Source organism: Vigna umbellata, chromosome 5 (assembly GCF_029865625.1).
Source record: "Vigna umbellata cultivar VRB3 chromosome 5, Vumbellata_1.0, whole genome shotgun sequence".
In the NCBI taxonomy this organism is placed as follows: Eukaryota; Viridiplantae; Streptophyta; class Magnoliopsida; order Fabales; family Fabaceae; genus Vigna; species Vigna umbellata.
Window position 1 is genome coordinate 15,932,891 of NC_142169.1, and position 70,854 is coordinate 16,003,744.

General features: G+C 34.7%; 4 protein-coding genes and 1 pseudogene across 4 annotated transcripts; 4 read left to right on the forward strand and 1 right to left on the reverse strand.

Annotated features, from left to right (window-relative positions):
• Positions 1-10,969: 10,969 nt before the first annotated feature.
• LOC148197815 (uncharacterized) lies at positions 10,970-13,543 on the forward strand. Its single transcript, XM_088115640.1, has one exon. It carries the CDS (start codon positions 10,970-10,972, stop codon positions 13,541-13,543), a length of 2,574 nt encoding a protein of 857 aa, XP_087971766.1.
• A 21-nt stretch (positions 13,544-13,564) lies between these two features.
• Positions 13,565-18,149, forward strand: LOC148197816 (uncharacterized). Its single transcript, XM_088115641.1, has 4 exons — positions 13,565-14,494; positions 14,757-15,774; positions 15,865-16,572; positions 17,704-18,149. Exons 1-4 carry the CDS (start codon positions 13,565-13,567, stop codon positions 18,147-18,149), a joined length of 3,102 nt encoding a protein of 1,033 aa, XP_087971767.1.
• A 14,195-nt stretch (positions 18,150-32,344) lies between these two features.
• LOC124838748 (Major facilitator superfamily protein) lies at positions 32,345-36,167 on the forward strand. The gene is made up of 3 exons (XM_047314428.2): positions 32,345-32,829; positions 34,276-35,207; positions 35,334-36,167. The coding sequence occupies exons 1-3, from the start codon at positions 32,494-32,496 to the stop codon at positions 35,839-35,841; spliced, it is 1,776 nt and encodes a 591-aa protein (XP_047170384.1). The 5' UTR covers positions 32,345-32,493; the 3' UTR covers positions 35,842-36,167.
• Positions 36,168-40,350: 4,183 nt separating this feature from the next.
• On the forward strand, positions 40,351-41,421 carry LOC124838764 (cytochrome P450 71D10 pseudogene; annotated as a pseudogene).
• A 24,892-nt stretch (positions 41,422-66,313) lies between these two features.
• On the reverse strand, positions 66,314-68,142 carry LOC124838756 (peroxidase 55). Its single transcript, XM_047314440.2, has 3 exons — positions 67,794-68,142; positions 67,430-67,621; positions 66,314-67,067 (listed from the first exon to the last, which is right to left on the reverse strand). The coding sequence occupies exons 1-3, from the start codon at positions 68,007-68,009 to the stop codon at positions 66,492-66,494; spliced, it is 984 nt and encodes a 327-aa protein (XP_047170396.1). The 5' UTR covers positions 68,010-68,142; the 3' UTR covers positions 66,314-66,491.
• Between the last annotated feature and the right edge of the window lie 2,712 nt (positions 68,143-70,854).

The window sequence follows — 70,854 nt, forward strand, 5'->3', positions numbered from 1 at the left end:
CAAAGAGTATGTGAAATCCAATGGCTCAATCATCTCATGAGTGACCTTCACCTTCCTTTCTCACACCCGACCACCATCTTTTGTGATAATCATTCTGTCATTAAGATAGCTACTAATCAAGTCTTCCACTAACGCACCAAGCATATAAAGATTGACTACCACCTTATTCGTGAGAAAGTCCAACAAGGAACTGTTAAACTTCTTCCATTGCACTCAACTCTCCAACTTGCAGGCATTCTTACAAAGTGGCTTCCTCCTTCTACTTTTCACAACATCAATTTCAACCTTAGCACCATCAACATATATACCAAGTCTGAGGGCTATCAGATTTCATAATTTTAATTAACTCCTCCTTTCCTTTATTGCTTTCTGTTTTTACCGTTATCATCTTTTTCTCTTCTATATATATGTGTTTCTTCTTCTCACAGTATAACATAACTTTCATATTATACATAAAAGAGTCATTCAACTTTCTCTTCTTCTTCGTGTTGACATCTGTTATATTTTATTGTTCTAATACCCCTGCTCATGGGTCCAGCTATGGAGGCCGTGTGTAATCAACCATTACTGAGACAATTCTATGACCAACACATAATATTTGTTGTAAAATAAAAAATTAAAACCACAGTGCAATCTCCTTTTCGTTGGAATAATTTTGCAGTGACATAGTCCAATTTTAAATGAAGACACCACTACTAAAAATAAATAAACATTTTCATAAGTCATATATACAATATAGAATCACGTGTCAAATCATATGACAAAAGTACCATAAAATCTTGACCATAATTAAATAAACGTGTTGCGCTTGTAAAATATATACATGGTTATATTAAATCATATAAACACATTTTTATAAATATAACTTTTATTCAAAATTGTGAACAAACTAAAAAAACTGCAAATGTGTTGTATTTACCATTTTGTATTTTAATATGCATTATAATGAAATTTTATAATAATTTCTAATTAATAATTAAAATATAGGTAAAATATTTAAATATAGGTGTATATCCAATGTCTACATAAATAAAAATTGAAGTTCTTATTCATGCAAATATAAGGACAAACACTAGCATTGTTTTGAAGATGTGAATACTAAAAAAAGTATAATAATAACCCAACAAGATCTATATACTACTCAATGTGAATATACGTTCCACAATGCAATTTACTTTAAGAATTATTTAAAAAAAAATATAACACTAACCTCAATAACGCATGCTTCTTGTTTAAACTTTCCATATTTTTAATTGGGATGTAATCATATCCTTATCTTTCTCATTTAATATAATAGTTTGTACAACTTGCCTATAAAGTTCAATAGAACCGACACAGGACAGTCTTTACTTAAATACTATAGTTTAAAAAGTAATATTTTAATATTATTTATCAATACTCAAAGTATTGTATATAAACCATTAGTTTCATGGGATTTAATTAATTTGAAAGTAACTTTTACCTACTCACCTCACATATCAACCATAAATCCATTTATAATTTATTGATTTAAGTCAATGAAATAATAATCAACCATTTATTTCAGTAACTTAAATGTTATTGTTTTCTTTTTTATGATCAGCCATGTCAGCGACTTAATTCTTATTTTATGTATAATTTTCGTCTTATTATGTATAGTATAGAAAATATATTCTTTTAGCGGGAGGGGCAAGCCCACTACAAAAAGGAAAATATATAAAATAATATTTAAATGTTTATCAAGTATCAACTAGAATAAAACAAGAGATATACATTTATATTATAAAATAGCTATATATTACCACCTTATTATAAATCTAAATTATTATATATTTTTTTACTTATTTTTAGTATTTATACTAAATGTTATTTATAATTTAATAAAAATATATTTTTATTACCTTATTCATGTATAGACATTAAAATATTTGTTTTTTTACTTACATATACTTTCTTTGTAATGATATTCTTTCATTTTTTATTATTAAAAATATTTTTTAAATTTTTTACAATTATTCAGAATAAACACCAATAGTATAAACTACCTTTTATTATAAAATTTCAAATTACTATATTGTTACGAAGGGTAAATTTCATTGAAAAAATAAAAAAAATAAAGGCATTAATGTTAAGATTCTTTTAATAAAGATGGATCTTATTCATTCATAGGTGCATTGGCATAACATTTGATTGATTTATTAACATTTTTTGCTTTTACTTTTTATAAAATATTATAACTTAAGGGTTAAAATGTATAAATAAGGGACAGTGAGAATGATAAAAGAAGGACTTTATTCATGATCTTGAGGTGTGGGAAGAGGACAAAAAAGTTATTATTTGAAAGCTTGAAAAGGTGGTTACATGAAAGAAGTTATTTATTGAAATAAAAGTTAAATTAAAAATAGTAGTTGTAACAACGGTGAATGTAACGTCACATGTAAGAAGAAATATAACCTTTGAAAGTAATAAACTACTGTTACAAAAGACTCGTTAAAAGCTAAACATTGAAATAATTAAAAAGAATATCAATATTAATGTTCTAGTTCACACTTAGATTCCAAATGCAAGTTTATAATTTTATATTGGTAACGAGTTTTAATATATGTTATTTTCGATCATCATGTCAGGTCAATCTTTGAAGTCATAATAGGAAGATGTTAAATTGACGTTGAAAGAAGAAAAATGATGTTGAATGATATTGGCCATTATACAATCTGACGTTTTATGACAATGTAAAAAAAAAAAAATCCAACGTCCTATTCTGCTAAGTACCTTACTTGAACTGCTGAGCACAAATTTTTAGGTATAGGAATATGAGGCAAATTGATGTTGGCTATAGAAAGGATAGACATCAATTGACATCTATTAGTGCATTAACATACATTAATCCTAGTTTTTTTTCTTCTAAAAAAGAGAGAGGGAAGGTTGATCAAAAGGCTGAAAAAGCGCGAGTAGAGATTCTAGCGTGTGGGAATTCGGACCAGGTACAGGGAGCTAACCCTTTCTGGAATAAAATTCTTGGTTGTAGGCGTGTTATAAAAGTTAATTCTTCGTTCGAGTAATCTCTTTGGTGAATTTGGATGCCGTAAATATGGATAAGGCAATGATAATTTGATTATGATTATTTTAATCAGTTGTATGAACTCCAAATCCTTGTTACTTTCTTTATTTGGATTAACCACTCTCTCGGTAAGCTTAATTTGATGCAGGACATATGTGGTTGTCTTGGTACTCTAGAAGAATGATATTTGACTTAATGATGAGGTACGTAACACTCCAATTTTGGGATGCCGGAGTTAAAATTTTTAAAACTATAATATCATTGCGAAAATCAAAATTCAATAAGTCTTTACAATTCAAGAAAAATAATCAAAATTCCAATTTAGTTATAAAATAAAACTCCATATAAAAAAGTTTGTCCAAACAACCATAAATTCTTCAACTTTCTCAATCTACTCGTCGCGCTATACAACATCCAAACTAATTGCATGATCATTGTAGGTAAAAACCACAACCACAACATGCAAGGGTGAGCTAACATGAATATCATAACATACAACATAACATATTCATATTAAACACAAAGTAAGATAACAATAAAAAAACATATTCCATCACAAAATTAACATCATAGCCAAATCATTCATGAACCAATGTCATTTCCTTCTACTGTGCCATCATAACCTGTTCTCACTAATAGGGCTATTCGAGTCGTCTTCCATCGCAACTTCAGACCGATCTCCCCGACTTCTCAAGGACTAACGAGTAAAAAGATTGACATAACGCGCACCAGTGCATTATACTCAACATGAGCCGAAGTCTTTTGATCAAACCAGATACACCTACAGTAGTGCTAATGTGATAAGCAAATGTAGTCCATGAAAATGCCTCTCAAGAATGCCTCAAGATTTTTCAAATTCTTCATGTCCTTGATTCTTGGAGCGTATGTACAACCTGTAAATCTTTCTAAGATCAAAACTATAAGATACAAAATTGTTAGAATGATCAAAAGTCTTTGAATTACAAACAATGGACCAATTTATAGTTTCTGTAATATCAGACGCAAAATAATCAATTACATTAGTAATGTAATCGGTTAGATAAAACAGATGTAATAGTATTACAATTAACTCAGCTCTTAATTGAATGCTCAATTAATGTAATCGATTTGCATTTAATGTTAGTCAAACATATTTAAAAATATGACCGTTAAAGTAGTTATGACTAGCATGAAATCAGTTTTCAAAAGATAACAGACTTAATTGACTACACAACATATGTAATCGATTAAGCTTAACACTTAAACAAATTTTGAAAATTTTTCTTCTCAAAAACTCATCATAGCACATTTGAAAAAGATATATGCAAACACACGAGTTTTAATCGATTTAACAACTAATGTAATCAAGTCAAACTAGTTGGTTTGCCATAGTTCAAAACATAAGCTGTCTAATGACCTTAATTGATTACTACAACATTGTAATCGATTATGTCATGCATATATGTTTTTGTGTTTGTAGTTTTCATTACACAGAAACATACAATGTGCATACACAAATATAATCAAATCATAATCACAATAGTATGCATAACCAACACAATATGTTCAACATATGCATTTATCACAATATGTGCATATAACACAGTAAGTATGTACATATTTCACATATGTTTAACACAACACAAAAACATTTTTCTGTTGTGACATCACAACATTAATGTGTTGTTGCTATTAATGTGTTGTCATCATAACAAACAACATAACATGGATTGGGTTCAGCGATCACATTTCTCCCCCTAAACAATCTTCCCTTTTTTTGATGATGCACAACCATGATTAATAAAACAACCATGATGTACAATACACAATCAAAAATTGTTTCACACAGTTTCAAACATAAACATATAGACACATATATGTCATACACATTCAACTATCTCATTCAATGTTCAATTATTTCTTCCCCTTTGGGCATTAGCAAAAAAGGATATATATCATAATGTAATTGAAACACAAAGATATTAATTCACACAGAGATGCATCAACATATGTTCTTAGAAAAATATGATGCTCCCCTTGTCAGCAATATTCACATGATTTTAATTTCTTCCCCTTTTTAACCTGTGTTCAATTATGTAACAGGATACAAAACTACCCCTGTCAATATGCATATCATATTTCAATATCAGAGTTGCATGATAGAGATATAATAGAGTATGTATCATTCAAACATTTTGAAGCAGTGTACCAAACAAATATCACAAATATCATAGCATTTCAGATACAACTTGAAATAAAACAACCTGGTGTTATCATTCATAAACTCATACCCGATTCACAGCGGATTTCAAACAAAGTGATTTATGATGAGTAAACACACATGAAATCAGAAGTCATGGTTTAAAGTAAATGTTTCAGTAGTTTAGAAAATTCAAACTAGTTGACGAAATTTAATCGATTATGAATTTCCCTTAATAGATTTGGTTCTGCAGTGCGTTTTGAAATATCCCTTTCATCTAGTTATCGATTAACACTCTTGCATAATCTTTTCATCTCAAATAAATATAGCATTAGTCCTCACGCAGTATAATTTTGAAATAACCTTTATCACAGTTCAAGTATGAATATGTAATGTAATGATGTAACATTGAAATGTTAAATTGCAATCATACAAGTGATATAATCAGATTTAATGTTATTTAATACTATTGTGATCCAAAATTCATTCCTTATTGTATAAAATATCTCTTTATTTAGAGGTTTCATAAAAATGTCAACCCATTGATGCAAGGTATCCACATATTCACTTTTGATCTCACTTTTAAGGATGTGATCTCTTATGAAGTGGTGCTTATTTCAATATGCTTAGTCTTGAAAATGAAGCACAAGATTCTTAGTCAAATTTATAGCACTTGTATTATCATACTTCAGAGGAATATGATCTAGGGATATACCATAGTCTTATAGTTGATTCTTGATCCAAAGAGACTGAGGACAACAACTCCCGGCTGCAATATACTCGGATTCTATGGTGGATAGTGCCACACAGGTCTGTTTCTTTGAATGCCAAGAAACTAGAGAGCATCCTAAGAGATGACATGTGCCACTAGTGCTTTTCCTATCTAATTTACAACCACCAAAGTCTCAATCACTATATCCTTCTAGAAAAACATTTGAACCTCTAGGGTACCATAGTCCAAGATTTTTGGTTCCCTTAAGATACTTTAAAATTCTTTTTACAACAGTTAGATGTGATTCCTTTGTGTTAATACCCAATTTCGTCCGGGTAGTTAAAAATGTATATAGATTTAAGAAGGAGTAATAAGATAAAGCAGACGAGCAAAGATAATTTAATACGAAGTCTCAAAAATGATTTTGTTCCGTTTTCCTTTTTTATATTTTTGTCCTTTTGTGTTTATTTTGTTTCGTCTATTCGTTTTCTCTTCTATCTATATTTTATTTATTTCATTTGGTTTTATTTTATTTTATTTTATTTTATTTTATTTTATTATATTTTATGTTATTTTATTTTCTTTTTATGTTATTCCATTTTGCTTTATTTTATGTTTTTTTATTTCCGTTTTTTTAGGGTTTATTTTTATGTATTCTACTTTCTTATTTTATTTTTTATTATCATTATTTTGTTGTCTCCCTTTTAATTTCGTTTTTTATTTTTATTTTTATTTTTATTTTTTTTTTTATATTTTTTATTATTTTTATTCTTATTTATTTTATTTTATTTATTTTCTTTCTCTTTTGTTTACATTTTAAATCCTCTTATAAAAAAAATTAATTAATAATAAAATATTTTAAAGGTTTAGACACATGTGTGATCGCACGCATCGTCCTTGTGCTGAAAACCTTTTCTCTTTCTTAATTAAAATTACAAAAAATACGTTTTAAGGGTTTAGGCACATGTGTGATCGCACGCATCGTCCTTGTGCTGAAAACCTTTTCTCTTTCTTAATTAAAATTACAAAAAATACGTTTTAAGGGTTTAGGCACATGTGTGATCGCACGCATCGTCCTTGTGCTGAAAACCTTTTCTCTTTCTTAATCGAAATTACAAAAAATGTTTTAAAGGTTTAGGCACATGTGTGATCGCATGCATCGTCCTTGTGCTAAAAACCTTTTAGCTTTCTTAATTAAAATTACAAAAAAATATGTTTTAAAGGTTTAGGCACATGTGTGATCGCACGCATCGTCCTTGTGCTAAAAACTTTTTCTTTTCCTTAAGTAAAATTAACCAAAAAATATGTTTTAAAGGTTTATGCACATGTGTGATCGCACGCATCGTCCTTGTGCTAACAACCTTTTCTCTTTCTTAAACAAAATACAAAAAAGGTATAAAATCTTCAAAAAAAATCGAAAACATCAACAATTTTAAACGACAAATAGTCTTGCTACCCAGAACTACGTAATCCTTGATTCTCCATCAAAAGTGGAGATACGTAGGAGCAAGGTTAGTCCTTGTCAGGTTCACTTCCCAAAATCCAAAATCATTTCAAAACAATTTCCAAACAAATTTCTCAAATAGTTTCCCAAAAAGAACTACGTAACCCTGATTTCTCATTCTGAATGAGAATACGTAGGAGCAAGGTCAATCCTTGTCGGGCCCAAAAAACTAAAAAATATATTTTGTTTCTTTAAAGTTTTATTTTAGGGAATAGTTAAACATTTTGAAAACCACATCATATTCGTGCATTCAGTTAAAGGTACTGCCTTAGGGCAGGCGTTGTAGGGTGCTAACACCTTCCCTACGCGTAACCGACTCCCGAACCTAGAATCTGGTTTCCGTGGACAGTGTCTTATCGTTTTATGGTTTTTCCGTAGTTTTCCAGAATAAACTATGGTGGCGACTCCAAATCTCTTTTCTAAAACCCGTTTCTTTTTTGGATCGTCGTCCCGTCGCGATTCCGGTTGCGACAGATGGCGACTCCACTGGGGACGTTAGAGAGTCAAGCCATTTAATTAGATGTGCGAATTCGATGTGGTTTTGCTTTATGTTTTTCTTCCTTTCTTTTATCTATGTTTGATATTTGAAGTAATTGCATATGATTTGTTTTGATTTTTCTATATTGAACCCTAGGTAGAGAACATGTCTATATCTGCCTGGAATTTTTTCTGGTTGTTTTGCAGGTGAGGGTTTGGGTATGCATTACGCTCTCCTTTCACACACACACACTTTATGCATATCATGAGTGGGGCCCTATACCCGGGTCTGAGTGTAACTTAGAAATAGAGGGGTTGTGTAGCGGTGCCATTTGGGACATACTTCCTGTTTGGCTATCGTGAGAACCCCAGCTAGAGTTTGTTCTCTTCACTTGTGTCTCCGCATCTAGTTGATTACTCGACTGTTGTGGAGATACTCTGAAGGGGGCCTTAGCTCTAGTGACCATCGACCTTTAGGTTCAGGGAGCCATCCTTGTGAGGTTGCATATACTTGACCTTCAATCTGAAGCGCTGAACCTTTATTAGGGCACAAAGGGAAAAATGTGTATTCCTCTAACCCTCACCCTGTTTGTTCTTTTTTTGAAAATAATGACATTGCATTTTCATGCTACGCATGCATTTGTGTTGTTGGTCATGTTTTGCTTCATTATGTTATCATGCATCATGTTCATACATCATTTGGTGACATGTTGGTTTTAGGGGAAATCACAGGTGTTCACTTGACCTCCTACAAGATGGAAGTCGATACAAGATCTGGTGCTACCCAACAGACCGATTCTGTCATTTTAAGAAAGAAACCTCGCCTGAGGATTCATGGGGGGAATTTGACAGGGCTGATAAGCTTAGGCAAACGACTAAAGACTATAAAAAGAGAAACTTTCAAGAATAAGTATGGAAACCTGTTGGGCCTAATGGAAGTGGAGGTACAGTTGCCTGCTATCACAGCCCTAGCGCAGTATTATGACTCCCCGCTAAGATGCTTCACCTTCCAAGACTTCCAACTAGCACCGACTATAGAAGAGTTTGAGCATATCCTTGGTTTACCGCTGGAGAGTACCATGTCGTATCAGCATTTGGAGCATCATACCTCTATCTCCACTATTGCTGCCATAATGAAATTACAGCCCAAGGAGCTCGAAGATAGGTTGGTAATGAGACATCAAGTGCGTGGGCTGACACAGGGGTATCTGGAACAGTACCTGCAGCATCTGGCTGATAAGGAAGAGTGGGAGACTTTTATGGATGTGCTAGCTCTCACCGTGTACGGCATTGTTTTATTCCCCAAAATAGAAGACTTTGTGGATTATACCGCAATAGATGTCTTCGTGGCGAGAAAGACGAGATCGGAGAATCCTGTGACGGCAGTCCTTGCTGACGTTTATGGCACCATGAGTTTCTGTCACGAAAGGAAGGGGAAGAAAATCCTTTGTTGTGTGCCGGCACTGTATGCTTGGATGACTGCACGCGTGTTTAAAGGCGTAGTCAATGTCAAGTGCCCTTCGGAAGATCTGTCACGTCAGGGGCTTACGGACAAAGGAGGAAATGAGTGGGCCCGTTTCTTTGCTAGCTTGAATGGAGGAAAAATAAATTGGCGTCTTCCTTGGCTTGGAATTAAACAGCCTATCCAACATTGTGGCCGCTTTCCCAATGTACCTCTCATAGGGGCCCGATATTGCATCAATTACAACCCTCTTTTGGTTCAAAGACAATTCGGGCATCCCATGAAAGGGGGACCTTCGCCGGACTATCTCACGGCATTTTTCATCTACTATGAGGATGGGCATTGCACTGAAATGTTGAGGAAAGTTAGAAGCGCTTGGGAAAGTATTGTGCGAGCTGAAAAAGATCTAAGGGTAGGGGTGGCAGACGACAAGGTTAATTATCAATCATGGATCCTAAAAAGGGTAAAGGAAATCAAACTGCCTTTCAAGCCAATCAGTGATCAGCCATCTAACGAAGGGCGATCCCAAGACCTAGAGAGCGAAGAGGTGAAGCAGTTGAAGGTGGAGATGAAAAAACTGAGAGAGAGGAATGCTAGGTTGGAAAAAGAATTGCAAATCGCGCGCAATGATTTTGTTGATATGAGGAATGCTAAAGAGGAAGGATCACAGGCCTATGAAGAAATTGTTAGAAGCCAGAAGGCCGAGAGAGATTATACATTCCGAGTGAAGCAAGACCTTGCGGCCGCAAGCAAAGAGCTAGCGATGAGAGTGAAAGAGAAGAACGTGGCGTTGGACGAGGGAAAACAATGGAAACACCTCTACGAAGAGGCCAAAAGAGATAAGCGGGAAGCCTTGAAAAGACTAAGGGAAGCGCAGATTCAGGTGGAAAAAACGGGGCATCAGATGAAAGAAATGGCCACGTCGTTTGAGGCGGATATGAACCAAGAGCGTTGGAAGCTAGCAGAAGCAGAAAAAGGGCATCGAGCCATGATAAAACAAATGGAGGATTATATCGAGGCGCAAGAGGAGCGATGGAGGTCGATGGAGTTTGAAGAGAGACATCAGGCCTTGATGAAGCGAATGGAGGATCACATCGCAGAGCAAGAAGTGGCTGTGAGACATTGGAAGGAAAGTTTCTCCCAATTGGCAGCTTTGGCAAATGAAGCAATTGAAAACATCCCCAAGATGGTGTTGGACGCCGAAGCAAGTACTCACTTTTATAGCCCGCCGGAAGAGATAAAACATTTTATTAATCATTGTAAATGGTTGGTGGGCGAGATGAAATCCTTTATTGCTCGATCTCGAGAATGATGTATTTTGAAATCCTTGTATTTTGTTTCTGTAGGCGATGTATTGAACTGAGTACTTTTAATGAAAGATATGGAATGTTTGTTTGGTACCAACTTGTGTTGATTTCCATCGGTAATGTTGTCGCGGCCCAGTGATTTCCACCTATTACCAACATGCATCATGTTTTCTTTATTTCGTTCTCATCTAATTTAAAATTAATCAAAATAATAAAACAGTACAAGTGAGGAAAACAACGGCCAATTTTCCACGACATCCCTACAGGACTCGAGCCAATTCAAGAATCATGGAAAGCTGGGAGGAGTCTCAAGAATCCATCAAGGCTGATATCGGTCAGCTGAAAGACCAGATCGGCCAAATCCTTGCTGCTCTAGAATCGCTGAAGATTGCGGGAGAGTCATCGTCAGCGCGGATCGAGGGGAACGCCCCCCCTTATCCCCCAATGTTTAATGCCTTGAGCCCATCGATTTCGTTCCCGATGTATGGCTTGCCCCCGGGGTATACGCCCCCCACGGGAGATTACTCGGAAGCGGAACATACGTCTTTCTCTTTTCCCACAACCATCAATGTGCCGCCCATCGGTACTCAGGGTCCTGTCTCAGTTTCGGCACCCATGACAGGTGTAGCTATGAATGAGACGACCGCAGTTGAAGGAACGCGGGTGACCGTAGTCGCTAAGGAGGGCTCTTCAGCCGAGGCTGCGCCACACACCACGGTGATTGGGGGGATCGGTAGTTTCATCGGAGCTAAGAATAAGCTGGAAATTCTGGAAGAAAGGCTGAGAGCCATAGAAGGAGTCGAAAGCTATGGATTCGGTGATGTCGCGAGATTAAGCTTGGTCCCCGGGATAAAAATACCACACAAATTTAAGGCGCCGGAGTTTGAGAAGTACAAGGGTAATACATGCCCTAAAAGCCATTTGACGATGTACTGCAGAAAGATGGCCGCGTATGCCTATGATGACAAATTGCTTATCCATTTCTTCCAAGATAGTTTGGCTGGGGTAGCATTGAACTGGTATACCCACTTAGAGCCGTCTCGCATACGTTGTTGGGTGGACCTAGCTGACGCCTTCGTGAAGCAGTATAAGTACAATATGCATGTCGCACCCGACAGGTTGCAACTGCAAAACATGGCAAAGAAAGATAATGAAACTTTCAAGGAATATGCTCAACGATGGAGAGAGCTAGCGGCGCAGGTTGAGCCGCCTCTGTACGACAAAGAAATGGTGGCAATGTTCGTGAACACGCTCCAACCACCGTTTTATGAACACATGGTCGGGAACGTGTCCTCCAATTTCGCCGATATCGTCATAATAGGCGAAAGAATAGAGATTGGGTTGAAGAATGGGAAGATTGCCGGTGGCCCGTCTGCGGTAGCAAACTCTAAAAAGCCCAGCTTCAATCCAGGAAAGAAGAAAGAAGGAGATGTGCATGCGACGTCGGCAATGCCTGCATGGAGAGGTCAAGCTCCTATTCACAATTATAGACCACACCTGGGCCAACCTCCATATGCAGCCAATGCAACTTTTGCTCATCCAATTAGACCTCAACAACAACAAGGATTTTATCAAGCGCAACCAATCACAAACAACGCCTGGAGGACTGGGACAGGCGCGAATCCAAATCCAAATGCGGGTCAAGGCACTTACCCGAGAAAAACCCAAGAAAGAAACTTTGTTCACTTCACCCCCATCCCTACGACTTACACTGAATTATTACCCCACCTCGTCAAAAGGGGTCTGGTTGCTATATGTCCGATGATGCCTATGCAACCTCCGTACCCTAGGGGTTATGATGCCGATGCCAAGTGTAGTTATCATGGGGGAGGAGTGGGTCACTCAACTGAGAGATGTATGGCCTTCAAACATAAAGTACAAGCCCTAATCGATGCTGGGTGGCTGAAATTTCAAGAAGATAAACCTAGCATTGATGATAATCCGTTATCCGGACATGGGAGTGCCTCGACAAATGCCATTGAGGTTAAGAGGCATGAACTGATAAGGGATGCAAATAAAATCCGAAGTTCCAGAAGGTTTATTTTCAAGGAATTATTGAAGTTGGGATTTTTAAACGGTGATTATGATTTGGGAAGAGCATGTGGACTCCATCCATGCGCTGAACACTCTATCGATGAATGTGTTGAATTCGAAGAGTTTCTACAAGATCTGCTTGATAGGAATTTGATGCAAGTGTGCTACGAGGATAAGGATGAAGAGGTGTTTGCACAAACCGGTGTGGAGTCTGATGTAACCCTGCCAGAGCCGTTGGTAATTCGTTTCACTCGGACCACCCCTGCACCAGTTATTCAAGGAAGATCGTCCGTCGTCATCCATACACCAGTTCCTTTTCCTTACAAGAGCGAGAAAGCTGTTCCTTGGAGGTATGGAACACACGCGGTCGATGAAGGACACTGTGTTGAAAGTCAATTCCTCGGCCAGGATCCAGTTATTGAAAATATATCAGGCATCGGCGGAATGACAAGGAGTGGTCGAATCTTCACGCCACCAAACCTGATGAGAGAAGGAACTAGCAATAATGAAGCACCGATGGCCGCGAAAGCTAAGGAGCTCTTAAAGGGGAAACGGGTGCAGGCAGAAGAGACCCCCGACAAGGAGGACGAGAAAGAAATATCCGACGAAGAGGCTTGTGAGTTTTTGAAATTCATACAACAAAGTGAATATAAAGTGGTGGAACAATTGAATCGTATGCCAGCCCGGATCTCTCTGTTAGAATTGCTCATGCACTCAACCTCCCATAGAAAACTGCTGATGAAGATACTGAGCGAGGCCCATGTAGAACAAGGTATTTCCCTGAACAAATTCGAGGGCATTGTTAGCAACATCACTGCTAATAATTAACTCACCTTCACCGATGAGGAAATGCCTGCTGAGGGGAGAGGGCATAACAAGGCTCTCCATGTCTCCGTGAAATGCTTGGACCACGTCGTAGCACGCGTGTTGGTGGACAACGGATCCTCCCTGAATGTCATGCCCAAAACGACATTAGAGAGGCTACCTTGTGACAGAATGCATATGAAGCCAAGTTCTATGATTGTGAGAGCGTTTGACGGTAGCAAGAGGGAAGTCATGGGCGAAATAGAGTTGCCGGTCCAGGTTGGCCCATGTGTCTTTCAAATAACCTTCCAGGTCATGGATATCCTCCCAGCCTATAGTTGTCTATTGGGTCGCCCATGGATCCATTCTGCGGGAGTTGTACCTTCCACACTGCACCAGAAACTGAAATATGTCATGGGAGATAAGCTGGTGATAGTTTCTGGAGAGGAGGATCTCCTGGTGAGTGGGCCATCCTCCGCCCGCTATATAGAAGCAGCCGAGGAAGCTCTCGAGATAGCCTTTCAATCATTGGAGATCGTGGGAAACACCTATGTGGAACCATTTCCAGTAAACCCATATCTGTCATGCGCCTCTATCATGGCGGCCAAGGTTATGCTGAAAGAAGGCTATAAGTACGGGAACGGTTTAGGCAAGTACGGCCAGGGTCGCACATTCCCATTGGAGGTGGTCGAGAACAAAAACAGGTATGGCCTAGGGTACAAGCCGAGCAAGGAGGATAAGAAGAGGCTGATTGAGGAAAAGAGGGAGCGCAGTCTGGCTCGGATGGAGAGACGAGAACCAAGGACGAGGAAGATTCACATTTGTGATATCAAGGAGAGTTTTCGCAATGCTGGATGGGTGAACACTAGCCATATAGCGGTCGTGGAAGAGGAAGCTGGATCTGAAAGCTCAAACTTCGTGTGGGCTTGCTCCCCGGATGCGCGGCTCAGCAATTGGAAGATTATGGACTTACCCGTGATGTTTAATTCGAATGAAATGTAATATATTAATTGATCCTATTGCTTTACCCGGAGCTTTAGGATTCATGACTTACGGGTTGACGCTTTTATTTTGCTTTCAGTGTGATATTTGAATCGTGTTTGTTCTCGTTTCTATCATCATTTAGCCCTCTCCATCGTTTTTTTTGTTTATTTATTCTTTTTTTCGAAAACTTAAATAATGCAGATATGACAATGAATGTTTTGAAAATAACAATGTCGATATCCCTAATCTGGAGCACCCTGTCGATGATACGGAAGATGATTATGAAGATGGTTCAGAACCCTCTCCGGAACTAATGAGATTAGTGGAGCAAGAGTCTAAGGAAATAAAACCCTATCAGGAAGATGTCGAAATACTCAACTTGGGTGAGGAGGACGAGATAAAAGAAGTAAAGATCGGCACCACCATGAAAGAGGAAGTGAGAGAAAGGTTGCGAGTCCTATTGAAGGAATTTAAGGACGTGTTTGCTTGGTCGTACAATGATATGCCCGGTTTGGATACCGATATCGTGCAGCATAAACTCCCTCTTAAGCCGGAATGCCTCCCGATCAAACAGAAACTAAGAAGAATGAAGCCGGAGATGTCTTTGAAAATCAAGGAAGAGGTGCAGAAACAATTTGACGCAGGTTTCTTGGCTGTGGCGAAATACCCGCAATGGGTGGCGAATGTCGTACCAGTACCCAAGAAAGATGGTAAAGTTCGGATGTGTGTTGACTACCGTGATTTGAATCGTGCAAGTCCAAAAGACAATTTCCCACTACCGCACATCGATACTCTAGTCGATAATACAGCCAAGTTTTCGCTATTTTCATTCATGGATGGTTTCTCAGGATATAATCAGATCAAGATGGCGCCAAAAGATATGGAAAAGACAACTTTTATCACGTTGTGGGGAACCTTTTGCTATAAGGTGATGTCCTTTGGGCTCAAGAATGCCGGGGCAACATATCAGAGGGCGATGGTTGCACTTTTTCACGACATGATGCACAAGGAAATCGAAGTTTATGTGGATGACATGATTGCAAAGTCTGAATCGGAAGAAGAACACATTCTCAACTTGAAGAAATTATTTGAGAGATTGAGAAAGTATAAACTCAGGTTAAACCCAGCCAAATGCACGTTTGGAGTGAAATCTGGGAAATTGTTGGGTTTTGTGGTTAGCCAAAAAGGGATAGAAGTGGATCCTGACAAGGCACGGGCGATAATAGAAATGCCTGCGCCTAGAACAGAAAAGGAGGTTCGAGGTTTTCTGGGTAGACTGAACTACATTGCTAGATTCATCGCCCAATTAACCGCTACGTGTGAACCAATGTTCAAGTTGTTACGAAAGAATCAGGCTGTAGTTTGGAATGAGGATTGTCAAGCCGCTTTTGAAAAAGTCAAACGATACCTGCAAGACCCTCCCGTATTACGTCCACCTGAACCAGGAAGACCGCTCATTTTGTATTTAACTGTGTTGGATAAGTCAATGGGTTGTGTGTTGGGTCAGCACGATGAAGCTGGGAAGAGAGAACACGCTATATACTACTTGAGCAAGAAATTCACAGACTGCGAACAAAGATATTCGTCGTTAGAACGAACTTGTTGTGCATTGGCGTGGGCTGCTCATCGCTTAAGGCAATACATGCTGAGTCACTCAACCTGGTTGATATCCAAGGTGGACCCTATCAAGTTCATTTTTGAAAAGCCCGCTCTTACTGGAAGGATAGCTCGGTGGCAAATGCTATTGTCAGAATACGACATCGTGTATGTTACTCAGAAATCCGTCAAGGGGAGTGCGTTAGCAGAATACCTGGCTCATCAACCCATCAGCGATTATCAGCCAATGCAGCCCGAATTTCCCGATGAAGATATCATGGCTCTATTCGAAGAAGGCAGAAAAAACCGAGACGAAGAAACGTGGACATTATTATTCGATGGAGCCTCGAATGTGATGGGGCATGGCATAGGGGCAGTTCTCATCTCTCCAGAGCATCAGTACATACCTATGACAGCAAGGTTATGTTTTAATTGCACAAATAACATTGCAGAATACGAGGCCTGCGCTATGGGTATTCGGGCGGCGATAGAGTCCAAGGTAAAAATTCTGGATGTGTATGGAGATTCAGCTTTAGTCATCCACCAGTTGAAGGGAGAGTGGGAAACTAGAGATGCGAAATTAATTCCTTACCAAGCTTACATCAGAGGATTAATGGAGTATTTCGATGCCATCACATTTAACCACATACCGCGAGAAGATAATCAATTAGCAGACGCATTGGCTACTTTGTCATCAATGTTTGAAGTTTGCCAAGATGCAGAATTACCAATGATTGAAATGAAGAGCCATGCAGAGCCAGCATATTGTCACTTCATCGAGGAGGAGGTGGATGGTAAACCTTGGTATTTTGATATCAAGCACTATCTTAAGACCCGAGAATATCCTGAGAAGGCATCTGAAAACGATAAAAGATCGTTAAGGAGGTTGGCTGGCAGCTTTATTTTAAATGGGGATATTTTATACAAGAGAAATCATGACATGGTTCTCCTCAGATGTGTGGATGCAAAGGAAGCCGAATTGATATTGAAAGAAGTGCACGAAGGTACATTTGGCACACACATGAATGGGCACTCAATGGCCAGGAAGATCTCGAGAGCTGGTTACTTCTGGTTGACCATGGAAAATGATTGTTGTACACACGTGAGGAAGTGCGAGAAATGTCAAATGTATGCAGACAATATCAATGTGCCGCCCACGACCTTGAACGTGTTGTCGGCACCGTGGCCATTTTCGATGTGGGGGATAGATGTTATTGGAGCTATAGAGCCAAAAGCGTCAAATGGACACCGTTTCATACTAGTCGCGATCGATTATTTCACCAAGTGGGTTGAGGCTGCTTCTTATGCCAACGTGACTAGAAAGGTGGTGACCAAATTCATAAAAAAGGAGTTGATCTGCAGATACGGGTTACCTAACAAGATTATCACTGATAATGCCACCAACCTGAACAACCAGATGATGGCGGAGTTATGCGAGGAGTTCAAAATTCATCATCTTAATTCTTCTCCTTACCGTCCAAAGATGAATGGGGCAGTAGAGGCTGCTAATAAGAATATTAAGAAGATCGTGCAAAAGATGGTGGTCACCTATAAAGACTGGCACGAAATGCTTCCTTTTGCTTTACATGGATATCGTACATCAGTACGAACGTCAACTGGGGCAACACCTTTCTCGCTTGTGTATGGGATGGAAGCGGTACTTCCATTTGAGGTGGAAATCCCATCTCTACGAGTTTTAATGGAAACCCAATTGGAGGAAGCTGAGTGGGTCCGAACTCGGTTTGACCAGCTCAATCTCATCGAAGAAAAGAGACTGACAGCGGCGTGCCACGGACAATTGTACCAAAGAAGAATGAAGAAGGCTTTCGACAAAAAGGTGCGCCCAAGGGAGTTCCGTGAAGGCGAACTGGTGTTAAAGAAGATTTTGCCTATACAAAAGGATCACAGAGGCAAGTGGACCCCAAATTATGAAGGGCCATTTATAGTAAAAAAGGCATTCTCTGGAGGGGCACTAATTCTCACAAGGATGGATGGAGAGGAGTTACCTTTACCGGTTAATTCCGATGCGGTAAAAAAGTTTTACGCATGATGATTCCGTGATAGGGGATGCCACTAAGGGATATTAGCACTGTTTTTGAATTATGTTGTATACTGTGTTACTTCATTCAATAAATACCATACAGTTTTATCCATTATTCAACTTTTACGCTTTTTCTTTCGACACGATTCATGTCACACTGGGTTTTAAAGTAAAGTAAGGAAAAGGGAAGTTGATAATAATTAAAGCATCACGGGTATATCCATCGAGCACAAACTCGTTCCTGAAGGATGTCGTGAAAAAAAATAATAATAAAAAAGAAGAAAAAGGCGAAAAGGAAAGACACATGTCGAATTCGTTGTCAATAAAGTCGTCAAGGGCATAGTACTTTCAAAAGCCAAAAACAAACAAAGTTTTGAAAAATACTTGTGCAGAATCTTTTCTTGATTGGTTAACTTGTGTTCTTTTTCTACGAAAGCATCTGCATTCATATTGCTTGAACCCCTAACCCTTTCATTTCCCCCAAAGAAAAAGGATTGTCATGTCGGGGCAGTTTTCATCATGGTGCCTCTGTCTGATGATACATTGATTGGGGAATGTTAAAAAAAAAAGAAGAAGCAGAGAGAATGTATGTTAGATTGAAAACCTGAAAGGGCAGTCTAAGCAAAACAAGACAAAAGAAAAAACGGAAGGAAATGAAGTCGGTGTGTCAATCGCTACGGAGTTTTGTTCCAGCGTTAAAGTCGTGGGAAATAAGGCGAGTAAGCTTCAGAATGACGTGTGGCCATTTTTTCTTCACCCAAATGATAAAAGAAATTTATCCAGTTGCACCTCCTTTGAGCCGTAAGTTATAACTATTTTTCTTCGTCACCCTATACAAGAATCATTGGCATATCGATGTCAGTCCGAAAGGTACATCAAGAGTATCCAAAGTCAATTAGAAAATTTTCTGAAACCAAAGAAGCCTAAAAAAGAGAAAAAGAGGAAAAAGGAAAAGACCACAATAGGGGGCAACGACACGAATTACCAAATGGGAAAAGAAAGTAAAAAAAAAAAAAAAAAAAAAAAAAGCAAAAATAATGATAAAAGGATGCCCGGAGTTTCAAACTCCCGGAGGCTCGTCGACTTGACACCTTGTGGATGATTCTTGTTAAAATAATTGAACGTTTAAGCGTTTATTTGGGCCCTCACTATCCATTTCTTTCATAACCCTTTGCCTTTTAGCCACGGTACAAGCCAATAAAAGTCCACACTGACTGAAGAATATTTGTCCTGATCTTTCTCGTGAACTTAACTCTGGAAGGAAATGATGTGGTGAGTGACGCAATCGCTAAAAAAAAAAAAAAAAAAAAAAAAAAAAAAAAAAAAAAAAGGAGAAGAAAAAGTCAAAGATGAAGAATGAAAAAACATGTTGTGAAGCCTCCTCATCAACCATTTCGTCAAGAAAGGTATCGTCGGATTGGGGCAATCCTCCCTACCCAAACCTTTCCACTTTTCCAAATCATACCTACTATGTGCAACAAAAGTTGGGGCAATCTTGTGAGCCTCGCACGCTTAAATATTAACAACACCTCCCTAAATAAGGTGAACTCAGATGTTAATGTTGCGCACAGATAACCATTCAGCCATCTACTTGTCATGTCCATGTCCCACACTATCTCGGGTTCAAGCTAGTTTGGATTGCAAAAAGCAGTAAAGGGAATTTGAACTCATGGTTACACTATTTTCCTCTTCATTAAAAGACTCATTGCCTCTGGACCTTATTTTCAATGAATGCGTTTTGAATGTACATCAAGCTCGACGACGATGTTGATAACGGATTCCAGACATGGAATTTTCAAAAAATGGCAAAAAAAAAAAAAAAGGGAAAAAAGAAAAAAAGCAAGAGCAAATGAAAAGAACGGAACGAATGTCTATGTGTTTGTGCATTCATGCATCCTCATGACATTACATCATGCATCTCAAAGGAAGCAGGGAATTGTTCGAAAACCCTTATGTTTTGCTCGGTTTCTACTAACTCTTCAAAGGTGCTGAATCCAGGTTGTTGTTCTGTGATATTGGCCCTCTGCAAGGCAATGGTCAAGTCCAGATTTTTAGTTTTGCTAACGACCCTCTGCTTGGCAATGGTCGAATTTAAGTTTCTTCTGCGATATTGACCCTCTGCAAGGCAATGGTCAAATCCAGGTTGTTGTCTGCGGTATTGGCCCTCTGCAAGGCAATGGTCAAGCCCAGATTTTAGTTTTTCTAACGACCCTCTGCTTGGCAATGGTTGAATTTTAGTTTTCTTCTGTGATATTGACCCTCTGCAAGGCAATGGTCAAATCCAGGTTGTTGTCTGCGGTATTGGCCCTCTGCAAGGCAATGGTCAAGCCCAGATTTTAGTTTTTCTAACGACCCTCTGCTTGGCAATGGTTGAATTTTAGTTTTCTTCTGTGATATTGACCCTCTGCAAGGCAATGGTCAAATCCAGGTTGTTGTCTGCGGTATTGGCCCTCTGCAAGGCAATGGTCAAGCCCAGATTTTAGTTTTTCTAATGACCCTCTGCTTGGCAATGGTTGAATTTTAGTTTTCTTCTGTGATATTGACCCTCTGCAAGGCAATGGTCAAATCCAGGTTGTTGTCTGCGGTATTGGCCCTCTGCAAGGCAATGGTCAAGCCCAGATTTTAGTTTTTCTAACGACCCTCTACTTGGCAATGGTCGAATTTTAGTTTTCTTCTGTGATATTGACCCTCTGCAAGGCAATGGTCAAATCCAGGTTGTTGTTCTGCGATATGGGCCCTCTGCAGGGTAATGGTTGAATCCAAGTTTTTTTTGTTGGGTGAATCGCCTCTCTTTGGGCGTCGGCCAAACTCTTTTTGCCGCGTTGTAATCTCCTCCCTAAATTTGGTCATTATATGCTCGAATTGGTCGTTATTCTCCCTTTTTCTCTTTCAAACCCAGACGAAATTAGTATTTCTATCTTTACTTATCTTTTACTCTAATAATATAAAAACTTTGTTTTGACATATTATCCAGTAAAATCTAAGTAAAGAGGGGCAGCTGTTAATACCCAATTTCGTCCGGGTAGTTAAAAATGTATATAGATTTAAGAAGGAGTAATAAGATAAAGCAGACGAGCAAAGATAATTTAATACGAAGTCTCAAAAATGATTTTGTTCCGTTTTCCTTTTTTATATTTTTGTCCTTTTGTGTTTATTTTGTTTCGTCTATTCGTTTTCTCTTCTATCTATATTTTATTTATTTCATTTGGTTTTATTTTATTTTATTTTATTTTATTTTATTTTATTTTATTTTATTATATTTTATGTTATTTTATTTTCTTTTTATGTTATTCCATTTTGCTTTATTTTATGTTTTTTTATTTCCGTTTTTTTAGGGTTTATTTTTATGTATTCTACTTTCTTATTTTATTTTTTATTATCATTATTTTGTTGTCTCCCTTTTAATTTCGTTTTTTATTTTTATTTTTATTTTTATTTTTTTTTTATATTTTTTATTATTTTTATTCTTATTTATTTTATTTTATTTATTTTCTTTCTCTTTTGTTTACATTTTAAATCCTCTTATAAAAAAAATTAATTAATAATAAAATATTTTAAAGGTTTAGACACATGTGTGATCGCACGCATCGTCCTTGTGCTGAAAACCTTTTCTCTTTCTTAATTAAAATTACAAAAAATACGTTTTAAGGGTTTAGGCACATGTGTGATCGCACGCATCGTCCTTGTGCTGAAAACCTTTTCTCTTTCTTAATTAAAATTACAAAAAATACGTTTTAAGGGTTTAGGCACATGTGTGATCGCACGCATCGTCCTTGTGCTGAAAACCTTTTCTCTTTCTTAATCGAAATTACAAAAAATGTTTTAAAGGTTTAGGCACATGTGTGATCGCATGCATCGTCCTTGTGCTAAAAACCTTTTAGCTTTCTTAATTAAAATTACAAAAAAATATGTTTTAAAGGTTTAGGCACATGTGTGATCGCACGCATCGTCCTTGTGCTAAAAACTTTTTCTTTTCCTTAAGTAAAATTAACCAAAAAATATGTTTTAAAGGTTTATGCACATGTGTGATCGCACGCATCGTCCTTGTGCTAACAACCTTTTCTCTTTCTTAAACAAAATACAAAAAAGGTATAAAATCTTCAAAAAAAATCGAAAACATCAACAATTTTAAACGACAAATAGTCTTGCTACCCAGAACTACGTAATCCTTGATTCTCCATCAAAAGTGGAGATACGTAGGAGCAAGGTTAGTCCTTGTCAGGTTCACTTCCCAAAATCCAAAATCATTTCAAAACAATTTCCAAACAAATTTCTCAAATAGTTTCCCAAAAAGAACTACGTAACCCTGATTTCTCATTCTGAATGAGAATACGTAGGAGCAAGGTCAATCCTTGTCGGGCCCAAAAAACTAAAAAATATATTTTGTTTCTTTAAAGTTTTATTTTAGGGAATAGTTAAACATTTTGAAAACCACATCATATTCGTGCATTCAGTTAAAGGTACTGCCTTAGGGCAGGCGTTGTAGGGTGCTAACACCTTCCCTACGCGTAACCGACTCCCGAACCTAGAATCTGGTTTCCGTGGACAGTGTCTTATCGTTTTATGGTTTTTCCGTAGTTTTCCAGAATAAACTATGGTGGCGACTCCAAATCTCTTTTCTAAAACCCGTTTCTTTTTTGGATCGTCGTCCCGTCGCGATTCCGGTTGCGACACTTTGGTTGTGATTGAAATCTAGCACAAAGACAAACATTATGCATGATGTCTGGTCTACTAGCAGTTAGGTATAACAGAGATCCAATCATACCTCTATAAAGCTTTTGATCCACTAAATTACCTTTTTCATCTAGATCAAGATAACAGTTGATTGCCATTGGTGTGGCAACTTCCTTGCATTCCAACATTTTGTACTTTTTCAACAGGTATGTACAATACTTGGATTGATGAATAAAAATGCCACTGTCATCTTATTTCACTTGAAGTCTAGAAAATAGGTGAGTTCTCCCATCATGGACATCTCAAACTCATCCTATATGGTCCTTGAAAATTCTTTGCATAATATAGGATTAGTTGACCAAATATAATATCATCAACATAAATTTGTACAAACAGTTTATCCTTTCCAGAATTTTTGATAAAGAGGGTTGAATCAACTTTACCCCCTGTGAATTCTTTCTTGACTAAGAACTCACTTAGTCATTCGTACCAGGAGGTTGTTCAACAAATACTTCTTCCTTAATGTACCCATTCATAAATGCACTCTTTACATCCATTTGACACAATTTAAATCTCATCATAGAAGCAATGGCTAGAAGTATTCTTATGGCTTCCAATCTGGCCACCGGAGCATAGGTCTCATCATAATCGATTCTCTCTTCTTGACTATAACCCTTTGCAACCAATCTGGCCTTATTCTTGATGATTTCACCATAGGCATCCATTTTATTCCAAAACACCCACTTTGTACCAATAACCTGCTGAGTTCTTTTTCTTGGAACAAATTACCACACATTGTTCCCCTTAAACTGATTTAATCTTACATTGCCATCATCTAGTTCTCATCAGCAAGAGCAACATCAATATTCTTAGGTTCAATCTTTGAAACATATGCAACGTTCATGCAAAATTGATTAAGTTGTCATCGAGTAGAAACTCCTGTTGTGATATCTCCAATGATGTAGTGTAGAAACATTCCTAGGAGTTTTCCATTCTTTCACAGTTTCAGCTCTAGGAGGATCAACAGTAACCTCTAGAGTTTCATCTTCAAGAGCTTCTACATGTTCTTATTCTTCTTGCCCTGTAGAGTCACCTACATCTACAGTCTTCCTTGAATGCATTTGGTTAGAAGGATAGTCAATGAACTCATCAAAAGCAACATGTACCGACTCCTCAACACATAAAGTCCTCTTATTATACACCCTATATGCCTTACTAGTAAGAGAATATCCAATAAAGATGGCCTCATCATCTTTAGAATCAAATTTTCATAAATTCTCTTTACCATGGTTAAGAACAAAACACTTACTACCAAATATCCTTAGGTGTGAGAGGTTTGGATTGCTTTCCTGGAACAACACATAGGGTGTGAGCTTAAGCATGGATCTTACAATAGTTCTGTTGAGTACATAGCAAGTTGTGCTGACAACATCTGCCCAGAAGTACTTTGGCATATTTCTTTCATTAAGCATAGTCCGGGAAAGCTCTTCCAAGGCCTTGTTCTTTCTTTCAACAACATCATTCTGTTGTGGAGTTCTTGGTGCAAAAGAATTGTGTGAAATTCCCATCTCTACATAGTAGTTATCAAACAACTCATTTTGAAATTCTCTACCATGATCGCTTCGAATGGACTTGATCTTTAGCTCCTTCTCATTCTATATTGTAGCTGCAAATTTCTTAAAAACTCTGAAAGTTTCATTTTTATCAATAATGAAAAAAGTCCAAGTAAAACGAGAATAGTCATCCACAATTACCAAACCATACAGATTATGTCCAAGACTTTGGACTCTTGAAGGGCCAAACAAGTCCATATGCAATAGTTCAAGAGGTATAGTACTAGACATCTCTCTTTTGTTTTTAAAGGACATTTTTGTTTGCTTCCCTTTTTGGCAAGCGTCACAAAGTCTGTCAAAAGTGTATCGTATGTTTGGAAGGCCAACAACAAGATTATTAGAAACAAGTTTATTCAACTGTTCCATGTGTATGTGAGCAAGTCTTTTGTGCCAAAGCCAGACATCATCCTCTTTAGTTAACAAACAAACAACAAATTTAAAAGAGTTATTCTTAAAATCAATCACATAATTGTTATTGTACCTCTTCCCTATTAGCAAAAGTTTATCTGTGGTGCCATTACTGATAAGACAATCATTTGGTTCAAAGGTTATTTTTAAGCCTTTATCACATAGTTGACTTATGCTAAGTAGGTTATGTTTCAGCCCTTCAACAAGCAGTACATTGTCAATAGTGTATGAAGAGGGTGTTTGGATTTTACCAACTCCAATGATTTTACCCTTATTATTGTCACCATATGTGACATGACCGCTTGTCTTGTGTGAGAGACTTGTAAACTTGTTTGGATCGCCTGTCATGTGCCTGGAGCATCCACTGTCTAAGTACCACATGGACTATTTCTCTTCATGCTCTAAATTGGTTCTAGTAACATTTAACTTTGCCATCATGTTGAGATCATTTTCCTGCAAGCTTTGATCCTTAGTGGTCTTTTGATTACTTTTGCAGTTTTCATTTGTCCTCTTTATGTTTAAGAACTTGGTGAACTTTTCAGTTAGCATATCAACTTCCTTTTCTTTAGTCTTTAGGACATTGATGCCGATTTTTATTTTCTATGGATACTTCTAAAATATTCCTGTTTTGAAAGACTCATGATATCCACTAGTAACATAAATGTATTTTTCATTGCAAGTAACATGTCATGTTCAAATTCACTTTTCCTCAATGTTGAAGACACAAGCGCCATCAGGATCGAATAATCGATTATACAAAAAGAGTAATCGATTTGTTTTTCAAATAACTTTTGAAAACCATCTCTGGTGCTAATTGTTAGAATTGATGGACTTTGTATCTCAACACCAAGAGGGGGAGTGAATTGGTGGTTTATAAAATCTTGCACTTTTAAAAACTTTTTCGCAAATAATAGTGTTCTTGAAATCTTTCTTGAGCCGTAAGCAATTTTTTGCAATGAAACAATATGCGTGTAAAAACAATTACAGAATGTAAGTGCAAATGTAAAGAGATAGGGAGAAGAAAATCAAACTCAGTTTTTATACTGGTTTGACCTTAATGCCTACTTCTAGTCACCCTCCCAATCAACCTTAGATTAGAGAGTAATTCACTATAATGATTAAAGTATTACGGCTAAGGCTTTAAAGAGCCACTCTCAAAATGTAAACACCTCACAAACTCTCAATCAAATATAAAACAATAAAACCTTCCGACATAGAACTACATTGTTCTTGTCGCAACAACCCTTTGAGATATCCCCTCTCAAAGTCAGGAGTACACCACTCTTCTTCCTGATGCCACATGTATAGGGAACAAAAAATCCAAGATTGCAAGTATGCTCTCCTGATCTCTCAAAAATGCACCTTCAGTTGTGCGAAAATGACGAGCCTTTGTAGTACAATAATCTGCTTGAAGAATGCTTCAAGATGATCTAATTCTTCTCATTCAAGATTCTTTGAGCTTTTTGTCAATCTGTAAAATCTCTCAAATGAATTCAATCAGATATGAAAATGTAAGTTTCAATTGTTCTCCAGAAAATCAAACAATGCATCAATATATAGTTTATATCAGTCTTGACGCAAAGTAAACGATTACTACAATAATGTAATCGGTTACATTAAACACATGTAACAGAATTACAACAGTCAAAGAACATAATTGAATTTTCAATTAATGTAATCGATTCTCAATAAATGCTTGGTCAAACATATTTAAAACTATGACCGTTATAGTAGTTATGATAAGCATAAGTCAGTTTTCAAATCTTAACAGACTTAATTAAATACACAAAGTATGTAATCGATTAAGCTTTACCAGTTAGAAGATTTTTGAAAACTTTTTTTTCTAAAAACACATCACAACACATTTGCTTTTCTCTTTTGTATTCTATTCTCTTCGTACGATATTCTCTTGATTATTTCTTTGAGACATCTTTTATTTAAAGGTTTTTGCCTTGATTATCATGTCTTCTTAGTCTTGTTGTGTGAAGCAGTCGTTGGTTAAAGTCAACTTGTCAAAGCAAGCTTGCTTTTTCAGTACTTGGATAAAAGTAGGTTGTACTTATGATAGAGAGAACATTTCGTGAATGTCTTTTTTTGTTTCTAACGTCCATTTCTAATATGTATTGGATGAAACAGGTGGATGTGTGTAGTGGGTTATCTGCTCATAGTAGAGTAGATATGCATGGAACAAATATATCTTTTCTCTTATCAGTTTTGTTGATTTTGAATGTTGAGCATTTAATGAAATTTAATAGTTGTTCAAAACAACAAAGTGCTTTTGACATTTTCTACCATTCGGGTAGCATTTTATCATTTAAGCTTTTTACTAAGATATAGAGCATTGATTGAGACTTCATCGTTGGACGAAGTGAATGGTTTAGCTCATGGTATCGTCTAGTCTATTGTAAATGCTTTAAGATTTTGTTTTCTCCAGCAAGATTGTTTAGCGAGATGTCTTCTACAAGTTTTTGGAAGATTAGTTGAGACTTTCAAAGGGCTTGCCAAAAACATTATCTCGAAAGTTTTATATTTTTATATATTTGAGAGTTGTAATTGATTACCGTTTGGTAAAGTATAGCTTCTGCATTTAGCAAGACTCTCATTGATGTTTTAACTTTGGGAATTGTTTAGTGTTAAATCTAGTTTAAGCCTAAATGTGTTTCTAAGACATTCCTAAGTTATTAGGTTTTTAGAGTATTTAACTTATGACCTATGTTTCAGCTATTTCATTATTCTAGTGATAACATATACATATTCTTATTTCGTTTAATGTTGTTTTGTTAAACTTCAAAACATATGAGAGAGTTTATACATTTTAGCCTTATAGACAATTTTGTCTAAACATAAGATACTAGCCAACAAAATAGAAAGGGTAAACTCAACCCTAACTCGTCTTCCAACGAACACATAATTGATTCTTAACCAATTAGTTCTTATAAAAACTATAGAAAAGGGTTATAAAACATAAACAATAAAGAAGATAAAGATCATTAACATATTAAAGAAAAAATGACAAAATAGAAAGAAATAAATTTATAAAAAGATTTAAAAAGATAAAAATAATGATAAACAAAATAGGTTGATTTCACTGCTTTTTCAAAATAGGATTATTCATTTGTTATGTAAAGATTATTGTTCAATTAATTATTGTCTTAGATTTCAAAATTAATCAATATAAATTCTCAATTAATTTGTTGGAATTCTCACTCTTAATCAAAGTACATTCTTCATTAAATTTAACCAAAATACATTCTCAATTAAATATCACTATACCTAATCATGTTTATTCTTTAACTCTTAGATCACGTCAAAGTACATTCTTGATTAATTCTTGTTAAAGTTTTTACCACTAATCAAAGTACATTCTCAATTATTGGCAAAAACTCATTGAAAGTTTCTAACTTTAATCGCGTCAATTAATCTCATCCTCGCGATTCCCTACAAAGAGGAAAATCTAGAAACACAGAAAAAGAATAAATTGCAAGTTCGATTTGTTCCATCATCATTGCGAGCTTGAGGACGAATATCTTCCAATACTCATCATCAGACCACCGCGCCTTAACCACCGAGAACTCTCTTTGCAGTTGACTCGCTCCACCGTTAGCTTTGAGCAAAGAGAAGCAGCACCTTTACCAAAACACAGAAACCCCTTCATGATGAAAACATCCTCTACAAAACATGAAACCCTAATTTGGGTGGAAAGGAGATCTTCCACGTGGCAGCCCCTCATTGGATAGTGAATATGGTCAAAGGGTCAAACTTTGGTCAAGGGTAGGTCAAGTTTGGGGCTGAAGAGCAATTTTGGAAAGGAAGAAAGGGATAAAGTGCAATTCAAGGAAGTTTCTAGGCTTCTATACAATTTTGAATAAAATAAAAAGAGTTGAAATGTAATTTTGGGCAACATTAAATCTGTTATATATTTTAAAAGATAATTAAATCTAAAAGTATCAATAGAAAAGATCTTCCAAATATTTTAAGATATTTGATAAAAGATTTTATCAACAAAATATTCAGAATCCAAGCCTAATCAAGCCCTATATAAAGAGACCTAAGGGTTAATTTAACCCTATCTATTTTTTGGCTACTTGGAAATACTGAAGTTTCCTTGTAAATTAGTATAAATTTGATAGCTTCATCTACAGCGTATCAGGTATTCTCTTACAATCAAAGCTTATAGAGTTTTTAATCAGGAAACATTTGAAATAGAAGAATCTATGAATGTTGTCTTTGATGAAATTGTAGATCTTGAGGTGCATTGAAGTGTTTTGAATGGAATATGTTTACAAATGTTCTTAAGTATGAAACTTAACCGATTACATTATTTTCCTAGTCGATTAAAATGCATTTCTTGTGAAAATCATTTTCTTGAAAAGCCATAATTGTCAATAACGATCATATTTGAATATTTTTGGCTTGAATGATTTGTATAATCGATTGCATGCGCTTTTAATCTGTTTAATCTGATACAGATGTAAAACTGTTAAAGTAGAAGGAAAAGCTTAACAAATTACATTTTATGCTTAATCGATTAAACTGCGTCAGAGTTTGAAAAATATATAAATAGACGCATTGCTCCCTGCCTCAACATGATTTTATGACCTTACACTTTCATAACTGATTTGTTTGTTGAGAATTAATTGCAGAACCTTATAATCTTATTGGAGAATCAAGATTGCTTAATTGAAAGAAAATTCATCAAGATTCTCACAAAGAAGTTGTGCTTTCACATTGCTTATCTATTCTACACTTGAGGTGTACTCTATTAGGATTAGTGTTCATCTACAATCAAGAGGATTGTATTTCGTTGCCAGGAAGAGAACCTTGTGTGTTCTAATTTTTAGAGTTGGGATTGCTCTAAGGTTATAGAAAGTTGGGATTGCTTTCTAGGTTGAGATTTTGAGGTGATTCACATCTTATGCTATAGGTGATATTGAGTTGGGAAAAGAAAGTTCATTTAGAGGGGAGTTCTCCGTATTCTTGCTTGTATAACTCTATTAATATAGTGGTTCCCTTCAACTCAGGTTATTGAAGGAAGACCGAATGTAGGCTAGGCCGAACCAGTATAAATATTTGTGTTGATCTTTCTATCTCTTCTCTTTTACTATTGTTCATATTCTTGTTTGATTTCATTTCAAGAAAACTTCAAAGATTTTGAAAAGCTTTTGAAAGAACAATTTTTTTAAAGGGATAACCAATTCATCTCCCCTCTTGGTTGAGATAATTGGCTTAACTTTTTCTATAGAATCTTTATATGACAAAAGTGTAGGTGTTGAAGTGGGGTCTGAGTTGTTGAAGCAAACTACATAGAAAGTGAAGAAGATACAACATAGGATGAAGGCATTGTTACGTCGACAAAAGTCTTATGTTGATTAAAGGAGAAAACCTTTAGAGTTTGCAGTTGGGGATCATGTCTCCTTAATGGTAACCCAAACCACTAGTGTGCGAAGAGCTTTCCATTTACGAAAACTTTCTCCTAAGTTCATTGGTCTATATCAACCCTCAAGAAGAATTGGACTAGTAGCGTATGAAATCGCTTTACCTCCTCAATTAGCAAACCTTCTTTGGTATTCCACATCTCTCAGTTGAGGAAGTATGTGCTTGATCCCTCTTATGTTTTAGAGGTTGATGACATGCATGAAACAAAAGATCTCTTAGTGGAGGTGCAACCTATTGGCTTAGAGTATTGCCACACAAAACAACTTAGAGGAAAATCTATCAATCTAGTCAAGGTAGTCTGAGATAGGAGAACATGTGACTCTACTTAGGAGTTAAAGGAGGATATACGACAGTCATATTCACATCTAATTTCTAGAAAGTCAAAATTTCAAGATCGAAATTTTTTATTGTTGAGAAGAATATAAGAGTCTAGAAAATCGTGTTTTAGAATGGAGAATGTGTTTACAATGGTGAGACTTGATTATTTTAAAATTAAAAAGTTTAAAGTATAAATATAACTTTTATAAATGAATTTCATTATTTAAAAACACACATTCTTTTTAGAAACGTTTTTCTTTGAAATCTCTTCCTTTTCTCTAGATGTTCCAACCTCTTGCTTATTTGTTTGAAGATTGGTGATTGCTCAAGTGATGCTTTTGACGAGCTCTCCATTCTTGACCAACCAATTTCTCACTTTGAGTATGTTAGTTTTCTACCTCTTTTCTAGGTTCAAGTTGGTTCTTCCTTTGCTTGTGTGCAAAATCTTGCTTGTAAGTTTCTTTAAAGTCATCTATAAGATTCTATATTGATCAATGGTTTTAATGGCATAACCTAATCATGTTTATGTCATTCTTAGGGGCAAATAAGATTTCCTATGCGTTGGAGGGCGTTATAAGAAATTTTGAGTTGTTTGGACTATTATCAAAGGTAAGGGAAGCTAGTTACTTTGGGTGTATGTGAGTTTGATAAATATGATGTTTTCCTTGTTGATGGGTTTGATTGATGTGTACGATTGAATTTATTTGTATGGTTTGAATTATTGTTTCGTGTTTGATTGTTGTTTGGGTTTGTGTAACTAAGAGAACTTAAAATATGAGCACTTGAGTAAATTGGTACGAGTTTTAATGTGTAAACACTGTTTTGAATCAACCTCATTGAGAAAGAAGTATCAATTTGAGCAATTGATTAGGTCCAAATTCACTTGAAATCATAACATGTTTTTTCTATTAACTAATATAATGTTGAGTGATATTGTACGGGATATTTTGACGATCGAATAATCATTCATACTCAAGTAGAGTCAAATGTGTTATGTCATGAAGAATAGAAGAGCCTAATCTATAGATTTTAGTCTGATCTTAGGTACGAAAGAATTAATCTTATGTATATTTGAGTGATAAATCCTTGAAACTATGATTCTAAAAAGCCTAAAAAGTGTCATATGGTGCATAATTATATTCTATTTGAGAATACTAATAAATTCATATTAAATATTGTTGATTATTAATTATAACCACTTAAGTACTATTAAAATAATAATTATTATTATAAATTTTATAGTTAATATATAATTATTAATTAAAACTATCAGACGACATTTTAAAATTTATTTTTTATTTATACCTAAATGTAAATCAAAGAAAAGAAAAAAATAAATCAGATAAAAATTCTATTTCCGCATAGTCGAATTTGGATCTATTTTCCCGTGTCGCTATTTGCTAGAAGAACACAAATTGAACACTGGAATTTGATTTTCCAAGGTTTATCTGTAGATATTTGGTCGGTGTTTTTTCTAAAAGAATATATATATATTTATTATGTATACTATATATATACATAATATATATATTATGCATATTTATTACATAACTTCTTTATTACATTATAAAATTTATGTATCATATTCATGTAGATGAATTTTGTTTTTTACATAAATATTTTTCTTTAAAAATTTGAGTATATTGGGAGTAAAAAATCATGGTTAGAGAGTAAACAAATGTAAAAGAATAACGCGTGTGCCAGCTCATCCTATTGGTCCACTTTCCATTTTCATCGCTCTGTGTGTCCCTCTTTCTCTTTCCTCTGCCTCTGCTTTATCTATTTCTCTTCCATCATATCAGGGTCCTCCTCTTCCCACGATCACATAACCAAAACACCAGCAGCACCAGGAACAATAAGAAGAAGAAGAAAAAAAAGGGTCTTTGATTGGTGAATGATCAGCGATGGGGCTCTTACAGGAGAAGCTGTCCTTGTTCTATAAGAGCCGGTGGCTTGTGTTCGTCGCCGCAATGTGGTTGCAGTCATGGGCGGGTATCGGCTACCTCTTCGGGAGCATATCGCCGGTAATCAAGAGCTCCCTCGGTTACAACCAGAAGCAGCTCGCCATGTTGGGTGTTGCCAAGGACCTCGGCGACGCTGTTGGCTTCATGACGGGGCTGCTCTGTGAGTTGTTACCTATCTGGGGTGCTCTTCTTGTTGGTGCTGCTTTGAATCTCATCGGTTATGGCTGGGTCTGGTTGATTGTAACTGCTCAAGTTCCAGTTTTGCCTTTGTGGGCTGTGAGTTTCCATGTTCTTTTTGTTCTTCTTCCTTGTTTGGATTTTACTTCTTTCCCATTTTGGAATATGATGCTGATCAGATTTTTTCATTTGGGGGAGGGTGTTGTATTGTTACTATCAATCTTGACATATTGTCTTTCTCTCTCTCGAATTTGTTCTCTGAAATTGGATTTGAAGTAACTCGATTGTGTGTAACTGGATAGCCCCACATACATGTACTGTTTTGGATTTTCCTGAATCCTATTATTGCTGTTTTGTATAACTTTAAATTTACCGTGAGACACGAACATGACAATTTTCATTTCTGACTTTAATGTTTGATTCTGTTCGCGTTTCTTCTACCCATCACTTCCTTTGATTCGTTGATACCGGGTTTCCTGTTAACCAGAATCAACATAATAACATTTTTTTTTATATCTTATTGGGTTAAGTGGGTTTCGTGGTTCATTGTACGAGATTCGTCTTGATTCCTCTTATTCTGGGCATTCTGTTTTGAAAGGGTTTAATTTTAACATGTGGTCGCAATAAATGGCTGTTTGTTTGTTTGTTGAACATGAAAAGTGAGAGGACGCCGTTGTTGGCAGAATCGAGTAGCTTTGTACTATAGAAACCCATCCTTTTATGACTGAATGTTCCATTTATGCCTTCTCAATGCTCAATATTGATTTGGGGAATTTTCTCTTTCTCATCAGCTTTTGTTTTTATTTCTTCTTTTTCTGTTTTTATTTTTTCCATGAACATCACTATACCAGCGTGATGATGAGTCACCGTCAGCTTTAAAAATTATGAAACGAAGTGTGAAATATGTGGAACTTAATTAATGGTTTTGCACGATACTAAACACTTAATTAATGAAACTTCATTGTGCTCAATTTTGCTGTTAGCTGTCTGCCATATGAACGAACATGTGACATGATACCAAAACTTGGCCAAATTTTCTAACAATTAGTACAAAGAGACAACTTAAATAATTGATCTCCCTTTTGGTTATTTATTCTATTCTTCCTTTTGTTTTGTTCTGTTCTCTGGTGTGCTGCTATTGGGAATTGTATACGCATTAATCTTTAGTAACGACAGACATAGTTGCTTGCTGGGCTATATTTCTTATTATAATTTTTTTATATGTATCAAATCTGCAAGATGCTACTTCAAATTGAGAAGTTGTTTTACCAATACAGAGTTTGGACCATAGTAATGACCTTAACTAAGAAGGAAGTATGGAGATGCGCTTATCCGTACTATTGATGTGTACTAGTTTGATGTTTCATGAGCTTCATTTAATAAAAATTTCATCACTCTGTTAACGTTTATGATGAAAATATACATTTCATAACAATATAATCATAAGAAATCAGCATAGCACATTTATTTCTTCACGAGATGTCTTTTAATGATATTTCTTGGCCATAATACCAAGTTAAGTGATCAATGGTTATTGTCATGCAGATGTGTGTTCTTATCTTTGTGGGAACAAATGGTGAAACCTACTTCAACACAGTTTCTCTGGTGTCTTGTGTACAAAATTTCCCCAAAAGCCGGGGTCCTGTGGTGGGAATTCTAAAGGGCTTTGCAGGGTTGAGTGGTGCAATCTTGACACAGATATATGTATTATTCCATTCCCCTGATCACGCATCATTAATATTTATGGTTGCTGTTGGTCCTGCATTGGTAGGAATAGGTCTTATGTTCCTTGTTAGGCCTGTTGGGGGTCACAAACAAGTCCGGCCAACAGATGGAAAATGCTTCACATTTGTGTATGGTGTGTGCCTTCTCTTGGCTGTTTATTTGTTGGGAGTTATGGTTGTCCAAGATCTAGTTCCAGTGAGTGAAACTGTAGTATCTGTATTCACAATTATTCTCTTGCTGATCCTTGTTATCCCAATTGTTATTCCCATTATGTTGAGTTTTGGCCCTGAGCCAAGAAATCCAGATGAAGAGTTCCTTCTTCCAGAACCACATAATAAAGAACCAGGGAAGTCTCAGTTGGATTCTGATGAAGTAATATTGAGTGAGTTGGAAGATGAGAAGCCTAAGGAAGTGGACATGCTCCCTGCATCAGAGAGGCAAAAACGTATAGCACACTTACAACAAAGACTGCTCCAAGCAGCTGCAGAAGGAGCAGTGAGGGTTAAGAGGAGGAGGGGACCGCACAGAGGGGAAGATTTCACCTTGACACAAGCATTAATCAAAGCAGACTTTTGGCTTCTTTTCATTTCCATGATCATGGGTTCCGGATCTGGGTTGACTGTAATTGACAATCTGGGTCAGATGAGTCAATCTCTAGGATATGACAATGCACATATATTTGTCTCCATGGTCAGTATTTGGAACTTCCTTGGCCGTGTTGGAGGAGGTTACATATCTGAGCTTGTTGTGAGGTAAAAATAGAACAGGTTTTACACTCATTGATTGTTTAATTCAGCTTAGAAATCACTTTAAATTTGTTACATGTCTCCTTTACATCTCATTCAATTTCAAATTCCATGATGTTTTTACTTGGGCAGAGATTATGCATATCCAAGACCAATTGCATTGGCTGTATTTCAACTCATTATGACTGTTGGACATCTTTTCATTGGTATGGGATGGCCAGGGGCAATGTATGTTGGCACGTTACTGGTTGGACTTGGTTACGGGGCTCATTGGGCAATTGTTCCAGCCACTGCCTCAGAGTTGTTTGGTCTCAGAAACTTTGGTGCACTGTACAATTTCATCACTCTGGCAAACCCTGCAGGAACACTGGTCTTCTCTAGTCTCATTGCCAGCACCATCTACGATTCTGAAGCAGAGAAACAACACCCCCAAAGTATGGGATCACTGTTGTTGCATTTGCCAAATGCTGCTGCTGAGTCTCTCAAGTGTGAAGGAAGCGTATGCTTTTTCCTAACTTCCATGATCATGGCAGTATTATGCGTTGTTGCAGCAGGGCTATGCACGGTTCTAGTGTTAAGAACAAGGATTGTTTATGCCAACCTATATGGAAAAACTTCTTCTAGTAGACTTCGATTATGAGAGAGTTTGGACTGTGTATTTTGGTGTCCTATACTTTTGAAGTTACTGTTGCGATTTTACTTCAAGAAAGATTGAAAAGAAGCTGAAGCAATCATTTTGATTTGAAGCTGTCTCTGGTGTGGAAAGCCAAAGAAGGGATAATTTTACCCAAAACAAAGGAGAAAAAACTAAGTGTGTTGTCCGATTCCTGCTACCACATGGCTTTGTGCATTCTGTTCCATTTTTGTTGTGTTATAATATTCTTTCCTTTTTCAAGTAAAAGTTTGATTGGCATTAAAATTTGACACTGATCGGTTTCTACTCTTATTCCACTTATTTTGTTACTACGGAAACATAGTGCTAACTGCTAAGATTATATGCCGTATTTTATTAAAAAAATTACCCTATACCTCCAGAAGCTCAATAGAAGACTTCTTTAATTTTGACAATTTTTTAATTGCAGCATCTAACTTTCCCAAAAGAAAGGTGGTCTTAGAATCATAATCTTATTTCACTTCTGACAACTAGACTATAGCTGCATCTGACACGGCAAATCACGGGTGCAAATTTGTTTGAAAATGATAACCCCCTTAGAACATCCAAACAGATATGTACTATTTCAAATAAGATTCAATTTTTTAATCTCTTTCAAACAGTGTATTACTTAATAAATCTGACCCATTAATTCAGAAGTTACACAAAATGGTATATGCTATCTCATTCACATGATTGTATCACATTATTAATCTCAAATCACTTACGTCCCATATGAGCACCATTCACTCGTATAGATTTGAGTACAAGCTTATGAAATTGTAGTTATCAATATTAGTATTAGTTAACTTCCATCCATTCATATTTGGAACTTAATCTTTACACGATAACTTATCTTGATCTTTTATTTTCATATGTTTTTCATTAATTTATTATTCTCTCGTATGATTAGGAAAATTGTTCATTAATAGAAATTTGTAAATGTTTTGTTATCTTGATCTTTTATTTTCATATGTTTTTCATTAATTTATTATTCTCTCGTCTGATTAGGAAAATTATTCACTAATAGAAATTTGTAAATGTTTTGTTATCTTGGTCTTTTATTTTCATATGTTTTTCATTAATTTATTATTCCCTTGTCTGATTAGGAAAATTGTTCATTAATAGAAATTTGTAAATGTTTTGTTATCTTGATCTTTTATTTTCATATGTTTTTCATTAATATATTATTCCATAATTGGAAAAAATGTTCATTAATAGAAATTTGTAAATGTTTTGTTAAATTGGACGTGGAAATCCATAGTTGAACTTAGAAAATAGATTTGATATTTAGAGTTATGGATTTCGAAATTTAGAATTGAAAATAAAATTACTAGATTTCAAAATTTGATTAATGAGTGCATTGAATCTTGAAATCCAATTAAAGCGATATTGTATTTGGTGATATACCATATTACAAAATTCAGTTAAGAAGTGTATTGGATTTTCAAATCAACTTAAGGAATATATTAAATTTTGAAATCTAATTAAGGAGTGTACCAAATTTTGAAAATTAATTAAGGAGTGTACTGAATTTTGAAATTCGATTAAGGATGTTAAAACAAAATCATCTAGAAAATATATCGTCTAAACAATCCAAATTTTTAAGTTTAACAATAAACATTAAACGAAATATCTTTTCAGAAAGAGAAGCAACTACTTGACCTGAAGCATCTAAGTGTTTGTTCAATGAAAAGGAAAATCTAAGGTTTTATACAAGAAGCTACCCAAATTGTCCAAGTGATAATATAAAGTCTTTTCAAAATAAGAACATACAAAACAATGTTTCCCTGAATTCTAAATCATCTAACATGTTTACAGGAAGCATTTGACCAATAAGAAAAGACTACATGACCCTTTTGCCAACAATATACTTAACGATTTTTTTTATGAAATGTTAAAAAGAAAAACAGTTTACAAAGGTACCATGTATGGGATATGCGCAAAACAATAAGATTTGTTCTCAACTTTCTAACTAAATATCTATTCTTGAGAAATCTAAAAATAGTGTTATAAGTGACAGCGTCTTGTGAAAAATATCGTCTAATGTAAAAAGCGCTAAAATCTACATCTCAAATAGCTCTTCATAAGAGTATAATGCTTTACATAGTCTATTGTCAATATGTTATACATAGTCTAACATTTCTTTAACGTTATACTTGAACAATGCATTAATTACTAATGAGACATGTGACAAGATGTTTTGAACAAAGCAATATAAATTAACGTCAATAAACGGTCAAAAATATTTAATATCATTTAATGCATGTAGTCTAAAGTATTGTTTTTCTTGTATTCTTTGTCCTTGTTATGTGCAAAACAGGAATACCCAAAGGATTGATCAAAACATATGCACACGTTGGATTAAGACGTTGAAAGAAGTGAAAAACATTATAAGAATAATTCTCTTGAAGATTTCTACTCTGGCAAACCGTACAAGCTACTATTCAATCTAAACTCTGATGAAGCATTATACATCTAGAGAAAAGACTAAAATCAGACCTATCTCCTAAAGGCTACCTGCTCTCTTGAAATTAACTCAGTATCCAACGGTCATCTTTTAAGAAAGCCTATAAAAAGAGGATCAACTAAATAAAAGGGTTGGTTGGTTGAAGAAAAAAATATAATAGGTGAAAAATAGAAGAAAAAAAGACGAAAAGAAAAAGAGAGAGAGTATGCTCACGAAAGATCACCATTTATCATCTTTCCCTCATCTCAAACCTTACATCTGTCAGAGCGGTGCAACAAGAAAGGGGTGAATTGGTTTCCTTTTGCAAATAATAGTTTTATCTTACTTAGTGAATAAATTAGTGAATAAATTAAAAAATAATAAAGAGTATGGGAAGAGATAAAATTACACAAATAATTTTATACTGGTTCAGATCACAAGGATCCTATGTTCAGTTGTTAATCCCAAACAGAGATTAACGTTCCACTATCACAAAATCAATAAATTATTACAATCACACATAAAGACAAGTGTAAGGGTTTAGAAACATCTCATTTGTTACCACAAGAGACGAAACTCACTTCCTCCAAAGGCCATAAGAGATGAACACATCCTCCAAATGTTTTACGAAGGATTAACACTTCTATTGGATCTTCACAAAATATGACAAACTTCACTTAACAACAACAAAACACTCAATCACACTCCTAGTGAAAGTTCTCGCTCTTATCAACACCAAGTTCTCAAAGCCAAAGCACAAAGGTTACACAAACCTTAGATCACACTTTTTCTCAATTTAAGCAAACATGTGTGTGTTTAAATGAGAGCCTAAAACTTCTTTATAAATACATCACTCAAGGACGCCTCCAATTTTTTTTCAGCTTTTTCTCGCGTGATAATCGATTAACCACTTATGGTAATCGATTATGCATTTAATGAATGCACAACGGCCAAAAACATGCTCAAAAGCTCCAACGGCTAGCTGTGATAATTGATTATGGTAAGTCATAATCCATGGATAATCAATTATCATACTTTGGTAATTGATTATTCCAGAGCCAAAAATGAGTTTTTAGCAACCTTTAAAAACCTCTATGTGAAAATCAATTATCTTAAGTAGCTAAGCGATTATTGTAGAGCTTTTTGAGTCCAAAACAAATTTTAAAGCATAACTAATTACATGGAATCAACAACATATAAAGCCTTACTACTCATAACAAAAGCTTTAACACATAAAACCGATCTTCATGTGAACATTTAAGTTTAATTTGGACATCATCAAAACTTCTATACTTCATGATTTTGCTAACAACATCGTCTAATACTCTTCAACCTAATAGATATGATGATAGCAAGCTCAAACAAGATAAAATATGAAGAAAAGGTTATCATCACATCAAGCCTTCTATTATATCTTCAATCCTACAATGTCTTATGCTTTCAAAATGAAAGGAAGAGAAATAATACAAGAGAAGAAAAAATAAGGACAAAAATATGCTACTTGAAATCTAGTGAATTATTGAATCGAATTTCAAAATCAGATTAATTCTTAAATCAAATTTTAAAATTAGATAAGTTTCTAAATGCATTTAAGTTAATTAACTTGATTTTAAAATTCAATAAACCTTTAAATTTAGTTTTGAAATCTAGTGTTTCTCTAAACCGTATTTCAAAATATGGTTATTTCTAAAAGTTTTCACTGCACATCTTTCAAAATTAGATAAATATTTTTACAAACCAAATTTCAAAATCTGGTATATATACAAAATATAATAAAAATAAAATATTAAAAGTAAATAAACTTAAAGTTAAAACGATGTTCAAAATAAAATAAAATAAAATACTAAAATTAAAGTTGAAGAAGAGAAAAAATATGAATTGTGAAAATTACTTCTACTTATTTAATTAATTTATTATATATATATATATATATATATATATATATATATATATATATATATTTATTTATTAAAAGAATATATTTGCCATCACAGTCAAATTTGGAGGTTATTGGTGGGCCCTCTGTTGATATCATATCACCCAGCACCATGGCATACCACGAGGGACATAAAGAATTGTGCACCATGGCTAACACGTGAGGTATACAAAATTATGCACCGTGCCAGCACGAGGCTATATAAAGAATCACGAGGGAGCCATGGTAAGGGAGAGGAAGATGAAAATAATAATTATATTTAAATGTAATCTTTTATATATTTATTAGATAAATTTATATTCGGTCTTCTAAATCTAAATAAACAATTTAGTTTTGGTCACAGATATTTTAAATATCTAAACATTTGAAAATTATGATTTTTAATTTGATAATATTTTAAATTTATAATACAATGTATAATAAACAACATGGGTTAATTTGTTTTTAATCTCTCTTTCAAACTTAAGGTAAATTTTAGTCCTCCTTCTTAAGAAAATCTTAATGTTTGGTTTCCAAAATTAACGGCGTTAAATTTTAGCTAAATTATCTAACAGTATGTCAAGTCACTTCTCTTTTTTCTGAAACGTGTCATCTTTGTTTCATGCTCTGTCTTTCTTCAACTTGTTTACCTGGACACTAAAGGTATTGTGATGAAGTTAACATCATTAATTTTTTATTTTTTATTTCTTTCACTTTTTACTTGTGGAGTACACCCAAAGGTGTGATGGAAAAAGCACAAGCTAAGGTGAGAAAAGTGTATGGTAAGAAGGGATATGTGGATGAGACAGATACACAAAAACTGATATACTTGAAGTCCATAATCAAAGAAACATTGAGGTTACACCCACCTCTACCATTATTAGTTCCGAGAGAAAGTAGAGAAAGGTGTGAAATCAATGGATATGAGATACCCTCTAAGACAAGGGTAATTATCAATGCTTGGACAATTGGAAGAAATCCTGAGTATTGGACTGAAGCTAAGAGTTTCAAACCTGAAAGGTTTCATAATAACTGTATCGATTTCAAAGGTGCAGACTTTGAATTTATCCCATTTGGTGGTGGAAGAAGAATTTGCCCAGGCATTACATTTGCCATCGCAAATATTGAGTTGCCACTTGCTCAGTTACTTTACCATTTTGATTGGAAGCTTCCCAACAATTTGAAAATGAAGAACTTGACATGACCGAGTCTGGTGGCAGAGGAATAATTTCTTCCCAATAGTTTCTTCCTAATAAATCCTCCCATGAGACATCTGTAATAACCAACAAAGGAATGAACTTTATCCCAGAATTACCTGTTTCCATGGCAATATATAACGCATGGCAGAGGCTTTCCATCGGGACTGACAATTGGCATGTAATGACTGCAAGCTCGGCGTGAAGCTTGAAAGAAGAGGGAGAGGGTGAAGGACTTCAAGATCTGACTGCAGGGGACGGTCGTGGGAAGGAAGGGGCGGCTCGCGATCATGGAGAGGTGTTCGAGGTGGCGTCGGAGGTGGCGCCAGAGGTGGCTGTGGTAGAGTTCGAGGAGAGAGAAGAGCTGGAAAATATTGACTGGTGTAAGAAAAAAAATACGTGGGCACACCACTGTTACCCACATCAGCTGGTTTTTAATGGTGTTAGTTTTGGAGGACCAAAAATTAAGGTTTCCTTAAGGAGAAGGACTAAAATGTTCCTTAATTTGAAAGAGAGACTAAAAACAAATTCGCTTGATAGTTTAGGGACTAAAAACATATTTAACCCTAAACAACATTTATGTGAACAATAAATCACCAATTCATAAATTTAATGTGCCTACGTTTGAAACAACTATAGCTAGAAAAGAAGTTGAATAGAGGAATATAATATTTTTTAAACAATTAGACAAGATTTTCTAATGGATAAATAAAATTAACAGTTTTTTTGTATTTCTTTTTTAAGATAACCCTTAAGACATTCCACTAATTGAATGAATGATTAGGAGTACAAAAATCGTTCTTGATTATCATGTATTAATCTCTCCCTGATATTAGATCCTCAAATCAAGTAACATAAAACTTTAAAAGACAAGACAATTTAGTTCAGTGGTTTGCTTCACACAGTAAAGTATTACAAAGATTGTATAAGATTTGTGTTTTCTTCATCTAAGTTCTCTTATATAGAACTTTGAAAATGACAGTTACATCATCACTATTAAAACAAACGTCCAACAACCTTATAATTTTTATTAAGCACTTAAATAACAACTTAAAACATGAAGAAGTAACATGAAGAAGTTGTGTATGATAGACTTTATACATATCATGACTCTAAGTACTTTGTTTCACGAATAATATAACATTAAGTAGGTCCTTCCATTACCTTTGATACGAGATTGATGATTATCAAAGGATAAGTACAATGAAGACTTTAAGATGTAACAATCCAATTATTCCTAGGATCAAATTAATTCTACTTATCTATAACAACATTAGTATTGGTAAGATAGTAGTTAACAAAATAGAAAAGATAAAATTAATTTTAAGTTATTTTCTAACAAACACGAAATTGATTCTTACCAGGTTAGTTCTTATAAAATCCATACACTAAAAGGAATAGTCAAATACAATAAAAATAAAACAAGAAGATAAAGATAAATAAAAATACTAAATAATAAAATAATAATATAAGGAAATAAGTAAAATTCTAAAAATATAAAGGAGATAAAAACACTAATAAAAAAATTCCATTTCTTTTTCAAAAAAGGATTCATAATTGTTTATCTAAGAATTATCCTTCAATTAATTGTTATCTTGAATTTTGAAATTAATCAATGTAAATTATCAATTAATTTGTTGACATTCTCTCTATTAACAAAAGTACATTCGCGATTAAAAGTAAAAGTTTTGTAGATTAATCATAATAAGTATTACAAAAGTACATACTCAATTAAATATTATTATATCTAATAATGTCTATTCTTTTACCTTTTATATTAATTAAAAGGCTAATTACTAATGCAAAAATCATTTTTTATGACAGGTAAAAATAACCTATTATGATAGGTGGACTCACGTCAAAATTTTGTCAAGTCCATGATTTTTATGACGTAGTAAAAGAGTACGTCATAATAGATTGAACATACTATGACACATTCTCTCACCTATCATAATATGTTAGGTCTATTATGACAGAATTTCACTTATCAATCGTAATATAATGAATTTATTATGACAGAATTTCACTTATTAGTCATAATATAATGAATTTATTATAACGTAGCTGAATTTAACTATCATAATATGAGTTTTTATGAAGAGATATTTTTACTTGTCATAACATCTCCCATGTATTATGACAGGTATTTGTTCACCTGTCATAGTATATGTTATTCAAAATTAATATATTACGAAATACATTCACTACAAAAATACATGGAATTATCGACGGACAAGTTCTGTTGGTAAAAAGAGCGGCAAAATTCTCGCCCATTTTTTCTCTCTCTGCGCGAAGAAGACTATATTTTTCTATCTCACAAAACACTTTCGTCATTTTTTCTTTCCTCTCATCTCAAGACCATTTCTCACCTCTGCAACCATTTTTCTCTCTCGTGCAACCATCTTCCCACACTACGAGCGCTGCCGTTGGAGAGTGCCACCGCTGCGGTTGGAGAGCGCCACTGCTCGTCGTGGGAGAAAGGCACCACTATCGTGGGAGAACCACGCGGAGCGCCACCGCTGCCGTTGGAGAGCGACACTGTTGTCATTGGAGAGCGCCACTACTGTCGTTGGGGAGCACCACTACTGTCGTTGGGGAGCACCACCGTTGCCATGGAAGAATGCCACCACTATCGTGGGAGAACCACTGCCGTCGGAGAACCATGCGGAGTAGTGCTGCCGTCGGGATGCTCAAAAACTAATTGGGGATTTTTCCCAATTTTAGGGTTTCTAAAACAATTGGAGAACCTAAGTAGAGCCTTTGATTTTGGTTTTGGAATGAATTGAATTGTTGTTTTGATTTAGGAATGAAGAAAGTTTGATAAAAAAAAATTAAAATCTGAGGAAATCGAAGAAGGGGAAAGAGGAAGAAGATGAACCAGATCGAGATATTTACCGACGGATTTGGCCTTCGGTAATTACCGACGGAGATAATAATCCGTCGATAAATATTAACGACAATGTTATTATCGACGGACCAAACTCCGTCGGTAAACCGTCAGAAAAATGACATCACCCACAGATTTTGAACGTTTTCGACGGTTTTTGGTCGTCGATAATAATTGTTTTTTTTTGTAGTGATTGGCATGCACATCATAAAAACTTATTTTTTATAATAAAGACAATTATGTGCTTGCATTTGACATCTAATGAGTTTACAGTCAATTTTCCTATTTTATCATCTCATCTAATTAATTTGTAATTAATTTACTTGAAAATCAATTGATTCAATTGAACAAACAAAATGAAATTCATTTCATACATTAACTATCTAATAATATTTAATACATTATTTGTACATAAAACTATATATCCAATCCAAATATTACATTAACCTACATATACAATACTAAATTGTAGTCAAGTTTTTTACTAACACTTACAATAAAAGAAGCCTGGTTAGTTATATTGCCTTTATCTGATAGGAATCTAAATAGCATATGAAAAAATCTTGATAGTGTGGAGCAAAGAGAGATGGCGTAACTTTAGCAAACACTTGGATATTGTACAATACCTACTAAAGTCAAAGAATAGTCAATAATTAATGCTGAAGTTAATTATAGAATAAATTGAGAAATAATGTTTTCTTACCTTATCCAATTATGTGTTCTATGTACCCATATCTCCTAATAAGCATTTTATATAAAAATAAATAAATGTATAAGCTGACAATAAAAGAACAAAGATCACGAACAAAGGATTTTCTGAGGCGTGTAGATCACTGTTCTTAAGGACTTATCCGCGGTGTATTGTGCAAGCCCCCAGGATACAACAGGTACTTCTCAGAATTTTTGAGGGTCTCAAAACTAGCAAGGATCTCTAGATAGAGAATAAAATAAACCCAAAATATTTTTAGGAGAATAAGAAAAGAGTAAGAATGAAACTAAGAGAAGAAAGAATGATTCTGATGATGTGTTTTGGAGTGAAGGAAGTGCTCTATTTATATAGGTCATGGATCAGGCCCATGACCTAAAATATCTCTTAGAAAATTATTATTTTTAATAAAATAGAACATTGGAAACAAAAATCAAAAGGAGACGTTGGCAACGTGCATATAGGAAAAAATCTCCAAGGCAAAGACTGGTGGTCCAAGCTCTAAACTTCCTCCGCAAATTATGGCACATATCTTTGCATATCTTGGCAATATTATATTAATAAATAATAACAATCCCCCTCATATTGCAAAAGATAAGAAACAATGATTGAAAGAAAGAAAACAAGAAAAGTCTTGGGTTTTATAAGATGTAATGCATAAGAGTTGGTATAACAAGCTATATGAACCAGTCCTAGATCGAGAAACTTAACACACAGTATAGTTGGTATAACAAACTATATGAACCAAAGATACTTGAGTGTGTTAGAGGTTTATCAATCACAATACACCCACACAATCCTTGTTGTTGTCGCTGTGATTCGCTCACTGGGCCATGTGCGTGCCCGATATTCATGAGTGCTCTAGAGATTATGCCAATATCTCATGCAAGCGGCCCCACTTGACACTCATATAGGTGATTCCATCAAGTGTATGCTGCAAATCATACACCACCCATAAGGAACATGAAAATCAATAAAAACTTTGTTTAATTACAAAGTTTAACCTCTCAATAATGCAATCTATAACACTTTCACACACACCATAGGAATGGACATATTTGATTTAAAATCAAATTAGTGCTATCAGAACTAACAAGTGACTTACTTTTACCCATATGAACCTTATTCATGGGATCTCCAATCATAAAAGTTGGGTTACCATCACTTGTTTGTTTTCCAGTGGCTTAAGTCTCATCCCCCTCGATGTTTCTAAGATCATATTTCTTCCTAAGGGTTTTGTCAGAGGATTTGCTAGATTCCATTCTGACTTCACATAGTCAATGGAAATAGTTCCACTCTTTAGCAACTGCTTCACCAAATTATGTCTCAATTGGATATGTCTATTCTTTCCATTGTAATTCTTATTTTTAGCTATAGCTAGTGCCGATTGGCAATCACAGTGAATTGACACCAATGGGGTTGGTTTCATTCCTAGTGGAATGTTTCCTAAGAAGTTTTTCAACCACTCAGTCTCACTACCAACCATCTCAAGAGCGACAAACTCAGATTCCATTGTTGATCTTGCAATAATAGTTTGTTTGGATTATCTCCATGTAATCGCACCATCCCCAAGTGTGAATACATAACCACTAGTAGATTTTGTCTCATCTGAATCAAAGATCCAGTTAGTATCACTATACCTTTCTAATACAGCGGGAAATCCACTATATTCAATGACATAATCCATTGAACCTCTTAAATATCTCATAAGCCTGGAAAGTGCATCCCAATGTTCTTGATTAGGACATTGAGTGTACCTACTCAGTCTACCTATTGCATAAGCAATATCAGGTCTAGAAAAGCTCATCAAGTACAGTAAGCTCCCAATTATTTGGGCATACTGAGGCTGAGATAAAGATTCTCCTCTTTTTTTCATTAATTTAGAGTTAGCATCATAAGGGGTACTCACGGGTTTGAAATCATAATACCCAAACTTCTTAAGAAGTTTCTCAATGTATTGTTCTTGGGAAAGTAATATACTATCTCCCTTCCTTATGATTTTAACACCTAAAATTACATTGACTTCACCCTTGTCTTTCATTTCAAAGTTTGATCCTAAAAATAATTTAGTTCTAGTAACAAATTCATTGCATGTACCAAAAATTAACATGTCATCCACATACAAACATATAATGACACAATCACCATTTTCAAATTTAGAGTACACACATTTATCAGCATCATTAGGTGAAAAATCATCATATAGCAATACATTATCTAGTTTTTCATGCCACTATTTTGGTGCTTGTGTCAACCCATACAAAGATTTTAAAAGTTTACAAACTTTATTCTCTTGACCAAGTACAACACACCCTTCAGGTGAGTCATATAAATTTCTTCCTCTAAATCGCCATTCAAAAAGGCAGTTTTAACATCCATCTGATGTATCACTAGTTTATGGATAACTGCTAGAGCTAACAACACTCGAATAGAGGATATCCTAGTCATAGGGACAAAGGTATCAAAATAATCTATGTTGGGTTTTTGAGTAAAACCTTTTGCTACTAATCTTTCCTTATACTTCTCTATAGATCCATTAGGATACTACTTTTTCTTAAAGATCCACTTACAACCAATGGGTTTTGCTCCTTTAGGCAAATCTACTAAGGTCCAAATGTTATTTTTCTGATTTGATTCAATTTCAGTTTTAATGGCTTTATCCCACTGTTTTGCATCAGGAGCACTAACGGCTTCTACAAAGTTACTTGGATCATTATCAACTAGATAGGTATAGAAATCATTACCAAAAGAAGTTTCCTTCCTTTGTCTTTTACTTCTTCGTAATTCCTCACACAAGGCAGCACTATTATTATCTATAGGTTGAGACGTCTCACTAGCCTTTAAAGGAAAAACATGTTCAAAAAACTCAGCATTTTTCGTCTCCATTATAGAATTTCTTTCAAGTATATCACTTTTAAGAACTAGAAACCTATAGGCAGCGCTATGTTCAGCATAGCCTAAGAACATATAGTCAGAGGTTTTAGAGCCTATTTTCCTTTTCTTAGGATCGGCTAACATCACCTTAGCTAGACACCCCCACACTTTTAGATATTTAAGGTTAGGTTGATAACCTCTCTACAGCTCATAGGGAGTTTTACCAGTTTTCTTATGAGGTATTCTATTTTGTAAAAAACACGCAGTAAGCAAGGCTTCTCCCCAAAGGTTATCAAGTGCACTAGAACTAATAAGCATAACATTCATCATCTCCTTAAGAGTTATACTCTTTCTCTCAGCTACTCCATTAGACTCAGGTGAATATGGTGGAGTTACCTCATGTGTGATACCTTCTTTAACACAAAAGTTATTAAACAACACATTCTCACCACCTCTATCTGATCTAATCTTCGTAAATTTCTTATTCAATTGATTTTCTTCTTCTACTTTATAGGTTAAAAACTCATCAAAAGCTTCATCTTTATATTTGATTAAGTAAACTTTGGTGTATCTAGAATAATCATCTATAAAGGTCACAAAATAATTTTTACCTCCTCTAGACATGGTTTGTTTCAAATCAGCTAGATCAGTATGAATTAACCCTAATAGTTCAATTTGGCGTTCTACAGAAAAGCATGTTTTCTTTGTTATTTTAGATTCTACATATATATCACATTTACTACTCTATTTATCATGCATATTAATTAATCCTAGTTGTTGTAATTTCATAACATAGGAAGAATTCAAATGTCCTAATCTATCATGCCATATATCATATAAATCAACAATATAAGTAGAAGAAGACGATTCATTAATATTTTCAGAAATGTTAAGTACAAAGAGACCTTGATCACAATATCCCTTCCCCACAAAAACATTATTTTTTGTCATTACAATCTTGTCCGACTCGAATGACACTTTAACCCCCACTTTTCCTAGTAGTGCTACAGAGATTAAGTTAACTTTGATTGATGGAACATGTAGCACATCACTCAAGGCCAGAGTCTTTCCAGATGTGAGTTTGAGAAGAAGTTTCCCTTTTTGAAGAACTTTCCTTTTTCCCAGAACATGAGTGGTCCTGAAATCATCGAGGTAGACATGTTCTTCTCCATCCCCTACACTAGTGTAAGAGGTAAAGGCACTTCTGTTTGCACATATATGTCTGGTAGCACGAGAGTCTACCACCCACTTGCTCACATTGGTCATCAGATTTACTTGAGAAACGACCGCAGCAATAATGTCATCTCCTTCAGCTATATTAGGCTTAGGAGGATTGTCGTTTATTGCTTAGTGCCTGCACTGCGGTGCATGATGGCCTGGCTTCCCACATAGGAAGCAATTTACTTTCTTCTTAAAGGTGGGGTTAGATGTGTTGGGGCGATATTTTCGAAAATTATTTTTCCTATTGTGATCAGGTTAGTGTTCGTACCTTTTTGGAGCAGGTTTGTCTTCTACCATGTTTGCTTTTGCAGACAATGCTTTGGCCCTCACAACAGCACATTCTTTCCTGTTGGTATCTTTAATAATTATGTGAGTGATTAGCTCTGAAAGTGACATTTGTTTGTGCCTGTGTTTTAGTTGTTACTTGTAATCAGTCTACGAAGGCGGAAGTTTCTCGATCAGAAGCTCTGAAACAAACTCATTTGGTAGAAGAATGTTCTCTGCTTTGATATCTTTGAGTAGCTTGTGGTAGTCATTGATTTCTGACTTTATGTCCTTGTCTTCAACCATTTCCCAACGATAGTAATTCCCAATGATGAATCTTTGTCTGACTATATCTTCAGGAGTGTATTTGAGAATCAATGAATCCCAAATGTCTTTCGCTTCCTTATAGGAAGCGTACACATCGAACAAATCGTTAGAGAGTGCACTAAGTAAAGTATGACGACATACCTTGTTTGCATGAACCCAATCTTCAACTTGTTTTGAATTTGGAGGGACACTAGAGTCGGGTTTTGAAGATGAAAGAGAAAAAGCAACTTCGTACATGTATAAGAGGGTTGACACGCGTTCTTGCCAGTGCCGAAAATTCTGACCAGAGAAGACTTCAATTTTTGATACATCTGGGAAAGGTTTCGCGAAGACCGTCTGAGTTCCGGAAACAGTATTATGATTCTCCGGGATTGAGTTGTTGTTGTTTTCAGCCATAAGTCCTTAAGATTGTTGTATAAGCTGACAATAAAAGAACAAAGATCACGAACAAAAGATTTCCCGAAGGACTTATCCGCGGTGTATTGCGCAAGCCCCCAGGATACAACAAGAACTTCTCAGAATTTCTGGAGATCTCAGAACTAGCAATGATCTCTAAATAGAGAATAAAATACACCCAAAATATTTTTAGGAGAAGAAGAAAAGAGTAAGAATGAAACTAAGAGAAGAATGATTTGATGATGTGTTCTGAAGTGAAGGAAGTGCTCTATTTATAGAGTTCATGGATCATGCCTATAACCTAAAATATCTCTTAGAAAATTATTATTTTTAATAAAATACAACGTTGGAAACAAAATATGAACGTTGCACATCAAAAGTAGACGTTGACAGCATGCATATATAGGAAAAAATATCCAAGACAAAGACTTGTTCAAACTGAAAACTTCCTCGCAAATGGCACATATCTTTTCATATCTTGTAATATTATATTAATAAATAATAACAATTTTATTATTCAACAAAGCAACCAAGTTATCTTCCAAGAACAATCAAACACCGTTACCTCTCAAGCATCAGCATAAAAAACAAAAATCTTGCAAAATTCTAACACCCTGAAGCTACAAAGCTATCTGTCATTACATTATGTAAAGAAATCACTAACTGAGTCTGTACTTTGAAAATTTAAATGAACGAATAACCAATCAAAGATTACATCCATTTTAGAAACCGAGAATTCTTATTTAGATGTCTGAAATTTGCATATCCTTTCTTAAAACTAATTTAAAAGATAGCATACATATAGACATGTTTTTTCTCCTTTTAGAAGCTAATAACACTAATATGCTTCTCACTAAACTTATTTAAAAGTTTCATGAGCCACAAGGATGATAAGGAATAAAAATATAATTAAGGGGCAGTAGAAACATCATCTAGTAAAAAATCAATAAGCAATAATGTATAATAAGGAGTAAAGAATAAAACACAACCTCTAATCAAAATTGTAGACATTTACTAAAGGTTCTCAAAAGAAGGATTCATGTATAATCTATAAAAGTATATCCAATAACAAAAATGAAAGTAACTGACCATGTAGAAGAACTGAAGCAAGACAAGATAAATAAACTAACAAACGATTCAAAGGAATGTTGCATACCACATATCTTGAGGAAGATGATGATCGCAGCACAAACAAGAGTGGTTTAACAATTCTTTTGATGTCCTCCTTAGAAGCCATTATCCAGCGCACACTATAGCAGCTCCAAGAACAACTGCACTGTTAATAGATAATTTTGGATCCTTTATAATTTTTTTATTGTTTCAATTTAGTATTTTAATTAGTACAAAGTTTATTTTAGTTATTTATGGGGTTTTGTGAAACTAAGTTTCACACTAGGACTAACTTTTGCACCATTAACCTTAATAGCTCTGACAGATCAACAACTAGAAACTTTATTGACTATTTTTCTTCTAATACATACATGAATCCACTTATACATACATACCAGAAACTTTGCAATAGTCTTGGTACTTAGACAATCCTATTTGAGTTCTAATGAATAGTAACTTTTCTTCTAAGGGTGTAATGTTGCAGCCAGCATACATGATTCAAACCTGAGATTACTAATTAAACAAAAGCTTAGTCTTTTTCAGACACAATCTTTACGATAAACTAAAAAATATTTATTGAAAACACATGAAATGGTGTAACGTTCACTCATGTTTATAAGTAACAAATATAGTTTTCTAAGTTCAAGTAAGTTTAGAGACACATTAAAGAAATTGTATTACACTGTTTGGGACAATCTCTTTTCATAATTTCATCATCATTCATCTTCCAGGAAAGCACCAATGTATCTAATTGTAGACCAACTACGTACCAAAAACAATGGCCATAATGACTTCTAAGAAAACATTTAATATAAAAAGAATCCTTATACATGTGTGCTCCCGCGCCGACAATGAGTGAAAAACAGAATGATCATAATAACACAACAAGCAGAGTTAGCTCTTGGTGCACTAAATTGCTAGTGAAAGCAGGAAAAACTACAATAACTAAGATTTGAACAATGCTTATAATACCTGCATGAGTTGGTCTTCAGTTAGAGCTGATAAGCTAACTAAGATTGGAAACCGTCCTATAAACTCTTGGATGAGACCATATGTAATAAGATCAGCACTTTCCACCTGAAATTACTGATGCCTTTTTTAGATGCATTTCGAAGGTTGTTGCCTACAATAATATTATTCTCTAACTTCTGTATTTTTCTCTATGATGTAGAAGTATGGAAAGTGCACAACAGAATAGCTAATTCACATGATTCATTTTAGTTTGAATTAATAGTTTTACAGAAAGATGAAAAAAAAAATACTCATTCCGATAACCATGTTAATTAGGTGATGGTGTCTTTAAAAAAGGATAATTATAAACATAAATGCAGTCCCCCAAAATATAAATGCATAATTTTGAATTATTCAGGTTCAAAGGCAGCCCCAAAATAATACCAGGCAAGAAATTTCATAAATCATATCATATCACAGAACAAACAAGAAACAAATAACAGAGGTTCAACTTTCCAGGTAATTGTATGTTATCACTCCGTGGATGCTTCCTTGCTCCTTTCTCAGGGACGTTTACTATCTAGACAATAAAAAAACATTCCAAGTTCAGGATACTATCTATTAGAATGGTACTAAAGATCCCACAAGTAATTATTTTTTTTAGAAACATTTCATACCACAATTGATGGATTTCTAAGAAATGGCATTAACAATGTTGCAAGAAATGACAATACAGCAATTTTATCACTAATAGACACTGATTATAAAAGAAATTAACTTTAATAATATTGAGGGTATTCAAGAGACATGTTCCCTCTCAGTCTCCATTTTCTAAAAAGTATAATCATTTATTAAAATGACAAACAGATCTCTCTCTCAACCTCTCTTATTTATTATCTTGTTCTTTCAGTTCATTGACCTAATTAACTAGCTAATGAAACCTAATAGACCTCCATTACGTTATATTCTCTTGTTGTCCTTTTACACTCAATATAATTAGGTGTGATGTACTGAAACCAGAAGAGAAGAGAAGAGAATAGTATGCATGAATGAACAAAAAGCAAAAGAAAATTAGGGATTCAATATGTCATAAAAGGTTTTGAACAAAAAGGTCCGAAAATATCTTATTTTAAACGCTAATATTAATTTCTTTTACGACATAGATGTCGGGTTTTCCAAATCAAACGTCAAATCCTTCTTTACACATTGGGTCTTCCAGATCAGACATCAAATCCTTTGTCAGAAGCTGCAAAGTCATAATTGAAAGGCCACTTTTACAGACATTAGACGTCGAACATAGTAGGGTTCGACGTCTAATATTAGATGTCGGATCCCCTTCCCCAAACGTCAATAAGCTACGAAAATATCTCAAAAGTAGTGCCAAAATGGATTTTTTTTACCAATTAGACTTTGAATCTAGGAGGGGCCGACGTTAAATGCCCTTTCAAACCCCAAACACTCAGAATGCGAGCCTCACTTTCTTTCGCGTTTTCGTTTTGAGTTTTTTCTTCATTCGCGTTCGCTAGTTACGGGTTTTCTCTCTCGCTGCGTTCATCTTCTTCCTCTGCTTTGTCTCGTTCGCCATTAATATTAGGTAAGTTTTCTTCCACTTTGTACTATTTAAAATCATTTTGCACCGATTATATGACGTTTGAACCATTATCTTTCATTTGCACCGATTAAAATTCGTTTTCATTAGCTTTTGGTGCAGTTATTGGGTGCATTCTAGGACAACTACGACGGCGATTTTTGAACCGTTATTGTGCGCATTTTTCTCCTCACTCTCATTGCGGGACCTGTCTACTCCCTCACCTTCACGACAACGATTTTTTTTTAAAGCCCATAAATTGATGTCTATTGTTCTTACAACAGACATCAATTAACGTCTGTTATAAATGCAACAGACGTGAATTGACATCTGTTCAAAGACAACAGACGTCAATTTACGTCTCTCACTATGACGTCGGACAGTTAACAGACGTCAAAAGCCTAAAATAACAGACGTTAAAAGCTACTTTTGTGTTAGTGACATAATAAGTGTTACTTTTATTACAAAAATGTTACCACTCAACTTACTATGATAGGTGGATTTCACCTGTCATAATAAGTCATCATAGAAAGTAGTTTTTCCACTAGTGAGAAAACACAAGCATCGAGGCTACAAACTACATAAACAGTTTAACGGACAAATATTCATGAAGCCTATATATAGAAGATCTCTCAAGAAGAAAATCAAGAGGATAGAATAGAGGATAGCCAAAGTGCACAAAACTTACAATGACATATTCATCCTAAAGAGAAAAACAGAGAAAAGAGCTTAAAGAGAACAATACATCTAAGTTGAAAAAGAGAAGAGAAGAGAAAAGAGAAAGAGAAACACTTGCGAGTGTTTAGACTATATTGTATTGTAATCAAATCCTCTCGTAGAGAAATTTAGTCTAAACTTCTTGTAAGCAATCATTGATTGCAATTCTATAGAGAATTAAAACACTTTTGAGTTAAGGAATCTAGGCATGGTAGTCTAGTACAAGGAGTGATTCGAATACTCAAGGAAATCTCGGCGAGGCAGCTGAGTACCAGGAGTGATGCTAATACTCATTTGTAATCATGTGAAGATTATAGTGGAACTTTCTATGGAGGAGACTGGACGTAGCTCAATTGAAGCGAATCAATATAAAATATCTTGTGTTATTCTCTCTTCTCTTTACTAAACGATCCTCTTAGAAAACTTACAATTTATCTTTATATTTGAAAATATAAGAACTTTCAAGTTAAACGACCCTTTATTTGAAAAGGGAGTTCTTATAAATGCTACAACAAAAATATTCTAAATAGCACGTTAATCCTATCAATGCATATATTTCAAGTGGAGCGTCTAAGCTTTTAAAAGAATATTTCATACGCTCAACAACGTGCTATATAAAATGGGTTCTGAAAAACGTTTTCCAAAAACAATAGTCAATCCCCTTATAGTGTTCTTCAAGTACTTTACGACAAACCATAACAAGCAATAAAATGCATCTAGCATAGTTTGGTTGCCTTAAAAACTAGAAGAACCTGCTGTTTTGGCTTAAAATCTTGTTTTTCACCGTGCCAAAGTTCTTAGAATTTCCAGTTTGAGTTTTGACTCTATTAGCTGACCAATTCCAGCTTGTTCTAGTGTATTTAAACTTCATAGAGTCATTTCCAGTGCTGCTCTAGCTTTTGATTCATTTCATTTAAAACTTGGGGGTGTGATTGATGCAAAATCTGCATAATTTGAGTTATTATGGGTCATTTTTCGTTCTGTTTGTCAAAACGGTCCAACGAAATGATTAACCCGTTCAACAAACCAAGAGGGAAGTGAATTGGTTTCTTATCGCAAATCGTTCTTTTAATAGTTTTCTCAAGTGAATATAAATTCCTTAAAACAATTTAAACAAATTTAAAGACTAAGGAAGAGAGAAAATTGCACAGGTAAATCTTATACTAGTTCATATCACACAGATCAACAAACTGTTACAATCACAAAGAAAATAAACAAGTTGAAGGTTAGAACACCTCTCTTGTTACCCCAAGAGATGAAACTCACTTCCCCTGCAACCCACAAGGGATGAACACCTCCTCCGAATGCTTCACGAAAGATGACCACCTTCTTTGAATCCTCATAATTGCTTGTGATAATCGATTATGGTAAGTCATAATCGATCATTGATAATCGATTATCATAAGTGGTAATCGATTATCTTGAGTATAAAATGAGGTTTTCTTATTCAAAACGATTTTTAACGCAAGCTAAGGCAAACAATACAAAGAATGAAATATAAACCACATCATCAATCTACTAAATTACAAAAGCTTTAATATAAAAACAAGTCTTTATGAAGATCTTCCTACAATAAGAGCACTAAAGACTTGACTTTGAGACATCATTACGATTTATGCTCTTCAGCTTTATGCTAACAATCTTCCACTTTTTGATGCTGATAAAAAATTCTTTGATTTAAAGCTTTTTGTAACCTGTACTGATCTCTAACTCATACATAACTTAAAGAAGAGGAATTACTAGACAAGAGATAAATATAATTAAACCTTTAAACATACTTCTCCGCCTTTTTGATCATTATAAAAAAGAGTTATGTATATAAAAAAATATTCCCCCTAAAAATAGAAAAGTCCCCCTGAATACAAGCCATATATAAATAGGACAAGATAAGCAATAAGGCAAATTTATTGTATTAGATAAATGAAAACATAACATGAGAGAGATAATATAAAATGCAAATGAAATGCATGAGGGGTGACTACAACTCATCATTATCATTAGTATCTAGAGGTTGGACTAACCCCTCTAAAGTATGGATCCTATCATCTAATCCCCTAAGGAGAGAGCAAACTTCCTCAGGCCTAGAGGCTTAAAGAAGAGACATATCAGATAACTTCCTAAACTGACTCTTTAGGGAATAAGAGTGACTGACTAATGTTGGTGAAGATGATCCTGCTTCATCCTGAACATCATCCATCTCTTGGTCGTCATCTTCATCTTCTGGGTTCCCCACATCATCATGATGGATTTAGGTATTTCCTTGCAAGACAAATCCCATTTGACGGAGGGCAGAACCGTTAATCTTGTTATCGGGATGAGTGCTCTAGAATGCCTGAGTTGAGACATATACTCCCTTATACTCACAAATTATGGAAACTAACAAAGCATAGGGTAGAGGATAATGTGTATACCTCTTAACCTTTATCATGGTTTCGCAGATGAGGCTTGGCCAATGAATCTTAATTTCATTGACTATCCCATAAATCATCATCAAGTCAGCTTCTGAACACTGAGCATGATTTGAAGCACGAGGACATAACAACCACACAATCAAGTAGTGGATAAGCCTTTCATTACTCTTAAGGCCACCCACCAATAACTACTTCCTATTCATCTATATCTCAGGGTTCTTCAGGAATGAACGGAAGGCCAAGATCTTGTTGAAGCCTTCTAGCCTCTAGGTCAGCATCACCGCATCTTCATCAAGTTGAACTTGAGCCACGATGGTCCAAATATCATCATCCAAAATAATCTCTAGTAGAGTAGACCCCATTTCTGGCTTTCAAATTGAAATAAAAGACGTAAACCAAATCAAGATGGTATTTACCTTGAAACTCTAATAGAGATTGAATACCCTGATGAAATAGAAGAGGTGGGAACCGGAATCCATAGACATGAAACCAGTTTAGATAAAAAAACTTTGTTGATACCAGCTTCCTTTCCTTCCAAAACATTGTAAACTCGCGGTGTTTCTCCTCATAATACTCAAATGATGTGAAAACAATTGATTATGGACCCCAAATATAGCAAATGAGCAAGGAATGCAGTAGAGGATCAAAATGTAGTTGTTTATAGCCGTTAACACCACTAGAAAACTATTTCCAATGACAATATGCACCTAATAATCGATTATTACTGGAAATAATTGATATTGTTTCAAAAACCAGAAGCCCAAAAAAGTGAAAATCAATTATGGCTTCAGAATAATCAATTATTGTGACCTACGACCGCTCTAACGGAAGGATAATCGATTATCATCAGGAGATAATCGATTATTGCACGAGAATTTTTGAAAATGTGAAAAATGCAACATACAAGACCCTTAGGAAATTTCTAGGATCCCCAAATCCCTTATAAGGTCATAAAATCTATCATTTGGCAATGCTTTGGTGAAAATGTCTGCTAATTGGTGCTTGCTATCATAATACTCTATCTCACAGTCCCCCTTTTGGATATGTCTCTAAGAAAGTGGTGTCTAATCTCTATATGTTTGGTTTTAGAGTGCATAATGGGATTCTTAGTAAGATTGATGATACTAGTGTTATCACACTTAAGAGGTATACGGTCAAGATAAATATCAAAATCCTTCAATTGTTGTTTCATCTATAGTATTTGAGCACAACAGTTACCTGCAACAATATACTCAAACTTTGTGGTGGATAGAGCTACACAAGGTTGTTTCTTAGTGTTAGGGAACTAAGGAACTACCTAAGAGGTGACATGTACCACTAGTGCTTTTTCTATCTATCTTACAACCACCATGTTTGCATCTGAAAACCCTACAAGACTAGGTTCAACCCCACAAGGATACCGCAAACCAAAAGATATATTTCCCTTAAGGTATTTAAGGATACATTTAACTGTAGTGGGTGAGACTCTCTAGGAATACCTTGGTACCTAGCATAAACACATACACTTTGAATGATATCTGACCTACTATCAGAAAGATATAACAATGAACCTATCATGCCTTTATACAAAGTTTGGTTTACGGGCGTACCTGATTCATCCTTTTCGAGATAACATGATGTAGCCATAGGAGTTGATGCCTCCTTAGCTTTATCCATTTCAAACTTCTTCAAGGTTTCTTAACAATATATAGTTTGAGAAAGGAATGTTTCTTCTTCGTTTGCTTCTTCTTGACCAGACCCTTATGCAACAAGCCTAGCTTTCTTCTTGGTGATATTTCAGTCTTCATTCAGTTTGTTTCTGAACACCCATTTAGTTCCTATCACTTGATGAGTGCTTTCTCTAGGTACGATTTCCTAGACTTGATTTCTTTCAAATTGGCTGAGTTCTTCTTGGATTGCAACACACCATTGACGTCTTTTAGAGCTCCTTCACGCTCTTAGGTTCTAACTGTGAAACAAAGCCACATTCATGCAATAATTTGCTAAGTTTCTACGAGTACTTACCCCTTTTGAGACTTCTCCAATGACATTGTCTAGTGATAATCCTTGGGGTTGTTGCCATGTTTTAGTTAAATCTTCTGGTTGAAGATTATTTGTCTCATCAATTATTGTCTCCTGTAAGTCTTCTTCTTCACCTATATTTCATTCATCTAACTCAATAGGTTTTTTCTTAAGGTCCAGAATTTCGTCAAAGACAATATGTATAGATTCCTCAATTTCAAAGGTTCTCTGATTAAAAACTTTATATGTTTTACTCGTTAGAGAATAACCAAGTATAGCTTCATTGAATTTTGAATCAAATTTTCCCAAATTTTTTTTTCCATTATTTAAAACAAAACATTTGCATCCAAATACTTTCAAATGAGAAACATTAGGCTTTCTTCCTTTAAATAATTCATAAGGAGTACATTTTAAAATAGGTCGAATAAGCATTGTATTTAAAACATAACATGTACTCACAGCGTCAGTCCAAAAATGTTTTGGAATTTTTTATTCATTTAATAAACTTCTTGACATTTCTTCCAAAGATCTATTATTCCTTTCTACAACCCCATTTTATTGTGGAGGTGCAGAAAAATTATGAGAAATTCCAAGTTCTTCACAAAAAATTTCAAATGATTCATTTTGAAATTCCCCTCCATGATCACTACAAATAGATTTATTTTCAAATCTTTTTCATCTTGAACCTATTTCGCAAAATTTTTGAAAACTTTGAAAGTTTCACTTTTTAGAGTAATAAAGAATTTCCATGTATATCTTGAATAATCATCAACAATAATTAAAGCATAATAATTTCCCCCAAAACTTTGTATCCTTGATGGACCAAAATAAATCCATGAGCAAGAGTTTTAAGGGTTTTTCACTCGAAACAATATTTATTGAATTAAAAGATTATTTAATTTGTTTACCCTTTTGACATGCAGCACATAGTTTGTCTTTTATAAAATTGAGTTTTGGTAGACCAATTAATAAGTCCTTAGATATAAGTCTATTCAATTGTTGCATGTGAATATGAGCAGCTCTCTTATGCCACAACCATGAATTTTCTTCTTTTACTACTAAACATGAAATATTTTTATTTGAAACATTTTCCAAATCAATTAAATAAATATTATCACGTCTAATACCTTTTAAAGCAATTTTAGAAGAATCTTTTTCATGGATTGTGCAATAATTGGATTTGAATGTTACCTTGAAACCTTTGTCACATAATTGACTAATACTGAGAAGATTGTGCTTCAAACCTTCTACGACCAATACATCTTTAATAATCAAGGTACATGCACTTCCTATGTCTCCTACTCCGAGTATCTTTCCCTTATTATTGTCACCATATGTGACATAATCTTGTTCTTTCCTTTGGAAGTTTGTAGGTTTTCTAATATCACATGTCAAGTGCCTTGAACAACCACTATCAAGGTACCACATGGACTTCCTGGATTTAAAACTTATCTCCAAAATAGAAAGATAACAGGCTATTTTAGGTACCCAACCACTATGTCCTTTGGGTTAGTTAGACAAATATTTAAATTATTTTATAACTCAAGTAAACTCTCCACAAGGAACACCATAATGTGTTATTTTACATTTATTTGATATATGACCACTTTTCATGCAATAGAAACAAGTAGCAACATTTAGTTTCCTATTATTAGTTCCATGTTCTATCCAAATTTTACGGGTTTTATTATTTTTAATTTTATAATTATAGTCATAATAGCTATTTTGATTATATTTAGAAACATATTTGATTTTATTTTTATAATTATAATCACAGTAATTATAATTATATTTAGGAACATTTTTAATCTTATTACTATAATTATAATCGAAGTAATTATAATTATTTTTAGGAACGTGTTTAACAACCTTTTTAATTTTTGAATTATTGTTACATTCAGCGTTGGCTATTTTATTTAGAGGCATCTTTTTATTTAAACAAGAAACAAATTCTTCAATTTTGGTATATTTATCTTTTTCATAATATAAAATTTTATTTTTCAAATCCTTATTTTCTTCAAGAATTTTTTCATGAGTTAATTTTAATTCTTTAAATTCCTTCTTTAAATTTTTATGAGCATTATCTAATTTCTCCAGTTCAAATAATAATTCTTTATATGTATCAAGTAATTCACTTTCATTATAATCTGAATTTTTAGAATCGCTAGAGATACTTACTTGATGTTCAGAAATGTCATCATTAGCCATCAAACATATGTTGGCTTGCTCACCAGAGTCGCTTGAGCTTGTGTAGAATCATTGTCTTCCTCCCAAGCAATATATATCTTCTTCTTCTTGAAGAACTTCTTTTGGCCTCTTTGTTCACCCTTCTTTGGGTTTGGACAATCTGCCTTCATGTGTCCTTTCTCACACAATCATAACAACGATAATTTGGCGAAGATTCCTTGTTTTCCTTCTTTTTGCCTTTGAATCTTCTTCTTCCTTTGAACTTCATGAACTTATTAAATTTCTTAACGAAGAGACCCATTTCTTCATCTTCTTTAGAGTCGTCTTCTTCTTTAAGATTTTTATTGAACTCTGCTTTGAACGCCAAGGTCTTTTTCTTTCCTTTTTCTTCATCCTCATTCAGTCTCCCAAGTTCCAGTTCATGTTCTCTCAACTTACCGAACAATGCAGCCATTGACAAAGTGTTGAGATTTTGTGACTCACTGATTGCAGTCACCTTTGGTTGCCAAGAGCTGTCTAAAGATTTAAGAAATTTTATATTTAATTCATCATTTTCAAAGAACATACAAAACCCAATGAGATGATTCACTATATGCATGAAGCGCTTCTGGACATCTATAATTGTTTACCCTTGCTTCATGCGGAACATCTCATACTCTTGGATTAAAGTATTTCTTCTGGCTCTTTTAACATCATCAATTCCTTCATGGGTGACTCTCAGCATCTCCCACACTTCTTGAGCATTTTTACATGTTGAGATCTTGTAAAACTCATCAACAGTTAGAACAAATGATATATATTATGAGCCTTAACATCATGTTAGGATCTTCTTCTATCTTCAGCATTCCATTGTTCTCGTGGTTTGGGTTCATGGAAATTGTTAATAAATACAGTGGGAACAAAAGGACCATTTGGGACAGTTTCCCAAATCTCACTATCAATAAATTCCATGAAAATTTGCATTCTCACTTTCTAAAAAGCATAGTTTTCTCCAGTAAACAATGGAGGTCTATTGATAGAGGCACCATCAGCAAAGGTTTATTATTGCCCTGTCATTTTGAATTACTATCAAAGCAAGCTCTGATACCAATTGTTAGTCAAATTAAGCATAAAAAGCAAAGAAGAGAAAATATTGGACATTTAAGCACAATTCCCTAATTAAATCTAGTACAAGAAGCTAAGTGAAGTCGAGAAAATATTGATTTATCAAAATAGTCCACACTTAGTCTTTTGCACTTCTGGACAGAATCAAGATGCAGACCAAGGAACACATCAAAAGACCTGGGGAGAGTGACACAACCTCAGCACACAAAAACAAGAAAGACACAAAAGTAGATGAACATATTTACACAATCCTCAATCAATCCTGGAAAAAGAAAAGGTGTAGACAACATACAACACAAAGAATCAGAGAAACCAGATACTCATGGTAATCATCCAAGCAATCTAGACATGGCAAAATAATCAATCAGCTCAAGAGGTGAATCAAAGCAATAGAATCTCACAAATGCACTATCATTGTATCTCTCAAGTGTCTAGGGTAAACAATTTCAACTCAATGCACTCAAGAAAGTAAACAACAAACAGACTTGGCAAGCCTCTAATATCAACACTTAAAAAATATGGATGTTCAAATCAAAAAGGTCTTTTCATGGTTGTAATGGGCCAAGGACAAGGGAGGACAAGATATATATGAGAAGCTATAGACTAAAAAGAGTAGAGGATCAATGGGGAACAAGTGAAAATATAATCAAATCACACCCAAAACCTCTAATTCAATTCTCTTATTGACTCCATTATTCAATTATTTTTATTTTTCTCATTTTTTTTCTATCTTTTCTTGTCTTGTCTCTTTTCTTTTCTCTCTTTTCTTTCTATAACACAACTGTAAAAGACAAGATAAACAACATATTTACAAAACAACCAAGAAGAGGAACCAACTAGCCAACTCATAAGAATCCCAAGAAGACCACACTTGTTCCCAAAACAATTCCAAAGCTCCAAAATTCCCTAAGGTTAAGGTAATCATGGTCTTTCACTCAACGCTAATTAATGAGCTTCAAAACAAATAAAAGGGGAAAGCATAGGCTCAAAGGGGTTATCAAAGGATTAAAACAAGGTAGGCTTATTTGGCTAGAGAGGCTCAAGAACAAAATTGCCTTTATCACTTCCAAACATGCATATCAGTCAAGAATTATCAACAAGAGTCAAGTCAAGGCACATGTGCAAGCAATCAAAAGATATATCACACACAAGAAAGAACATCAAGTGGCTCAAATCCTCACACAGGTGATGACAAATTTATGAACACCGAAAAACGGCGCCACAAACTTGTTTAACAATCGGCAAGTGTGACCGAATCGTATCAAGTAATAAAACTCGGTAAGACCAAGTATCGTTCTCCCAAAGGACTCACGGCCTAGTTAGTTATATGATTTGTTGATTATTTAAGACTTGTTAACAATTGATTGTAGGGTTTAAATGCAAGAGACAATAATTAAACATGTATGCATGAAGTTGATCAATGGAAAAGAGGAATACAAACACTTTAATGAATTAGATGGATAAGTATGTTGTTGGGGTTATCAATTTCATCTTATCCACTCTCATATACTTTTAGGAATTCATCATTCTTTTCATCAATGCTAATGCCACTCTCTAAATCACCTTGCAAGAAGGTCTATCCTTAATTACAAGTTCATACAATTCCTAGCATCCCTAATAATTAATTCTGAAGTGCAGAAGCTTAACGGCAACCAATATGGTATTGGGAGAAATTCCCCGGATCTAGATTTTCCCGTACGTTCCCATATCGACAAAATCAAGAATCATGGCAATGAATGAGTTAAACAAAGCAAGCGTTAAGCAAAGAGGAAAAACCCTAACTAATGATGAAAGAAAGCATAAGTCTTAAATTAAGATGTTAAAACAAATTCCATATATGAGAGTTTCACAAGACTACATTGATTCCCCAACAACAATACAAAGTTTAGTTCACCATATTCATGGTGAAACTAGATGAACAATAATGAAAGAATGAAAGAGATAGAAAAACCCTAGAAAGAGAAGATGAGAGCCGTCACCATCTCCCAATCTACCCCCAAGGGGTGAAAAATGTGTTTCTGCTTCCTCCCAGCCAAAGATACAAACCCTAAGACATCTAGGTCTTTAAATAGGACATAAAAATAATAGAAAACGGGTCCAGGCCCAAACAGATCATAAAATCGCATAAAACTGGCCCAAAACTCGTCTGGTTGACTTTCTCTGTATTCTGGTTGACTTTTCAGCATTCTGGTTGACTGGTTGACTTTTCTGGTTGACTGATTGACTTTTCTGGTTTCTGGTTGACTTTTCAGCATTCCAATCATTGGGTCCTTCAATTCTTCTTTCAAATCATTCAATTAGCCTACAAAATCAAGGGAATCTGCACAAAACCATTAAATTCACTTTCAACTCTCTTATTCACAAAACTAACGTAAAAATATGAGTTCAAGCTAATTTCTAAGTCTTAAAGGTTGGTTTTGGTATCAATTTTAAGCATCAAAATAACGGTTTTTCAACCGTTATCAATAGGGTATTTCTGTCACAATCAATCAACCTCTCAAACATCATAATCATCTTTCCAATCAGAAAAAAGCAAGGAATTCAAACCATATGTATCAATGAAGTGAAGGACAAGCCTACAACCTAAACAAAGTCCGAAAATCAAGAGAAACATGAAAAATTGTACACAAAACACAACCAAAGCAACCTAGAAAAGAAAAGGTTCAATCCCAAATCAGAAGGATATCTAGGGGACCATAACCTTGGTTGTTTATTTCCTCCCAAATCAAAGATGTATCTGCAGTATCCATCAACAAAAGGTAAGAACATTATATCCAACAAATTTAAGAACATTTAGAAGACACAAAATAGTAGCCAAAACTATCAAAAATAGAACCTGAAAAACGTTAATGACATCATTCTAGCAACTTTGACCCTTACTGACTTTATTACTCATAACTTTCTCCATAGAACTCCAAATCATATGATTTTTTTTGTTGTTGGAAACTAGACTCAAATGGCTTTCATATGACTACATGCATGTATTTTTTGGACCTCTGAGGTAGATGTAGTTAAATTTTCAAAATCATTTATGTTTATTATTAGAACTATTTTGTGTATGAAGGAGGTTGATGTGGACCATTCCAAGATTGTTATAATAAGATAAGGTTAGAAAAACACAAAGACAAACAAAAATAACCCAAAGGAAAGGAGCGATGAGGGGAAGAAGAAGGTGAATAGTTCCAAGAAAAATGTGAATAAAAGCAATCGTTCAAAATATTTGAAGTGGGAGAGGGAATGGTTACCCATGCTATTTGAAAGCTTACATGTGTAAATTAATGGTGACTATTCAATGGAAAACACGTGGACATGTTGTCTCTAAAGCCATAATGATCTTAACTAGGGTTCTAGAAGGTGACAGATGAGTTTGTCACAACCTTTTATGTCTTGTTGAGACTTAAGGTTGGAGGGTTGTGTATCGTCTAGATTTTTATGGCATCAGTCTGACCTTATTATAAATAAGGCTACATTACCATGTAAAGAGGTTTGAAGAGCAAAAACTGGATAAGAATATTACTTGACCAAAATAATGGAGACGACGTCTTAAAATTAGTGTCTGAGTTCAGCCTTGAGGATGAATAACATGATGGTTATTACTACCAGTATAATCGTTTAGCACCCGACTTAATGAAATCTAATCCTAAGCTTGAGTCTGAATCTACAAGCAAATACATACGTTATTTGGATTAATATCTACCTTCATAAGATCTTGTTGGCCTTTTGGAACTTATCTTAATCATCTCACATCTATTAATCAAAGATGACTAAGATATCCAAAGAACCACCTAAAAGGTAGGACAAAATTTAGATTAAATTCCTTTTGTAATTTGATAAAATTGTATTAATAGATATTGTTTAAAAACTCTCATATTTGGTTATTATTTTTACATATTATTATTTTTTAATTAAAATATTATTTTATTATTAGGAAAGTGGATGATTTGTAAAATATGATTTTTTAATTAAAATAAATTATTATTCCCGTGTCATGGGACAAAACTTTTTTGACTTAACCTATTTATTAACTTGAGCCAAAGAATTTATTGTCTTCAGTTTAAGATACGGAGAATTTTACCAGAACAACCTGAATAAATACATCCCAAATAAATAATTTACCTCCAAAAATTATATTAGTGGATTAATCACTTCACAGAAATTTGACGATAATATAAAATAAATCTTTATTAAAATTATACATTCATGAACATCGGGAAGACATCCCCACTGCAGAAAATCAAAGAATCACTTTAATTTAACACGACCACAGAAGAACTTGTTTACACGCCTTTAATTTCCTTAGGAAAACGTTTATTATTCAGCAACAAATCCACCATTCAAGAATTGAAGGTTGTGCAGTCTCTCCTTATCTCCCCATCTTTCCCGGTCTTCACTCCAACCCTTCCCAGCTTCCTGATGGCCGCCACAAACGCTTCGTTGAAGTCCGCAGCGTTGTTCGCGAACCGAACCACCGTGGGCTGCGACGCGGCGTCCGAGAACAGCACCTGGTCCGAGCTCAGTAGCCCTTTTCCCGACACCAGGTCTTGGTAATAGACGTTGTCAAACGCCGCAGGGGTTTGCGGGTCCAGCGCCACCGCTACGGTGGGTTCGGGGTTTCTGGGGCACCCCGCCATCAGTTCCTGAGCGTAGGTGGCGTCCAGAGTTGGGTCCACGGAATTGGACGATGAAAACGAGTATAAACGGTTCGCGAACTGATCGCAGTGCGAGAATCCCACGGTGTGGGCCCCGGAGAGGGCTATCATATCCGTTTGGGTGAGACCGTGCTTCTGGAAAAGCGCGTTGAGTTGGTCCAAGTTGAAGCTCGCTTTGGGGAGGTTTCCTTCTACGCGAGATGCCTTCGAAATTAACCCGTCTCGGCGTCCAAGCTCTACTTTGAATGAAGGACCTCCAAGCTGACATCACATTATGTAAACTTTTCATAAACTATTATTATATAATAAAATATGTTTTAATATTTTTAGTTGTAGTTTATTTCTCTATAGAAACAATTTCTTCTACTATTGGGCAAAGTCCCTTCAATTACGTAAGGGTAAAATAAATTTCCATTTAATAGTAGGTGTGAATGAGGCTTTAATATTTATTGATTATAGTTTTATATTTCTCCAAATGGACGTAGTCAATATCGACAAAGTCAAAATCTTGCAACACACGACGATTAAGTGATGTGAATAAAATGTAATTATTTTAAATTGAAAAAATGAATGGAAGGAATTTATTTTATAGGTTGATGTTAAATTATAATAATATAGGTTACCAAGCCTATGACGTCTCTGGTAGCTAGAGCCAAAATGTCTGCGCATGAGACCACACCGGGGCATGAAGCTTCCACTGCTTGCTTTGCCTTGATCACAGTGTCAAACCCATCTCCTGGTAGCGATAGATTTTCCGTGTAATCCTTTTCTGCGTCCCCATTTGGAGACGCAATTATCACAGAGGCATCACATCCCTGCATAGAACAATGAGATTCTTCATCTTCTTGTTTGAAATTTTAGAAGAGATAGCGATTACAGTCATGTCTAAGAAATGCATGCTCTTAAGAAATAAACAACGAAAACAGGTTTATGAAACCAGAAGAGAATATTCTGTATTAACACAAGTGAGGAACTGATGAAATATACCTCGACAAAGCAATCATGGAAAAAGAGACGCAGGGTTGCTTGTCCAGTTGTGATGGTCTGAGTAAACTTGTTTGTAACTGCTTGGGACACGATGGATTCCACGTTTGGACAAGACGAGCTATAGAAATTCTCTGATAATTGACCTTCCCCCTTAGATATAAGCATCGTGAAAGCCAACAGAAAAGCCATTAGAACCATCCTAGTGATCATCTTCATCTTCTTCTTCTTCTAGCTGCGTATATGTCTCAACGAATTTGTATGTACCCTTCTGTTTATATATCTCTTTCTTTCGTGTGGTTAAGGAAGTGGCACAGTGGGATATACTAAAATTTGAAAGTCATAATCAAAAGAATGAGACAAAGTTGATTACTCGGATACCCCAACTATGTGATATATAATAGCTGGAAGCTGTCTTGTTCAGGTAGTGGTCATTTTAACTTGCCAAAGTGAAACCTTAAACTTTTTGAATTTTCCAGATTGGGTCTTATTAAGATGGCTGTAACTGGTTCAATTAATTATATTATTAAAAAAGAAACCATTTACCACTAGCCTTTTGCTTTTCCCATTCATGAAAACAAAATTTAATGCGCATGGCATTTGAAATATTATGTTTCCATTTTTACTATTTATTACATTTCTTTCTAGTTTATTCGTGTTTCGTAGGCTTTATAGACCATCGCCAGTAAATATTTGTGATATATATAGATGTTTTTGTCTTGTTGTTATTAATTAATGGAAATAAAATCCCGTCAGAACTTCATATTAATTTGTTACTGAGTTTATGTAATTAATTTTCGTACAAATTTTGAGAACTCTTTTTTGTCTAAAATCGGGAACACTCCTACAAAATCCTTTATTAGCGACCCTAAAAATCCACAAATAAAAGCCAATGATAACAGTTTATTAGTGTTCACGCTCCATGGACCAAAAATCCACCCTAAAATTGTGGAAGCTATAACTTTTTGGATCGACTTGGGATACAAGCTATTAGTATTATAGCACAATTTTTGTATTAAAATAATATTAACACTAGCATCGCTCTACTTGAGATTATGTATTTTTATTGGAATTTGAATTGTGGATCTTCATATGGATAGCGAGATTTGAGATTGAAGAATTTTGATGTATGTCTCTGATAGTTGGAACATAGGAAAATATTTACCTACAAAATCTCTCTTACACTCAAATAAGTAAATAAGTAAGAGAATTTGAATATTTTGAATAAAAGAGAGTAAGTATGAAATAGTGTGTATTTCCCTCTGAAATGCCATGTATATTTATAGAATTTTGAATCATATCACTCATGTGATTAAAAACATACAGTATTAATGTTGATATCAAATAGTATTAATAAAATAACAACTTATAGTATATATGATAATAAGAAGAATAATCACAATAATGTGATACCCTACTTGATATATCAAATATTTTATAAATATTGCATTAACGAATATTGACCATTCTAAACTTTTCTATATGAGTATTGTCAACTTAGGCATACTTTATTTTGTGCTACCGACTTATGCAAAATCTATTTGGTGTTGTCGACTTAGGCAAGTAGTAGTGCTTAAATTGATTGTGTTACTATCAAAGTAACTCGACTTTGTTTTGCTTATAATTGTCTTAGTAATTAGTTTCCTTATTTGAGGGCTTTGTTTATGTTATTGTCTAAGTAACTCGGTGTTTCGTTTGAAAGGTTTTTCTTATGTTACTATCTAAGTAACTCAGTGTCTCATTTAAGGGTTTTGCTTATGTTACTCTCTATGTAACTCAGTGTCTCATTTAAGGGCTTTCTCAACTCAAAAGTTATCCCTATTGTGCATTTTGTCAAAATGTTGTCGGTGCCTAGAAGTTTCGTCGAGCTCTACCGGTATCATGGTGTTAGTGTCATAAGCTAGTCGGAAGGGCATTTCCTTCGTTGATGACAGAGGAGTGAAATGATAACCCCACAGCATGGCCAATATCTCCTAGACCCAAAGCCCTTTAGCCTTCTCAAGCTTCTTCTTCAACTTAGTGAGGATGACTTTGTTGGTGTTAAGACAAAAATTGTCTAAAGAGTAAATTGTCTCAACAACCAAGGTTTTAAGGTTTAAAAAACTACATTAAACGAAATATTGTTGGGTAGGAAAAGCTGTTTAAAATAGTAGTGTCTAATGAAGAAGCATTTTATAATGTCTGAAGTCGAGAGCTAAGGTAATGCTTTCTAGACAAATTTGTTTAACGAATTAGAAAATCACAAACAACATCTAAGAAAAAGTGTCTCTCATCAAAATCTCTCAATAGACTATATAAGAAAAATAAGCTAGCATCTTATGAAAACATAAGTCTAACTATTACATAACACTAAGGATAAAAGGGATGTTTCATTCCATACAATGTTATATCAATCAAAGCTTTCTATAGAAAATATTGTCTGATAAGTGACCAAACAAATGCTTTAGCCTTAAGAAAGTATCTAATGTTTATATCATTTGATGAATGTATATTCATCTTACCAAATGTATTTATTGATCAAATGACAAATTATAAAATGTCTTGAACACACTACACTACTTAACATCAACTATCAAAACATTTAATGTATTGTACGAAAAAGTACTTTGATGCCTATATACTTTGTTCTTGATGTCCGTGTAGATCAATAAAGCAGAAAAATATAATCACAATCATGGCACCCAAGAAAAAGACGTTGTGGGAGAAGAATAACATTTTGGAATGTTTCCTTAAAGCCATTTGATCTATAACATCGTACAACCTCAAGTTTTGCATAAGGATATAAGAAAAAACTCTAATACAAAGTAAACTAAAGTCAGTCTTCACATCGAAAGGCTTCCAACTCCTCAGAAGTAAACTTCTTAGTCTAGTCATCTTTCAAGAGAAGACATATATATATATATATATATAGAAGAAAGGTTGAAGAGAAGATTTTGTTGATGAAAAAGTGCAAGATAACATAACAAGAATAACAATATGAAAAGAGAGAAAAGCTTAAAGTGTTCTTACATCATCTAATGCTCAACACCTTTTAAGAGAAAAATTTGTGTAAAGAGAGAAACAC

Excerpts from the sequence above, each read along its gene's own strand:
- LOC148197816 (XM_088115641.1), top strand. The coding sequence starts at position 13,565 with ATGCCTGCTGAGGGGAGAGGGCATAACAAGGCTCTCCATGTCTCCGTG. Across the intron at positions 14,495-14,756 it reads GGAAGATTATGGACTTACCC|CACCCTGTCGATGATACGGA; the intron begins GTGATGTTTAAT and ends CCTAATCTGGAG. Across the intron at positions 16,573-17,703 it reads ATACGAGGCCTGCGCTATGG|TACGAACGTCAACTGGGGCA; the intron begins GTATTCGGGCGG and ends ATCGTACATCAG.
- LOC124838756 (XM_047314440.2), bottom strand. The coding sequence starts at position 68,009 with ATGAAGATGATCACTAGGATGGTTCTAATGGCTTTTCTGTTGGCTTTC. Across the intron at positions 67,622-67,793 it reads TCCATGATTGCTTTGTCGAG|GGATGTGATGCCTCTGTGAT; the intron begins GTATATTTCATC and ends TGTTCTATGCAG. Across the intron at positions 67,068-67,429 it reads CCAGAGACGTCATAGGCTTG|CTTGGAGGTCCTTCATTCAA; the intron begins GTAACCTATATT and ends ATGTGATGTCAG.
- LOC148197815 (XM_088115640.1), top strand. The coding sequence starts at position 10,970 with ATGGAAAGCTGGGAGGAGTCTCAAGAATCCATCAAGGCTGATATCGGT.
- LOC124838748 (XM_047314428.2), top strand. The coding sequence starts at position 32,494 with ATGGGGCTCTTACAGGAGAAGCTGTCCTTGTTCTATAAGAGCCGGTGG. Across the intron at positions 32,830-34,275 it reads CAGTTTTGCCTTTGTGGGCT|ATGTGTGTTCTTATCTTTGT; the intron begins GTGAGTTTCCAT and ends ATTGTCATGCAG. Across the intron at positions 35,208-35,333 it reads ATATCTGAGCTTGTTGTGAG|AGATTATGCATATCCAAGAC; the intron begins GTAAAAATAGAA and ends TTACTTGGGCAG.